We start from the raw sequence: 72,089 nt of genomic DNA, 5'->3' as shown, positions 1-72,089 counted from the left end.
AATCAGTTAAGTCTCGCGGTCCCTAGTGGCCCTAAGAATGAGTAATAATAATAATAATAATAATAATAATAATAATAATAATAATAATAATAATAATAATGGTTTAACGTCCAAATACCTACTTATACGGCTTTCAAAAACACGAAGGTAGCAGAATTTTGTCCCGAAAGAGTTCTTCTGCGTGCCAGTAAATCTTCCGACACGACGCTGGTGTATTTAAGCACCTTCAAATACCACCGGTCTGAGCTGGAATTGAAATCACCAACTCGGACGCGGAAGGTCAGCGCCCTAAGCCCTCTCAAGCCGGCAAGAAGACACTGACGATGTTACTCAGCTATCATGTTTCCTCTACCAAGCAGTTTTCTTGAAATATACTATGGGGTTGCACTGACGTGTTTCTCCCAATGAAAACTCTCTTCCTTTGATCAAGATTTGAATTACAGCGTGGTAAAAAATAAGCGATGATTTCAGGGCTCTCTCAAGACCCAGTCTTGCCTGTTGAGGGTTAATGGTAATATCCTAGTCTTCAACGACCTAATGTTTTTTAAACTCTAACACCGTTTAAGAGGTTAGTAAACAACATTTAGTATTCTCAGGTGGCATTTACCTTGCTGTGACGTATGCGCTATGTATGATGTTAAAGAAGATTATTTTGTTTGTTGTCTGTTAGCGATATGGAAGCCAGAACATAGCCAATGGTCCCGTTAAAATGACTCACGTCGTGTTTCGGTCATTAACAGGGCTAGTGTCTATGACGTCTGCTTCACAAGAAACGGCGATGCTGCACTCACTAATTTATATGGACTATATTCTCCTGTTAATTAAATAATTTATTTACGAGGAATAATACGCTTGCTCGCTGTTCGACTGACGTAAGTATAGCACTTATCTGTAAGTCAGTAAATTCCTTTTAGATACAGGGCTTAGGTTCATGTTGTCTCAGAACTCACAAGTATCAAAATTCACGATTTCGAAGAAGAGGTTTAATAAGAGTAGGTTTCCTTACATGGGCCAGTCTCAAAACTCACGATCCTGGTCAGTCCTTCTTTGAACAAGACACATAACGACTATAGATATTTGAAAATGTAATCGGAATTGTGTGAAATGGTCCATTCTTAGCGCCAGCCGGAACTGCGTGCCCTCTTGTAATTAGCACTTTCAAGAGTACTGAACAAGAGGTAGGCCTGTCGTGTAGATTTACACAAAGTATACTCGACAGGAGATTGAGAAAGCCACGGACATCAGGTACACATTGATGGGCTTTTTCACTTAAAACACTATTGTCACTTGCAATATAACTTGACCAGCAGTCCGGCTCCATGGCTAAATGGTTAGCGTTCTGGCCTTTGATCACAGGGTTCCTGGGTTCGATCCCGGCAGGGTCGGGAATTTTGACCCTAATTGGTTAATTCCGCTGGCCCGAGGGCTGGGTGTATGTGTCGTCTTCATCATCATTTCATCCTCATCACGACGCGCAGGTCGCCTTCGGGTGTCAAATAAAAAACCTGCACCTGGCGAGCCGAGTCCTCGGACACTTCCCAGCACTAAAAGCCATACGCCAATTCATTTTTTACTTGACCGGCACATGCGAATGGCAGTCTCGTATGGTAAAACCATACTGTTTCGCCCGACTTCTTTTCTTTCTGCTTATAAGACCAATAACCGTTCTACACTAAATTTAGTTAACCCTTTTGCGAAGTATTGAATTCCATGTTGTGCACTGTTCGATGACACCAAGCAGAATAACTGATTAAAGATCAGTGTTATACCTGCAGAATTTTCTCTGTCGTAGAGTGATAATTCCTATTAACAATACATGTGATATCCCATTCTAAAAGTGGGTGGACAAAAATGGGTTGAAGCGCAACGTAAGTTACCGCGCACTCATCCCTCCTGCGGTCATCGCAAGCACCTGCTGTCCGGAATCGTGAATTTTGAGACTCATCAGAATGTTAATTCAGCTACTAGTTTGTAGCCGTGAGATTTGATACTATTTTCTACTAATTTTAGCCCGTGAGTTTTGAGATGTAACCCTTAGGCTTCGCGATCACCAACCCCCGTTTACTTAAGAATGTACAATTCTGTCTGATCACTAGAACAGGGATTTCTATGTAAGTATACAGTTTGTTCTTTGCTATTTACATGCTGGGAAAAGTACGGTATTTACGAATGGCGAAGTTTAGATGGCAATGTACGCCAAAAAAGTTTCTAAATATTTTTCCTTCCTTCCTTCCTTCCTTCCTTCCTTCCTTCCTTCCTTCCTTCCTTCCTTCCTTCCGTTCTTAATCGGTTTACCCTCAAGGGTTGGTTTCTTCGCTCTGTCTGAGTGAGGGATCCTACCTCTGCCGCCTCAAGGGGCAATGCTTGAAGCGTGAGACTTTGGGTCGGGAATACAACTGGGAAGGAGGACCAGTACGTCGCCCAGGTGGCCTCACGTGCTATGCTGAACAAGGACCTTGTGAGTGAATGGGAAGATTGGATGGGATGGACAAGGAAGAGGGAAGGTACCGGCCGTGGCCTTAAGTTAGGTACCACCCCGACATTTGCCACAGTAACTACTATGATGGAGAAGTTGGAAACAAAGAAGTTGCCACTGCTGACATCAGTTCAGTAGCGTAGAAGGCCTGACAGGAGAATTGTTTCACGTTCCAGGAGCACCTGAAAAACAGGTTATACAAAATTGTCTTTACTACGGTAAAATAATCCAACATAACAGTATTATCCTTTAAATTAGTAAGGTGCTTGAAGGTAAAAGCAGTGAAATGCCAGCAAATATTAAACTATCAAATATAGCGCGATACAAGTATGCTCCCATTACATCATGTGATGTGGAGCGATCTTTTTTATTGTTCAAAGTAATATTTACCGACAGAAGATGCAATTCTCATTAAAGACCTAATAGCTGAATACACTAGGAAGGTAGAATATTGCATTTACAGTAATTATTAATTAACTACTAACTAGTGATATATTTTGCTTGTTGTTTAAAGGGGCCTAACATCTAGATCATCGGCCCAGTGTTTTATTTTGTTCTCTCGTTGTAAATGGAATACTTATCCTTTCATGTGTTTATTTAAATCGAATAAAAATGTAAATTTATTATTATTCAATTTATTATTATTATTATTATTATTATTATTATTATTATTATTATTATTATTATTATTGTTGTTGTTGTTAAGGACATCGTTGTGCCCAACTAAGGAGGACGATTGAACTTTTTTAGCAGATTAATTTGCTTTCTCCTCTTCCGTCGATGCAGCTGTAGTTCTCATGTTGGGTTTTTCAGCAAAATGATGTTTGTTCAACGTTCTAAAGCTCGGCCTGTCCCATATAATTTTACTTGTTATACTGATTTCTTGAAGGTTTTTTTTTCAGTTTAGATTATCCAGTTATTCTTGACTTTTAGTGAGGAACCAAACCAAACCAAACCCCGTGGCACTACAGCCCTTGAAGGACCTTGGCCTACCAAGCGACTGCTGCTCAGCCCGAAGGCCTGCAGGTTGCGAGGTGTCGTGTGGTCAGCACGGCGAATCCTCTCGACCGTTATTCTTGGCTTTCTAGACCGGGGCCGCTATCTCACCGTCAGATAGCTCCTCAGTTCTAATCACGTAGGCTGAGTGGACCTCGAACCAGCCGTCAGGTCCAGGTAAAAATCCCTGACCTGGCCGGGAATCGAACCCGGGGCCTCCGGGTAAGAGGCAGACACACTACCCCTACACCACGGGGCCGGCACTTTTAGTGAGGAGGCATAATTAAATATATTTTTAGGAAGTCCTTCATTGTCCATTCTTTGAATATGGCCATAAAATTTCAGTCGTCCTTTTATAATAGTACCTAATATTTTCTCAGAATCCTGGTATAATTGAGGAGCTCCAATGATCAAGGTTTCTGATGCGTATGATGCTTCAAGCTTAATTACAGTAATATAGTGTTCTAATTTAGCGTTCCGAGTTATTGATTTTTAAAATATATTTTCATAGTTTCATATTTTAAAACATTTTCTTCATATTTTTGGTGTTTTCGTTTTCTCATATAAATTGCTGTGTTAAAGTTTCGTACTTAATGTGGGGCTTTTGTCAGTTGCCTCAACAGGTAATTGTGAGTGACAAGTAGACTATTTGAAAGGATGACAAGTGAGGTTTTTCCAAAGGTTCCAGTTAGCTGCAGGAAACAGTTCTTTAACGTGACAGAAGTTAACGACGTGAACTTGTATTTAAATACTCTGATCTGCATCAATACCAGTAGGAATAATAATAATAATAATAATAATAATAATAATAATAATAATAATAATAATAATAATAATAATAATAATAATAATGCCGAGCGAGTTGGCCGTGCGATGTGAGCTTGCATTCGAGAGATGGCGGATTCGAATCCAACTGTCGGCAGCCCTGAAGATGGTTTTCCGTGGTTTCCCATTCTCACACAAGGCTAATGCCAAAAGGCTGTGCCTTATTTAAGCCCACGGCCACTACCTTCCCAGTCCTAGCACTTTCCCATCCTTGATTCGCCGAAAACCTTCAATGTCTAGGTGTGACATTAAAACACTAGCATAATAATAATAATAATAATAATAATAATAATAATAATAATAATAATAATAATACCGGGCGAGTTGGCCGTGCGCGTAGAGGCGCGCGGCTGTGAACTTGCATCCGGGAGATAGTAGGTTTGAATCCCACTATCGGCAGCCCTGAAGATGGTTTTCCGTGGTTTCCCATTTTCACACCAGGTAAATGCTGGGGCTGTACCTTAATTAAGGCCACGGCCGCTTCCTTCCAACTCCTAGGCCTTTCCCATCCCATCGTCGCCATAAGACCTATCTGTGTCGGTGCGACGTAAAGCCCCTAGCAAAATAATAATAATAATAATAATAATGTACGTTTAAGGTCACTTGTTACCAGGTTTAGAGGATGTTTTAATGCGGGAAAATACATGTTTAGAAGTCTCCTTCTAGATCATTTTGATAGAACATTGAATGCCGTCGTAAGTCAAGTTTACGAGTATCGCGGAGAACTGTCAGCATCCATTGGATAATGCCAGATATTTATGTAGGGCGTAAAATGAGAGTTATATGTAACATCCTGGTACGGAGATACCAGTCAAGTGAGTCACGGTAGGGTCCGTGACGTAATATGCAGAACTGAAATTACTGGCTCAACCAGTCTGTAGCGTGAATATTGATAAGTACAGAATTCTCTAGGGGCTCAGAAGTGCAAGTTGTCAGTCATTGTTGTGTACTTTCGTAGGCTCGGTGTATTTTCTCATACTTACAAGTAGCGCTGTAGTCCCAAAGTTCTCATAGGATATACTATAAGTAGGGCCCGGATATTTTTAAAAATGCATATGTGCATATGCAAATGCATATTTTGAACGTTAGTGCATATTTTGAGCGTTAGTGCATATAGAGACATATTTTTCTCTTATGTGTGATCAATTATCTAAGATTTCTGAACAAAATGAAAAATCTAATGAACTCTGTATGTTATACATCCCTTGGCAACGTAAGAAGCATTCCCTGATCAAGGAAAAAGTTTCGCAATACAAGTTGGTAGACGGATAATGACGCTTTTCACAATAGCTATTTCCTTCTCCTTACAGTAGCCTCCGGAAGTTTGCTTAAACAAGTGCATTCATCTGTTAACTTGCTCTTTATCTACTGCAATGATTCACCAGATTAAATTGAATAATGCCTTAACATTTTGCCAGAAAAATGTTCCGAGCAGTCAGTGCCAATGTTCAAGTATTACCCACTTACATCAGTCGACGTAGAACGATCATTTTCAGGGTATAAATTAATTCTGTCCGACAACAGAAAGTTATTGACTCGTGAAAACATTGAAAAAACTGTTGAAACCTACTGACGTGCATCAATTTGCAAGGAATTAAAGATGTTTGTAAATTTAACACTGAGTTAAAATTAAATGATGCGTCTGGTAAGCGTATTTTGTTTTATTTTTAGTGCATATTTTCGTGCATATTTACAACATTTTTAGTGCATATGAGCATGCATATTTTCTGAGTTTTTAGTGCATATGAATCCGGGCCCTAACTATAAGACAGGGCATGACAAATCCCAGATACAAGACCACCCTCGCGTTTAAAATAATTAGTGGGTTACAACTAGTTACAACAAACATTCCTCAATTTGGCATAAATCATACATTTAATGACGGCAAAGAAGAACTCCATATTTGAATGCATTAGTTTCTTGCTAGTGACTTTATGTCGCACCGATACAGACAGGTCTTATGGTGACGATGGGATAGGAAATGGTTATGAGTGGGAAGGAAACGGTCGTGGCCTTAATTAAGGTACAGCCCCAGAATTTGCCTGGCGTGAAAATGGGAAGCCGCGGAAAACCATCTTCAGGGCTGCCGACAGTGGGATTCGATCCCACTGTCTCCCGGATGCAAGTTCACCCCTATCCGCACGCCCAACTCGCCCGGTGAATGCATTACTTTGAAAATCCTAGTTTGCTTACGCAGTAGTTTTCTTTTGGACCTACTTCCAGCTGTTTATTATTAAAGAAACAATCCAAGGTGCCTCGTTTCATTTGCGATCATGCTTTTCACTAGAACAAATCTTTGAACTGGTGCATGTTGCAGTGCGGTAGTATTGCAGCCACGTCTTCATACGTATATTTCTCAGGCTTAAATCGGTCAACTGGCGAGTCATTTGATTGTATGAGCATAAGGCTTGAGACGTAAGCAATGAACAGTGATGAGCTTAAATAAGTGATGGCTGATAATTAAAGCCCGGATTTTTATTCAGTAACAGGTTAGATTTTTGGTTAGTAGGAAGTGTCGTCCACCCGCTCTTCCATAATGTAGCAAAGTAATATGAATTATAGGGGTTCTGATGGGCCGTACCCCTAATGTTTATGCAGACCCCATAGCAAAATCGTTGTGAAAGTAGACTATGCATGCTACTCACTTCAGTAAGTTTGCATTCTAACCTATTCATGAATCAAAATCCGAGCTCTACTGATAATGTTATTTATCAAGCTGAAACTTCGATGTTCACAATCACGAGCGTGGCTGGAGAGTTAAAACTCACCGACAGGATGGCGGAATTAAAAAAGAAAAGAACCGAATTAGAAGGTATACGCAAAAAATCAGAAGGCATACTTATTTTTTTTAATTTCGTGTGGCTATTTCTAGCCGAGTGCAGCCCTTGTAAGGCAGACCCTCCGATGAGGGTGGGCGGCATCTCCCATGTGTAGGTAACTGCGTGTTATTGTGGTGGAGGATAGTGTTATGTGTGGTGTATGAGTTGCAGAGATGTTGGGGACAGAACAAACGCCCAGCCCCCAGGCCATTGGAATTAACCAATGAAGGTTAAAATCCCCGACCCGGCCGGCAATCGAACTCGGGACCTCTGAACCGAAGGCCAGTACGCTGACCATTCAGCCAGCGAGTCGGACAGAAGGCATACTCTAATGGGTACAGTTAAACAGAGGGCATACCTTCGTATACCCTCGATTGCAGCCCTGCTTACAGGTGGATTGGACCGAACCGATAACCATGAAACTTTGGAGGATGATCAATTACGACATAAACTTAACGGTAATACTTAGCAATTCTGCTCTAAAGCAATACAGTCGAAACCGTTTATTGCGACGTCGCCTTTAACGACGTATTGTTTATAACGGCGAAAGCTGAGTCCCGTCTAAATCGTATATAAACACTGTATTTTAAAAATCGCTTAGTGCGACGTCGCTTAATACAACATACCGTATAAAACGATATAATTTTATAACATTTACGAATAAATGTATTGGTTATAATTGATATTTTTTGTTTGTTTGTTGCGTATTTGGGGATGCCGCCTCTGTGGTGTAGTGGTTAGCGTGATTAGCTGCCACCCCCGGAGGTCCGGGTTCGATTCCCGGCTCTGCCACGAAATTTGAAAAGTGGTATGAGGGCTGGAACGGGGTCCACTCAGCCTCGGGAGGTCAACTGAGTAGAGGTGGGTTCGATTCCCACCTTAGCCATCCTAGAAGTGGTTTTCCGTGGTTTCTCACTTCTCCTCCAGGCGAATGCCGGGATGGTACCTAACTTAAGGCCACGGCCGCTTCCTTCCCTCTTCCTTGCCTATCTCTTCCAATCTTCCCATCCCTCCACAAGGCCCCCGTTCAGCATAGGTGAGGCCGCCTGGGCGAAGTACTGGTCATACTCCCCAGTTGTATCCCCGACCAAGAGTCTGAAGCTCCAGGACACTGCCCTTGAGGCGGTAGAGGTGGGATCCCTCGCTAAGTCCGAGGGAAAAACCGAACCTGGAGGGTAAACAGATGATGATGATGATGATGATGATGATGATGATGATGATGATGATGATGATGACGTATGTGGGGTTTACTGATAACAATGTAACGCTTATTATTGTAGATGTACAATCCGTCTGTCTGTTAAATAGTCAAGGCAAGCATCGCTATCAAGATGTCGCATAAGAAAAGGAAAGTGTTTAATACTGAGGAGAAGTGACGCATATTATGGCGATTACAAAATGGGAAAACAAACATCAGCATCGCGAAGAAATTTTGGTGTAATATACTGAACGATTTCTACGATTTGTAAGGACAGAGAGAAAATAGTCTCTTTTCGAAGAAAATTCTTTAAAACTGAAGCGGACCAGATCATCTGAACACAAAGATATTGCAGAATTTTTACTTAGATGGTTTAAGCAGCAAACAACAAAGAATTTTCCGGTCAATGGACCTACTTTTCAAGCGAAATTCAATGAAATGTCTTACTGCCCTGCTCCACAAATACAGTACTTAATTCACTTTTTAAATAAGTTTCAACTTAATTCTGTTAATTAACCATGTAATTGTGCAGCCTAAAACTTACAGATGCCGGGCTGAGTGGCTCAGACGGTTAAGGCGCTGGCCTTCTAACCCCAACTTGGCAGGTTCGATCCTAGCTCAGTCCGGTGGTATTTGAAGGTGCTGAAATACGACAGCCTCGTGTCGGTAGATTTACTGGCACGTAAAAGAACTCCTGCGGGACTAAATTCCGGCACCTCGGCGTCTCCGAAGACCGTAGAAGTAGTTAGTGGGACGTAAAGCAAATAACATTAATTAATTAACTATTAAAACTTAAGATATTGCATTTTAGCAACAACAACAACAAACCGGTTTGTGCGACTATCGGCTATAATGACCATAGATTGGCGGTCCGTTCGGGGTAGTTATAACTGATTTCGACTGTATTTGTATACTTAAGAGCAGTAGTGTAGGGGTAGGGTGCCTGCCTCTTACATGTAAGTCCCGGGTTCAATTAGAGGCCAGTTATGACACTTTTACCGGATCTGAGGGCTGGTTCGAGGTCCACTCAGCCTACATGATTAGAACTGAGGAGCTATCCAACAGCGAGATAGCGGGCCCGGTCTGGAAAGACAAGAATAACAGCCGACCACACGACACCTCTTAATCTGTAGGCCTTCAGGATGAACAGCGGTCGCTTGGTAGGCCAAGGCTCTTCGCAGGTTTGTTTTTAAGACCAGTAATTAGGTGGTCCGCCTCTGTGGTGTAGTGGTTAGTGTGATTAGCTGCCACCCCGGAGGCCCGGGGTTCGATTCCCGGCTCTGCCACGAAATTTGAAAAATGGTGCGAGGGCTGCAACGGGGTCCACTCAGCCTCGGGAGGTCAGCTGAGTAGAGAGGGGTTCGATTCCCACCTCAGCCATCCTCGAAGTGATTTGGCGTGGTTTCCCACTTCTCAGGCAAATGCCGGGATGTTACCCAACTTAAGGCCACGGCCGCTTCCGTAACTCTTCCTTGCCTATCCCTTCCAATCTTCCATCCTCCACTAGGCCTCTATTCAGCATAGCAGGTGACGCCGCCTAGGCGAGGTACTGGTCATCCTCTCCAGTTGTATCCCCGAACAAATGTCTCTCTAGGACACTGCCCTTGAGGCCGTAGAGGTGGCATCCATCACTGAGTCCGAGGGAAAAACCAATCCTGGATGGTAAACGAATTAAATAATAATCATAATAATAATAATAATAATAATAATAATAATAATAATTTGGTTGCTGCAGTTTTAGGTAGAAGGTGGTGTATTGAAGGCATGGATTGAAGTGAAACCTGGTAGGATCATCACTCAAAACATCAGAACATTGCTGCACGCCTTTAATTGTTTTTCATACACTGTTCGTGACATTAAAAATGAGCGATTCTGAACAGGAATCCGGCAGTTCGCTCGTTTATGGTAATAAAATATATTAATAGCATGCAGGTTTATACCTGGTGAACCTTCATCCCCTTTGGATTCATACAACCGGCAATTTAAAGACTAATCAGACGGATAAGCATGTTTCCTGTGTCCCATAATACTGCTGTGGCTTGCATCTAAAAGTGTGTGTCAAAAACAGAGTTTTCAACCAATGAGCATTTAAAGCTTTGCTTATCATTTTGTAACTTTAAAAAAAATTGAAGTTTGCACTTTCTTTTTAAGAATAAACTGAATAAATAATAAGCTAGCCCCGTGGTGTAGAGGTAGCGTGCCCGTGTCTTACCCGGAGACCCCGGGTTCGATTCCCGGCCAGGTCAGGGATTTTTACCTGGACCTGAGGGCTAGTTCGAGGTCCACTCAGCCTACGTGATTAGAACTGAGGAGCTATCTGACGGTGAGATAGCGGCCCCGGTCTAGAAAGCCAAGAATTACGGCCGAGAGGATTTGTCCTGCTGACCACACGACACCTCGTAATCTGCAGGCCTTCGGGCTGAGCAGCGGTCACTTGGTAGGCCAAGGCCCTTCAAGGGCTGTAGTTTGGTTTGGAATAAATACTAACATTTTATATCGTAAAAGCTATCAAATCTCTAATCTTTGTCGGCACATTAACATTATTGAGAAGGGATTATTTAGTTAAACGTTAACTTTTCGTTTAAATTGATCAGAGATGTTGGCCCTGTAGGTGGGGGCTGTTGAATGACATTCACGGTATCCCCTGCCTGTCGTAAGAGGCAACTCAAAGAGGCCCAGGGGCTCCTAACTTAGGAGCATATCCTGGTGACCACGAGGCCCTTAACCGAATCCTGGCATTATTTCCACTTCTCACTTTCATCTTTCCTATCCGACCTCCCTTGGGCATCACTTGTTCTTTTTTGGCCCCGACCGGGGCCTAGGGAGTATTTCATTTGCACGCCGTTCGTGGCCCATCCCTTTCTTTTGCCGAAATTCTTCGTCCGGCCCCATGGCTAAATGGCTAGCGTGCTGACTTTTGGTCACAGGGGTCCCGGGTTCGATTCCCGGCAGGTTCGGGAATTTTAACCACAATTGGTTAATTCACCTGGCACGGGGACTGGGTATATGTGCCGTCTTCACCATAATTTCATCCTCATCACGACGCGCAGGTCGCCTACGGGAGTCAAATCAAAAGACCTGCACTAGGTCCCTCTGGAGACCAAACGACATTATTATGTATTCACTCTTCGAAGTATCGGACCTCTTACATTTTCCTTCTGGTTATTTTTAAAAGAGGATGGTTGCCCAGTTGTTCTCCCTCTTATCACAATAATCACCACCACAACCACCACCAGCATTGGCCTTTTTATATCCTGTAGGACAGGATAAAACCTTTTTTGTGTCTGTTACTAATCTCAGCTTCGATTTTAAAAATAGGGCATGGGCCCTTTTAGAACCAAGCCATTGTATGTTCTTGTGTAGGTACATGACTTGAAATACATCCCTTCGTCATTCACAAAACCGCAATAATAATAATAATTTCGTGTGGCTATTTCTAGCCGAGTGCAGCCCTTGTAAGGCAGACCCTCCGATGAGGGTGGGCGGTATCTGGTGGTGATGGTGGTGATTATTGTTTTAAGAGGAAGTACAACTAGGCAACTATCCTCTACATAACACTAATCAGAGGAAAAAGTGGAAGGAATCCGACCCTTCGAAAAATGAAGATATCGGTCAAAGAAAGGCAAGGGCCACGAAGGGCGTGAAAATGAAAGACTCCTTAGCCCTCGCAAACTTAATAGCGTCGGGGTCGGAAAAGAACAAGAGTTGACCAAGGGAGGTCGGGTAGGATAGATGAAAGTGACGAGCCTGGCACAAGTAAGTGGAAGGAATGCCAGGACTCAGCTAAGGGCCCCGTGGTCGCCAACCCACGCTCCAAAGTTCAGAGCCCCTAGGGTCCTTTTGGTCGCCTTTTACGACAGGAAGGGGATACCGTGGGTGTTATTCTACCACCCCCACCCACAGGGGGATGGGCGGTATCTGCCATGTGCAGGTAACTGCGTGTTATTGTGGTGGAGGATAGTGTTATGTGTGGTGTGTGAGTTGCAGGGATGTTGGGAACAGCACAAACACCCAGCCCCCGGGCGATTGGAATTAACCAACGGAGGTTAAAATCCCCGACCCGGCCAGAAATCGAACCCGGGACCCTCTGAACCGAAGGCCAGTACGCTGACCATTCAGCCAACGAGTCGGACAATAAGGAGGTTATAATGGATAAACCCATACAACCATAAAAGGAACGTTTCACGTTGATCAGAAACCGCTTTGAACGCTGAAATGTAAAGGTATAAGAACAGCTGCAAACGACTTTCTGTGTCCGCGGTCGTTAATGACCGAGGTTATGTCGTATGTTGGGAGGTTCGAACGTGGTGCTGGCAGAACATTTTTATGAATTTATTTCAGTTCTTCTTGAACCGAAGTAATTAAGACCAGTAGCGATTATGATCACATATCACATTCGACGTACACAATTCATCGCAATGCAGTACAGACGCCTGGTTGATGTTCAGATCACGTGCTATGGTTCATGAGTGAGCTGGTATGCGCGTTGTTCTTAGCTGTATTATGCGCGGGTTCTTCGTTATCACCAGTTGTCACTGGCGCATCCCGAACAGGTCCCGTTCAAAAGGACATGTAGCCGTCTTTCAATTCTTCGACACATATGCGAAGCCGGTAGCATTGAGCAGAAACTCGTCATCGTCCTTCTTATGCATTACGACTTGCTTCTCCGTAGTGTAATATCATATCCACGTACTCATCACCCTACACACAGAGGTTGCCTGTACTAAAACTGTTACTCGAATTCGACTTGCAAGAGTGACGATAAACCACAAGCAAAAATGAAATATATAGACCGATTTGCCTTGCTGTAACAAGCACAGTGCGTTGAATCATGTCACTCGTAGGCCGCGATAGTTATAATCATTCCCGATGAATGGAGTATGTGCCAATTACTTGATTGAATGGGTTCAGTATAATGCTGAAAATGGTGTACGCAATGGGTTTGTCCATACTCAGTATTTCTTCTTCTCCTTTCGTCAGTCCATTAACCATGTTTCTTCGAAGGAACTGTTCGGGCCTTGCAGTCCTCCCAGTACTTGTTCATGTGTTCCGTCCGATCTTCGTGCCCATTCTGGTGTAGAAAATATTCGTCTTGTGCGTTTCTTTTGTTGTGAGTGTGAAGCGGATTTTTGTGTCCTGAATTTTTGTGTTCAATTTATCTGTGGTGTCTGCTGGTGTAAGGCCAATTTTCTGCAGATCCTCTCCAATTTTTGTGATTCATTTGCATCGTGTTGTATTTTTTGAGTCTAGGCTACACTGTACGAGTTGTTCAGAAGTCTCGAATCCTGCATTCTCGTTATCTGACCAAAGTATCTCAGTCTCCTCTCACACAAAGTATCAGTAGTGGGTTCTGACTTTTTGTACACACCTTTGTTGGGTACTGTCTGCCACTATCAGTCTTCCTGGTATTTGCTTTGTTGATGCAGGTTCTTCCAATTCTTCTTTCGATCTTCTGTAGTCTGTCGGTCTTCGATTGGTCATTCGGATATATAGTATGTCTACGTTATGTATTATAACTTCATTGTAAGAATTTCTGATTCTTCACGAATGTCAAATCTTCACCAAGGATGTCTACCCGAGCATAAAATAAAAAATTAAAAAGTCATATGTGAAGGAGGATTTGAGACTTCTCTGTTCCGAGATGCCAGATAATTCGACTAACTTATCTGAATCGTGTAGGATTACGCATTATAACTCTATATTCTGTAGGAGACCGAAGTTCCCACTTCCAAAAATTGTTTCTGTGTTACAGCCTTGTGGTCCGCTTTTTTAAGTCTTCATTGACATTCCTAACGGTAGTAATAACATGGCGTAAGCTACCACATCTGCTGTATTCCATTTTCGTGCCTAAGTTTACACCATAATTTGAAGAAGAAGAAGAAGAAGAAGAAGAAGAGTAATTTCTATCAATCTCGATGTGGCGATACTGTAAGAAGTGGTTGGGAACTGACATGACTGGAATCGGTTTTAACCTATCACGTTTTCTATGATATTCGAACACCCTTTTCTCTCAAAAGAAAACTGATTCTGGACCAATGAGATGCGTAGTTCTCCAGCGACATCTATAGAGGTGTACAGTACAGTCATAGTGTATAAAAATTGTTAAATAAGTGGACTCTGCTCTAAATAAGAGGTTACAGTGTTTTTAAGATGGACCTCACTTACTGCCTCTCGTACGGTTTTTGTATTGTATGGTGTAATCTATATCAAGTACTTTAAATCATAAAAATTGCTGTAACCGAGCAAGTTGGCCGTATAGTTCGGGTCACGTAGTCGTGAGCTTGCATACGGGAGATGGTGGGTTTGAACCACACTGTCGATAGCCCTAAGGATGGTTTCCCATTTTCACACCAGGCTGTATCTTAATTAAGGCCACGTCCGCTTCCTTCTCAATCCTAGCTAAGACATTTCTCTAGCAGGTTGCATATGTTGGAGAAAAATAGGCGCAGTTGATTCACCCGGATACTCTAGATGTTCAATATCATGCTAATACTATTCTAGCTTTCATTATAATCGGTTCAGGAGTATTGAACACCATAATATTTTGATGAATTCATGGGACGTATGTGTTAGTAAAATATTTTTTGTAGAGCCTGAAATTCTGCTCGCGTTTTCAAAATTTCATTTTCTTTATAAAGTGGTTCATGTAACTTTAAAATGGAACTAACGGCATGTTTATACTGTGCATACGCAAGGTCATCAGCTAACTGCTCCGAGTCACCGGGATATTTCTCAGCAATTAATTATGATACCACCAGCGTTGATTTAGTGGCAAAATTATTATTACCATTAAAATTTGTTAGCCCATGGGATGATGACGTTGAACAGTGTTGAAATAAAGAACGCTAAAGAAACTAATTACCTCTTAGAAAAGAATCTATACTTAAAATTCAAAATTATAGAGATACAGGGAATCGGAAATCAAATTAGAAATCTTAATTTATTAGTGCTTCATGTCTCAGATCTTGATGTAAGTCCTTATAATAATTAACACGAACATATTTCTATGTATGGTCTGCTATAATTACGCCATTCTCTTCTGCGAATTGTGTGCTGATGTGCGATGAGGCACATCTCTATTCGCGAGCAGTTTTGGGTGTATTATTTTATTTACAGTAATACTGTTTGGAAACTTTTACTCGCAGTGCTCCTACAACGGAGTAAGCCCTCTCAGTCATGCATAACGATTTTACATGAATGATGAGGAACATAGACCGGCACACTCAGCTCCAAATTGCGAGGAAGCTAGTTGTTCGCAACTGTATATAAGCCCCACAGAAAACATTAATTTGCTTGTTATTCAAGAGTAGGTTTAAAAGTTGGCGTGATAAAAATGCTTAAAGTAAACGAATAAAATAAAAATGTGTAACATTTACAAAGATTGTATAGATTTCATAAGTAATTATTTAGTTTATGAGTAAATATTACACCGAGCTCGATAGCTGCAGTCGCTTAAGTGCGGCCAGTATCCAGTATTCGGGAGATAGTAGGTTCGAACCCCACTGTCAGCAGCCCTGAAAATGGTTTTCCGTAGTTTCCCATTTTCACACCAGGCAAATGCTGGGGCTGCACCTTAATTAAGGCCACGGCCGCTTCCTTCCCACTCCTAGCCCTTTCCTGCCCCATCGTCGCCATAAGACCTATCTGTGTCGGTGCGACGTAAAGCAACTAGCAAAAAAAAAAAAAAACTAAATATTACTGTGAGCTCGCACCCGGGAGATAGTGGGTTCGAACCCCACTGTCGGCAGCCCTGAAGATGGTTTTCCGTAGTTTCCCATTTTCACACGAGACAAATGCTGAAGTTATACCTTAATTACGGCCACGGCCGCTTCCTTACAATTCCTAGGCCTTTCCTGTCTCAACTAGCAAAAAAAAAAAGTAAATATTAAATGACTTGTGTAGTCGTCCTGTAAAACTCCAGTCTGTTGACTTTTTTTTTTCTAGTTGCTTTACGTCGCACCGACACAGATAGGTCTTATGGCGACGATGGGACAGGGAATGGTTAGGAGTGGGAAGGAAGCGGTCGTGGCCTTAATTAAGGTACAGCCCCTGAAAATGTGAAACCACGGAAAACCAATTTCAGGGCTGCCGACAGTGGGGTTCGTACCTACTATCTCCCGAATACTGTATACTGACCGCACTTAAGCGAATACAGCTATCGAGCTCGGTTTGACCGATTTTGATATCACTTGTATCTTGGAACCTGTCCCTGTAAGAGCAGACTCTAAATACGAACTTTGGTCAAGATGTATTCAGCCTTTTCCCCGTAATGGTAGAACAAATAGACACGAGAGCTAAATAAACCCATAGGCCTATATGCTCTTGAGTTGTTCCGAAACGGATTAATATCAGCAAAAAATTACGAAACAAATGAATGACAGCAGGCCACCCACCCTTCACAAGTTTAATTATTTAGAACACACGTTCTCCTATCAGACCTTCTCGTATATGTTATTCTAACCTGATGTGGCAAGGCACCATTAGATAAAGATAGGGCACGAAATGCTTTCAACGTCGAGCAAGTGGAATCTCAATACTACACAAGGAATTCTGAATACAGAGCCTCCATCTTACTGTTATAGTGCAGTTATACTTCCACAGTTCCTTCATAAAACAGATTGTAGGTTCAGAAAGACTATCCTCAAATCTTAATGCACTATATCACAAAATTTAACAAATGTCTCCGTTCCCGTTATTTGCTTGCTATTGGCTTTACGTCGCACCGACACAGATATGTCTTATGGCGACGATGGGACAGGAAAGGGCTAGGACTGGGAAGGAAGCGGCCGTGGCCTTAATTAAGGTACAGCCCCAGCATTTGCCTGGTGTGAAAATGGGAGACCACGGAAAACCATCTTCAGGGCTGCCGACAGTGGGGTTCGAACCTACTATCTCCCGAATACTGGATACTGGCCGCACTTAAGCGACTGCAGCTATCGAGCTCGGTCCCGTTATTTGAATGCATTTAACCTCCATTAATTCACAAATACTAGACTACACTCTTCCATTTATTTATTTATTTATTTATTTATTTATTTATTTATTTATTTATTTATTTATTTATGTATTTATTTATTTATTTATTTATTTATTTATTTATTTATTTATTTATTTATTTATTTAATTATTAACAGGATACTATTACACTAACTTTGCGAGAGAGAGAGAGAGAGAGAGAGAGAGAGAGAGAGAGAGAGACTGAGTGAATGAGTGAGTTGAATTAATTCACTCAGAGCCGGGCTGAACACCTCAGATGGTAGAACGCTGGCCTACTGAGCACAACTTTTCAAAGTCGATCCTGGCTCAGCCCGGTGGTATTTGAAGGTGCTCAAATACGACAGCCTCGTGTCGGTAGATTGACTGCCACATATAAGAAACTCCTGCGGGACAAAATTCCGGCACTTGGCTTCACCAAAACCCGTAAAACGTAGTTAGTGGGACGTAAAGCAAATAACATTATTTAATAATAATAATAATAATAATGATAATAATAATAATAATAATAATAATAATAATAATAATAATAATAATAATAATAATAATAATAATAACTAGAGGACCCGTGCTGTTCATTGTAAATAGGTCAGATAACTCGTCTTGATGTGCCTGTCGTAGTCATATTGTTTTACCTGCCCTTTTCAATGGTTTTACGAACATTTAATTAGAAGCGCGTTATGGTATGCCGCAGTTCTTAATCAGAATTCATCCATTCTGATGTAATCATGTCGTCTGTTTGATAAAACTCTATCCATTTATTCGCTTTTTGTATCCTGCAGTTCATGATGTAAAGCTTGGTATTGTGATGTAGAAGTCAGTGGTATTTTTAATCGCAGTTCTTCTATACAGAACAGTTATCTTGTGAGTCCATATGTTAGTTTTTGCCAGGCAGAGAACTTTTCTAAGATACATGGGCTTCACTCTTTCTAGTGTAGTTACTTTATCCTTCGATAGGTGTTCCCAGATAATGTCTAAGGCGTATGTCATGACGGGGTCTGTTTGTACATAGACTTTTTTCTCTTAACAGCATGTAAGTTATTAGGAACGCTCTGCCATCTGTTGAACATATTTGGAAGCTGGAAAAGGTTAGAGAATCAAAGAGTATCTAGCAAGGAATAGCATTCCTCCGTGATCAGAGGAAGTGTATACTCTCTCGCTTGACAGGTAGTTATAAAAAGATGGCTGGATGCAATGACATTACTGATGAAAATTGCACATATCAGAATATTTTAATTAATTTAATTTCGTGTGGCTATTTCTAGCCGAGTGCAGCCCTTGTGAGGCAGACCCTCCGATGAGGGTGGGCGGCATCTGCCAGTTGTAGATCTGCGTGTTATTGTGGTGGAGGATAGTGTTATGTGTGTGAGTTTCAGGGATGTTGGGAACAGCACAAATACCCAGCCCCCGAGCCATTGGAATTAACCAATGAAGGTTAAAATCCCCGACCCGGCCAGTAATCGAACCCAGGACCCTATGAACCGAAGGCCAGGACGCTGACCATTCAGCCAACGAGTCGGTCATCAGAATATTAATGAAAGTGTTAGTCGCTTAGCAACCTGATAAGTACAGAATGTATTGCGGGTTAGAGTAACCCTTCCCCTGCAATTATTGGAGTGATCATTTAATGACTTGATTTTATGATTACTCAAGTTGGGCTTAACTTTGAGACCCATCAATGTCTCATGATTCACCGGCAGGTAATTCCAGAGAGAATAAAACAGAAATGAAGCAAATCGGTCCAGTAGAACGGACGGACGGATTTGCCAAAGCTATTTTAGTAAACTCTTTTAATATAGGCTATAGATAATGTTATTAAATAATAATAATAATAATAATAATAATAATAATGTTATTTACTTTACACCCACCAACTACTTTTTACGGTTTTCGGTGACGCCGAGGTACCGGAATTTAGTCCTCAGTTCTTTTACGTTCCAGTAAATCTACCGACACAAGGCTGATGTATTTAGCACCTTTAAATACCACCGGACTGAGCCAGGATCGAACCTGCCAAGTTGTAGACAGAAGGCCAGCACCTCAACCGTCTGAGCCACTCAATCCGGCAAATAACTTATTATTATTATTATTATTATTATTATTATTATTATTATTATTATTATTATTATTATTATTATTATTATTATTATTATTATTATTATTATTCGTTCACTCGGGCACTTGAAATCGAGCTTAATTATCGGCATCAAAATTACGATCAACCTCAAGCAATAAATAATACCTATAAGTACTATAAACATATACCCATATCTAATGGCTAGAATTCACAGCAATCATTCATTGAAATATTAATACAAGCCTTAGTCACAGTGTGCGCCTACCAGTTGCATCATAGCTCTCTCTCTCTCTCTCAATACAATCCCCTGATGGAATTTGTACAGGCAACCTGCGCTGCAACTATGTTTGTCTGGTAGCGGATGCAACAGGCGCCAATCAAAGGTACTGTATTACAACGAAGTTTTCATATCTGCCCACAGATGTCGTGACAGTGGGGAAGTGTGCGACATGCCTGCTGGAGACCTTGGGATTAGGCGCTTACCTTTGAACGAAGACTGAAATCAGCTGCCATTATGCACCCAGAATACGACAAGGTAAGTGTGAAATGTTCTTCATAATTCATTACCAGTGTATAATTATTCTAGGCAAATGTACCATTCAGATTATGGATGTAAAACACACCAGGTCATCAGGCATAGCCATGACAAGATTACGTATGACACAATTGCCATTTTTCTCTAAATATCATGAACGATTTTCGACTTTACTGACGTTATGCATAAAATAACACAGGACTTTTCACTTTAAAATTGGAAATCGAAAATACATTAACTCAAAAACCTTACATTATAGAAAAATAGGTTTGAAATATTTTCTGTTCTTTATTGCCAATATCTATTCTCAGAATAAGAATATTTCTCTTGAAAATTACGAAATGGGTTTGTTATAGAGTATCTAGTTTAGCACTGTGTAGCTGAAAGTATTTACCAAACAATTTTCTGAAAAATTGTCACTGACTTTCATGGCTTAATGTGTTTTAACTACCATAAGTAATTCAAGAAAAATGACATAACTGCACTTAATGTCGACTTAGTGCATTTTACCTTTTCATTTTTCACTGTATACAGACCTTAGATTAAAATTAAGTATAGCTCAACGCGCTTAGTTACTTAATGCATTTTATGTTGTGAATGAAATATCTCTCTTGAGACTTAACAGGCAAATTCAGTAACCAAATGACCTCGTACAACCTAGTGGATATCACCAGTGTAAAGACAGGGAAAAATACGTAGGGTACTTTGAAAATGTAAAAAACTCAAACTGAACATGTTTTGCTTGTAAACCCGTGATACATTTTTGGTACGACTAGATAACAGTGGTGCGGAAAACATCATAAACGACAGTATAGAAATTGGGTGTATGATGTTAATCACATTCATTTTTCCTTTAATTTTGTAAGTGAAAGAGATAATAAAATTGTTGACCCTAATCACTCTGAATCAAATACCATGAATTGCAACGCTCGTGTGTTTGTTTCCCCCTCCCCTCCTCAGCCCGAAGGCTGGTTGAAACCTCCAACAGTTTTGCCAATAGATGTCACTGAATAATAAACAACATTTAATTTAATTTAATTTTTATATAAAATCCAAAGGCAGACATTTTTACAAGTGGTACTGCATACTTCCCGTGGTGCATATCAATGCATTGTCCTACATACGTGGTTTGCAGTGATGTCTCAACGGCGCACTAGCCGCCAGCGTCTTGGCAAAGTGATGAGCCCGCTGCCACACTGGGGCGAAACGCTGGTAATTTCACGATTGATAAGTCCTAAAGAGCTTGAATATTTTTAACATTTAATTTACTAGAGCAATTTAGAAACTTAGCCTGTTGGCAACCTGCAGCGATCTAGACTCGAAATGGATAGTATATCTTATCTTTTGTTATTGAGGTGAGTATGAATGCAGGTTAGTAAGGAAGAGCAATTAATGAATGGAAAAGTACTTACGACATTACTGGTAGTACTTACCAGAGGCGATCTTTGAGCCTGAACGTATCTCAAAACCCTACCCTGCTACGACTCTGAGAACGGGACTTGCCTAAACAGATCGACTCATATGAGCTGTTAGTAGCCTACATGGGCTTGAGTCTCTTTGAGGCGTATCTGAGCCTGCTGAGCAGTGGCTGGCAGTTGTGAGCCAAACTCCAATCCACAGTGTTGTCACATCAACTCATGGCTAAATAATTATCGTGCTGGCCCCTGGTCACAGAGATCCCGGGTTCGATTCCAGGCAGGGTCTGGAATTTTAACCATAATTGGTTAATTCCGCAGGCACGGGGGTTGGGTGTATGTGTCGTCTTCATCATCATTTCATCCTCATCATGACCCGCAGGTCACCTGCGGGAGTTAATTCAAAAGACCTGCATTTGGCGAGCTGAACTTGTCCTCGGACACTCCCGGCAGCAAAAGCCATTCAATTTCATGTCATTTCATTTCATTCACTTCGTGCACTATGGTAGGTTTTCAGTGAGCGACGGAAATAGTCGCGAAACCAAAATTTGGTGTCATCTTCTGGTTAACTTCTTAAACAATTTCGGTTTTTCTGGCCAAATCTCAATCGTTATTGGTCCAAAGCCATGTCTCCACGACATTTTGTGTCCATTCATGCACAGCGTTTTGCAAATGTTTCTGATTAAATTGCTAACGTAATCATTTCGTTCCCATGTGCAAAATGAAGTTCTTACTTTACAGCGCCCCGTATTATAAATGACTACGAGGTTTTCTGGGCAAATGGTGCTTGTTTAGGCTAATTGGACTCTGAGCCTTTTTGCTACTTAGTCGCCACTAGAGCCCGCGCTGAGTTCATGAGATTGTTTGAGCCACTTTGGGCTCCAGGCTCAGTGAATCCCTCCAGTATTTGCACGTACCGAGCGTGTTCGCCATGCGTTTAGGGGCGTGCTGCTGTAAGCTTGCACTCGGGAGAGAGTGGGTTCGAGCCACACTGTCGGCAACCCTGAAGATGGTTTTCTGTGATTGCCCATTTTCACACCTAAGGCTATGGTCGCTTCCTTCCCACTCCTAGCTCTTTCCTATCGCATCGACGCCATAAGAACTATCTGTATCGATGGGACGTAAAGCAATATGTAAAAAAAAAAAAAAAAAAAAAAGAAATTACACTCCTTGAAGAAATGTGTTGGCAGATAAACAGTTATTTTCAAATCCTTTTACAGTAACGACATAATAATAATAATAATAATAATAATAATAATAATAATAATAATAATAATAATAATAATACACTGAAGAAAATGGAAATTGCAACACCCAGAAGGAGTGGTGCTACATTGCTGCAATTGAACATGCAGGACGAGTGTTCGGTTGTGATTCGATTATTACATTTTTAGGTCCCTCTGACCGCAAGTTTGGACAACAATCAATACAGGATGTGCCCACCACGAGCTGCAATACATTGATGAATTCGTCGAGGCATGGAGTCAATAAGGCCCTGGATCGCTTCCTGAGGAATTGTGGTCCATGCTTGCTGCACTGCACGGGTCAGTTGTTCCAGAGTTGTGGGTGGTTGAGGACGGTTGGCCGGTTGTCGACCCATCATGTCCCACACATGCTCAATAGGACTGAGGTCCGGGGATCTGGCGGGCCATTCTAAGGTGGTGATGTCGTGAAGAGCTTCTCTGGAGATGCGTGCAGTGTGAACCTGGGCATTGTCCTGCTGAAACATCCCATTAGCAATGTTCGCCATCATAGGGACAACCACTGGATTGAGTACCCTATCAACGTACTGTCGAGCAGTCATAGTGCCCTCAACAAGCACTAACTGTGATTTCACATTAAAGCCAATAGCTCCCCAGACCATAATGCTTGGTGTTGGCCCTGTGTGCCTCTCGTTAATAAGATCTGGGCGGCCCCTCTCCCTCGTACGTCGGCGCACACGATTCCGGCGATCACTGCGGGCAAGACAGAAGCGCGATTCATCACTAAAGACGACCCTATGCCATTCGTTGACCCACGTCGATCTTTCTCGACACCAGGCCAGCCTTACACGTCACTGTTGTGGGGTCGATGGAACACCTACTGCTGGGACACGGGCTCGTAAGCCAGCTGCACGCAGGCGATTACCAACTGTTTGTTGTGTAACGTGGGGTGCCACAGCTGCTCGAATTTGCGCTGCTGTTGAATGGGGTTCCATCCGGGACATCCGAATGATGCGGCGATCCTCCCTCACAGTTGTCTGTCGCGCTGGGCCTGTGCCAGGTCTACGAGTGTGGGTATCTTCATTTGACCACTGCTGCCATACACTTTGTACCGTAGATGCCTGTCGGCCAACACGTGCAGCCACAGACCTTAGCGATAATCCAGCCTCACACAGCCCAATTATCCGAGCCCTCTCAAACGGCGACAGTTGTTGATAGCGTGTTCTTCTCTGTTGTCGAGGCATGTTTGACGGGGAACACTTCACTGCACAGACTGCAAGTCAACTACACTACACCAGAGTCCGTATACTGGAGTTGATTCCTCCGCGACCAATCACGTGGGGAGACCTGTAGCAACAATCCAATGGGTCTGAAACTTTGATTGTTCACATACCTACGTGGCATCGTTCCATACCTTGAAAATCAATACAAACGACCAATGCCTTCATGGTGTTGCAATTTCCATTTTCTTAAGTGTAATAATAATAATAATAATAATAATAATAATAATAATAATAATAATAATAATAATCCGTTTCTGTGGCTGAATGTTCAGCGCATTGGCCTTCGGTTATGAGAAAAAGTATATTCTGAATCCACGACATTTAGGCAGAATATCAATGCATCGACAAAATAATGATTTGGTACAACTGGCTTTACGTCGCACCGACACAGACAGGTCTTATGGTGACAATGGGATAGAGAAGTGGTAAAAGTGGTAAGGAAGCGGCCTTATCCTTAAATAAGGTACAGCCTCAGCATTTTCCTGGTGTGAAAGTGGAAAACCACGGAAAATCATCTTCAAGGCTGCCGACAGTGGGATTCGAACCCACTATCTCCCGGATGGAAGCTCATAGGTCGCGCGACCTTAACCGCACCGCCAACTCGCTTGGTCCTGATGTGTATGTACCAACTGACTCTATAAGCCATATTACCACACTATTCGTAGGAACTGTTTCACAAAATACCATCCCTCACACCTCGGTCACATTCATATTGTCGAAGTCATAGTTCAACTGCGACACGTTGTTAAACTAATACCACATCTCACCAGAGATATATCTGGTTTAACTTGGCAACGTGTAAAAACGTTAAACAGCCTTGCCCGTCAGTAGGTTTCTCGATCATTCCATGTAATTGAATGGTTCCGCAACAGCTAGTAGTGGATCGTTCATTACTGTAAATGACAAGGAGTTTTCACACTTTCTTGAGCGTTGAAGCATGTTATATCGTGACCAGCTGGCTTGTGCTGTTAGATGATGCCTAAGGTTCTGGAAGTGAATGCTATCACAGTCACTTGGTTTTTAAGAGTACTTCGATTTCGAAATATTGGTTTACTGGCACGTATAGAATAAAATTTTATCAACTTGCAAACTTTGGATAGCCCTTTCCTATACCATCGTCACCATAAGACCTATCTGTGTCGGTGTGACGTAAAACAAATTGTGAAAAAAATGTAAAATCAAATCATAAGGATTAAAAAAGTGAAAGTCGATTATGTTATTGCTGAATGTCTGGAACGAAAATAGTTGACGCTTGAATACTCCTCCTCTTCTTCTCTCTGTCTTTTTTCTTAATTTATTGAGTTAGGTAACTGACGAGGATTTGGCCCAGTTTTACGACCGGATGCCCTTTCTAATGTCACCCTATATGGAGGGATGTTTTCACTATTGCTTGTTTCTATGGTGGTTGGAAGTGTTGTGCGCAGGCTGAGTGAAGATAAGTGTATTAAGACGAACATAAATACCCAGTCCACGAGCCAGAAGAGTATTCATACGCAGTTAAAATTCTCGTCCCGGCCGGGAATCGAACCCGGTGGCCTCTGAACCGAAGGTCGGCGCACTGACCATTCAGCCAAGGAGCCGAACTGAGGTTTGGATACTCTACATCGATAAAACAATTTACCTGTACAAGGTCGGTCGTGAGAAATGTTCAGAAACGGGAAAAGCGGCGTTCCCAAAGCCTGGATTTCAAATCCTCAAATCTGCACCACAGGATAGAAGTCTTGTAACTACTAATGAGATCAATTTACTAATAAATCAATTGACCAAACTTCTATCCATCCCCTTCTAAGTGTTGACAGTACAGAGGCGAAACCTGTTTTTGTTCCGCAGGCTCCAGGTAGGTTTGGGGAGGCGAGGATAGTGCGAATGTGAGAAAGGATAGCATTAGTGAGAAGGGTAGTGTTGTGACAGAGATGGAAAATATAAGAGCCACATCTTTCTCCGGCGATTTCGGCCAATACTTTAAAACACGTTTCCCTTTACCTCTCAACACTTGGAACCTGCTGAAAGCCAATTTAGAAGCTTTTATGGGTTCTCACGGCAAAATGAACCACCCGAATGGAAGAGAAGAAATCCGAATAACCAGCAATATCCTTCCTGATTTCATCCTTAGGAAAATAATAATTAGAAAAATGTGGCTTGTTAGTTTCAGTGAACCGTTGAAGCTCATGACAAGCCGCATCAGTAATTTATCATATTGAATGCTCATTGGCCCTTTAATTTGATACATACTATGGACCTGGTTCACTTGAATTATCGTGTTACACATTCCATACGTACGATGCTTTTATCGCCGACCTTTTTTCATAAAATTCATTGCATAGCGAAGCACGTGGGTACCGCTAATTATATACAAAGATTTCCGATTAACTTGATAGATATGGGCGAAAGAAACACGTGTTTCCATTGAATACGTGAAAATTGAGTCACTCATTCTGTGTTACGTGTTAGTATTAGAAGTGCTCTCAATCCAGCTCACCTGTGGTTACGGTATGCGGTACAACAGAACATTGCGTTTGTAGGGTGTGTAAAGAGACGCACGCTCTTGGAATGTTTACTGTGGGATGATGTAGAACAGTGCGGTTCTTGTTACTCCTTCAGCTAGAAGATGGCGCAAGCTTCGCTGTTGAGCCATCATTGCCTTTGGCTGTGTTGTACCGACCTTCAGCTGATGTACTACCTGCGCACTTTTTATCGATAGATTTACACCCTAGAGCTGAAGCAGTCGACCTCGGGAATCTTCGAGATTCGTACTGGCAATCTTTGAAGCACAAACTATGAATCGCTTATGCATCGCTGTGCGACGTCTGACGTACACTTTACGTACTAGTACTGTTGTTATTTACAGAGCAAAGCCAAACTATAGAATTCACTCTCGGAATAAGATTCGCATCGAGAGATGTTATATAATGTTATATAATGTGTGTGACACAGTTGTTGGCTTAAAATAACGAAGGTTTAGAAAATTCATATCGATCGATCATATTATCGATTCAATTCAGATTTCATTTCCATTCAGTTGGCAGTACTAACGGAACCGGAAGTGCTCCCTCCTTCCTCCTCAAACCCGTACACAAGCCTATCGATAAAAAGTGCGCAGATAGTACGTACGGTACATTATACATTCCATGTTCTCCGCAGTAGAATGTCAGTTCATATCGTGATCAGTAGCAGCGACTAGGAATTAGAAGTGGGGGGGGGGGTGCAGAAAATAAAAAGTACCCGGATTCGTGGGATATTGCGGTGGCGGGGGGAGTATATACGTCAAAACTGAAAAAAAGAAAAATCTACAAACTGGAAAGTATTTTGATGCTCTCTGAGCGAATTTCTACAGAGAGGTAAAGTTTGACAGTTTACAAAATTAATAATATTTTTCTTGAGAAATTGATTCAATGCCATACAATAACACTTTCACCAGAGGAGCAATATTACACACGTATTGCAATTAAATAGAATATACTCTGCGCCCTAATCGCCACTACTGATCGTGATTGTTAGAGATCCACATGCTACAGTACATATCGGTTCCTGGGAGTCCATAGTTCTTGAATGTCACATTCTCCAATATCATTTCATTTCATCTGTCAGTTACAATCATTGCCCCAGAGAAGTGCGACAGGCTTCGGCAGCCGGCACAATTCCTATCCTCGCTGCTAGATGGGAGCTTCATTCATTTCATTCCTAACCCGGTCAAATGACTGGAAAACAGGCTGCAGATTTTCAGTTCTTTAATGTCAAAAAGAAATCTTCTACTTCTTCTTTATCTGTTTACCCTACAGGGTCGCTTTGTCCCTCGGACTCAACAGGGATCCCACCTCCACCGCCTCAAGAGCAGTGTCCTGGAGCGTCAGACTCTGGGGCGGGGGATACAACTGGGGAGGATGACCGGTACCTCGCCCAGGTGGCCTCACCTGCTTTGCTGGGGATGGGAAGTTTGGAAGGGATAGGCAAGAAAGAGGGAAGGAAGCGGCCGTGGCCTTAAGTTAGGTACCATCCCGGAATTTGCCTGGAGGAGAAGTGGGAAACCACGGAAAAACACTTCCAGGATGGCTGAGGTGGGAATCGAACCCACCTCTACTCAGTTGACCTCCTGAGGCTGAGTGGACACCGTTCCAGCCCTCGTACCACTTTTTTCAAATTTCGTGGCAAAGCCGGGAATCGAACCCGGGCCTCCGGGGGTGGCAACTAATCACACTAACCACTACACCACAGAGGCAGACCTCAAAAAGAAATCATGGCAACTAAACCTATGACTTTCTGGCATCTTCTTCTTCTTCCACCACCGCTTTTCCCTCATCTGTGGGATCGCGGGTGCGAACTGTGTCGCACACATGGATTTGGCCCTGTTTTAGGCCGGATGCGTGTTTTTGTGGTTGTTGGTAGTATACTGTAGTATGTTGCCTGAATATGAAGAGGAAAATTTTGGGACAAAGACAAACACCCAGTCCCCGGGCCAGAAGAATTAATCAGACGCGATTAAAATCCTCGACCCTGCCGGGAATCGAACCCGCGACCCTTTGAACCGAATGAGACGGACACAACTTTCTGGGGTCGCTGGAGCCACCTAGGCTCATTTTGGTTTTGGCCGGGGGTGTAAGACCGGATGCCCTTCCTGACGTCACGTGATTCTTGAGATGAAAATCTCAACCCAGAATCGACCGAGATTGGAACCTCAGACTTCCGGGTGGAAGCCAGCAGCTAAGCCACTGAGCTATTCACGCATACAGAGGGAGAAACAATGGGCGTAGTTCTCATTTGCTTAGACCGGGCGAGATGGGCGTGCGGTTAGGAGCGCGCGGCTGTGTGCTTGCATCCGGGAGATAGTAGGTTCGAATCCCACTGTCGGCAGCCCTGAATATGGTTTTCCTTGGTTTCCCATTTTCACAACAGGCAAATTCAGGGGTTGTACCTTAATGAAGGCCACGGCCGCTTCCTTCCAACTCCTACGCCTTTCCTATCCCATCGTCGCCATAAGACATACCTGTATCGGTGCGACGTAAAACGCCACTTGCAATCATTTACTTAGGCTCCAAGATCACTGGGTGAACGCAGCCATGAAATTAAAAGATGCTGGCTCCTTGGGAGAAAGGCGGGAGCCAATTTCCACAGTGTCTTCAAGAGTGGAGACATAACTTTAAGAACAAAGATCCGTTTAGTAAAGGCTATGGTCTCTCCAGTAGCAATGTACGGAAGCGAAACCTGGACAGTAAGGAAGGCTGAACGGCGAGGAATAGACACATTCGAACTATGGTGTTGCAGAAAACTCCTTATAGTTCTATGGACTGGAAATAAATTTTAAAGTCCATATTGCAGGTAATCAGAACAGACTGCTCATCGGAAGGACAAATACTGGAACAAAAATTGAAGTAATTTAATCATATTGTGAGAAAACATGGTTCACTTGAAAATACGTATTATTCTTCTGATGTTACATAGTTTACCTATTTTCTCTACATACATATTTCACTCTTTGACTATTTATTTAATCGTTTTACCGTCCAGGTTTGGTTTCTCCCTCGGACTCAGCGAAGGATCCCACCTCTACCGCAGTATCCTGGAGCGTGAGACTTTTGGTCAGGGATAAAACTGGGCTGGAGGACCAGTACCTCGCCCGGGCAACCTCACCTGCTATGCCGAACAGGGGTCTTGTGGTGGATGGAAAGATTGGAAGGGATAGGCAAGGAAAAGGGAAGGAAGCGACCGTGGCCTTAAGTTAGGTACCATTCCTTCATTTGCCTGGAGAAGACGTGGGAAACCACGGAAAACCACTTCGGGAATGGTTGAGGTGGGAATAGAATCCCCTCTACTCATTTGACCTCCAGAGGCTGAGTGGACCCCGTTCCTCGTAGCACTTTTCAAATTTCGTGGCAGAGCCGGGAATCGAACCCGGGCGTTCGGGGCTAGCAGCTAATCACACTAACCACTACACCACAGAGGCGGACTCACTCGTTGATATTATATAACAATCCTAGCCCTAGCGATGACATTCAGTGGACGGCTATAGCATCTGGGTTATGAATGGTTCCAATACTACTCTTCGAACCAATGAGGAAAGCAATGGCCTCATTACGCTGCTGTCATCGGGTTTTTGCCTCTAACCGCATAACCGTTGGCTGTGCTATTTGAGGATCCAAGCTGCCTTCGGGCTGCAAAACGTAATAGACAGACAGACAGACAGACAGTCCTTATGGTATTTTCCCGAGGCTATCGAACATTTCACATGGGCCTAACGAGTGAGTTGACTGCGCGGTTCGGGTCATTTAGTTGTTAACTTGCATTCGGAAAATGGTGGGTTCGAAGCAGCACTGAAAATGAAATGGAAATGGCGTATGGCTTTTAGTGTCGGGAGTATCCGAGGACAAGTTCGGCTCACCGGTTGCAGGTCTTTTCATTTGACGCCAGTAGGCGACCTGCGAGCGCTGAAGATGTTTTTCCGTGGGTCCCATTTACATACCAGGCAAATGGTAGGGCTGTACCTTAATTTAGGCCACGGCCGATTTCTTCCTAGTCTTGGCTTTTTCTATACAATCGCTCCCCCCCCAAAAAATGGGACGTTGAACCACTGCCCTCCCCACCCGAGAAGAGAAAATTACTGACAGATTTCCTCCCCATTCTTATATCTTTATCAAACTGGAAGCCATCGTTTCACATTGTATTTAGTTTTGTGTTTTTTGGTTTATACTATTTTTTTATTTAAGACAGCCATTTTAGGCCTGCAGAAGAATAGTTTTAAAACTTGTTGTTGACCAATATAAAGTTATTCAAATAGCCAATATAAATTTATTCAATCTGTACCGGGCGGTACACCTCCACGCCGCTAATTTAAAATGTGCGCCACTTGAAACTCCTCTGCTGGAGGAAGTCTGAACTTTATTGACGGTATTAATTTTCAAGTTTCTCAGAAGATGTCACTACCTGGAAATTTTAGAGTTTTTGAACTGTGTCATTTTCGACGTATTTTTGTTTTGCTTGTAGTAAGAAGTGTGAACTTTCTCTTCTAGAGGACACTACTGAAGATCAACAATAGTGCACCCTAGTGCGGAGTGAAATAACTATTTTTTGGAGAAATTTTTATTTCAAAAGTTTGTTTCTTGTTAAATTTCTTTCTGTTATTGTTTAAGTTGGCTGTATACCCCTCTCTTTCCCCTTGTTTTGTATTTAGCCAATCCCGAATTTCTTTTATTAATTTCTGACCAATCGGATGTATCTTCCCCCAACTTGAATATGTTGCTGTATCCTACCCAATAAAGAGTTTGTGGGAGGGTGTTCTCATTCCCCTAACGCCTCGAACTTTCCGCGAGAGTATATTAACTGCTGATTTTAGGGTCTCCGGGCCACTTCTGTTCCATCTTTTCGTGTGTAAAGTACATAGCAGGGGGCGGGAAGCGCCTCTTTCTTCGGCGGCAGTCAACAACCAGGTAATGGCCGATTAATTACTTCTTTTCTTGCTTGCTCAGCAGTTTAACTCTCGGGGCGGGTCCGAAGTTTTTCCATTATGTAACCTTCCTTAAAATGTAAAGAAACTTGTATCTATTCTATCTTTTAAACTACATATTGGGATAGAGAGTGCTTAACCCTCTCGAGCTCCCACTCATATTGTTTTGAGGTGAACTTATTTTCTCAACCTATTCTTCCTTAACATTATGTAAATTTGTTTCTTTTCTAAAGTCACCTCCGTAGTATGGGATTAGCCCTTGCATCAGTGGCCTAGAGCCAAATTAGGTTTTGATACGAATACATTAGGAGTGCAGATCGCCTCCTCTCAATTGTTTCTTTAGAGGTCATTGTAATTACCCTTTTTCATTTAATTGACCTCAGTAGGTTGGGTATGTTACCCCTGTGTCTATGTCCTGAGAGGACAACTTGAAGGTGGAGTTTGGTGTGGCCTTTGAGAGGCTTAAAGTTGAGAGCGAGTGGCTCTTTTTCGAAAATTGAGTGTTGTATGCCTCGTGGAGGCTTTTCGGTGTAATTTGGAGCAAGTGCTCCTGAACATGAATGGGGTTTTCTGCCCCTCTGTTAATACTTATTTTGAAGTAAGGTTGGGCTGATTGCCCAAGCATTGTGAAGTCGGGGCGCGAAGCTCAAATCCTGTAAATATTGTAACTACCTTTTTTGACTTGCTACTCTGTACCTGCCATGCTTGTTATTTCCTTATTTTGAAAAGAAAATATAACCTTGTTAAATTTTAAATTAATTTTACTTTCGTAGCTTGAGACCTGTTCACCACCCCGCACCTTCTTTCACGCATAACTACCACAAAAATACGGTAACACAATCATACATAGAATGCTGGTAAAGAAACATTCAAATCGGCCAAAAGGGCAAGGTCAACGACACAGCTGCAGCGACGGATTTGGAATGGCCTGTCCTGAGCCATCCTTTCATGACATTAAAAGTAAGCAGATAGCCGGGAATGGCCTTCTAACCTCACAGTCATCTGATCCACATTGTTACTTGCAATCTCATTGTTGTAATATGACGTCATATAACAATGCCCTTGTCTCACTTCCAGACCTCAGTGGAAGTATTCGTGGGAATTCCAACTCCGCCCTTTCCTAACAATAGATCAAAACACTGCACAGCCTATCAAAATGGGAGAGTATTGTGTGACTCGCATCATTCATTACCCGTACAGATGTGATTCGTTATAAAATGAGAAGTGATATCCCAAATAGCAGCCTTGACAAGACAAGCTTGTAGTTGTTACGTGACAGTTGATATCGTGATCATGGCCACGGGATCTCCATTTTAACATGGAATTGAAAGGCTTTTGCATCTAAGAATCCTTCGTGCATTGTCAGGGATTCGAACTACGCCACTTGGCTCTATCGCTAATAAGACAATACGACAATAGTCAGCGTAGTTGTCTTCTATTCAGAGGGCCTCGGGTTAGCTTCCCGGCCGAGCCGGAGATTTTAACCTTAAATGGTTATTTCCCCTGGCTCGGGGACTGGGTGTTTGTACCGTCCCCAACTTATGTCAACTCACACATCACAGACACAGAACGCTATCCTCCACTACAAAAATACACAGTTCCCACACAAAGCAGACGCTGCTCATCCTCGTTGGAGGTTCTGCCTCAATATTGCAATAGCTAGAAATAGCCACACGACATTATTATTATTATTATTATTATTATTATTATTATTATTATTATTATTATTATTATTATTATTATTATTATTATTATTATTATTATTATTATTATTATTATTATTACACCATGATAGTGTTAGCCCTGGCCATCAAAATCTTCGAGGTCTGTGAGGAAATCCGCTGCGTTGCAACCAACGAAAGTACTCGTGGAGTTTTGACATCCAGCAGTAGCAATCGACGATCAGGCTTTGTCATCGGTCCTACAGTTCAGTTTGAAACCAGTGAACATCAGCCATTGATAGCCGACCAAGAAAAATATCGAACCAGGCTGTGTTGGGTTGTTGTCACGGCAGAAAGCTTTGACGTAAAAGTACGTACCGTGTCGAAATAAAATATCTGAAGTTACACATCTTCATGACAAAGTCGATGTACAATGGGTCTTTGATATGAGAAGAAACATAAAAATTGAAAAAGAGATATCGACATCATAATTACCGAGCGAGTTGGCATAGCTGTGAGCAAGCTGTGGCCCTGAAGATGGTTTTCCGTAGTTTCCTATTTTCACACCGGGAAAATGCTGGGGCTGTACCTTTAAGGTCATGGCCACTTCCTTCCTAATCCTAGCCCTTTCCTACCCTTGTGTCACCAAAAACCTTCATTGTGTTAGTGCGATGTTAAACGACATCAAAATGACAAGCAAAAGTTAAATGGTCCGCCTCTGTGGTTTAGTGGTTAATGTGATTAAGCTGCCATCCCCGGAAGTTCGGGTTCGATTCCCGGCTCTGCCACGAAATGTGAAAAGTGGTACGAGGGCTTGAACGGGGTCCACTCAGCCTCGGAAGGTCAACTGAGTAAAGATGGGTTCGATTCCCACTTCAGCCATCCTGGAAGTGATTTTCCGTGGTTTCCCACTTCTCCTTCAGGCACCTGAATTAAGGCCACGGCCGATTCCTTCCCTCTTCATTGTCTATCCCTTCCAATATTCCCAACCCCCCGCAAGGCCCCTGTTCAGTATAGCAGGTGAGACCGCCTGGGCGAGGTACTGATCATCCTCCCCAGTTGTATCCCCGACCCAGAGTCTGAAGCTCCAGGACACTGCCCTTTAGGCGGTAGAGGTGGGATCCCTCGCTGAGTCCGAGGGAAAAACCGACCCTGGACGGTAAGCAGATTAAGAAAGAAAGAAGAAAAGTTAAATGTCTTATTTGTACCAAGGAAAGTCGTGGGAACTTCGAGAGGCGCACCGGAGCCTCTTCATCATCATCATCATGATCACCACCAGGTGATCAGTACCTACATTCATGAGTTCCCAATCATTTTCCACCACTCCGACAGTGGTTGTGCTGGGCTCGGACTCCAGACACGTGGAATTAGCTTCACGACGCTCGCCCACCTCAAAATTTAAGACGCACCCGTTAAGTCTTTTGACGTTCAGCATTCGTAATTTAGGGGTTTCTGGAATTCGAACAAACCGTTATATCCTCTGGAATGTGTTTCCTGTAATATTCTGAAACCATAATATTCAGAAAGCTATCAACACAATTGTTAGACACGCAGATGGCGATTTTAGTACCTCAAAATGGTGGCGTTATTGTATTAACTGGTGACGTCACACTGTGGTCAGATTCTTGTTACTAGGTGCTTGGCTATACTTTTGTTTCAATGAGATATTGAACACTGTCGTCGCACGTGTTGTTTAAACATTACTTCGATTTTTAAGACTCATATTTATGTACCACCCACGGACCCAAGTTCGGTTCCGAAACTATAGGCTACACATTATTTACATTTTTAAAAATCATTTATGAGCCCACGGTGACTTATTTCCTATACATGTACAACTTTACTGATATGGTGTTTCTGGTGGGCTGCAGGGGAACAATTCCCAACTCCTTATGCGGCTTTTATAGACTACCTGCTTCAGTGTATAAGTGTATAAGTAAACACTTGGTTCAAGAGGAGGTCTATTGGCGCTGAGAAGCTGTATCACATGCGATAATTTACAGTATTGAAAGTATCTTTGAATGGTTTCCCTTAGTATATGAAGAATATCTACCCCTTAGTGTAAGCCTCCGTGGCTCAGGCTGCAGCGCGCCGGCCTCTCACCGCTGGGTTCCGTGGTTCAAATCCCGGTTACTCTATGTGAGATTTGTGCTTGGACAAAACGAAGGCGGGACAGGTTTTTCTCCGGGTACTCTCCAATATCGATTCCCGGCCGGGTCAGGGATTTTTCTCTCGACCCGAGGGCTGGTTCAAGGTCCACTCAGCCTACGTGATTAGAATTGAGGAGCTATCTGACGGTGAGATGCCGGCCCCGGTCTCAAAAGCCCAGAATAACGGCCAAGAGGTCGTGCTGACCACACGACCCCTCGTAATCTGCAGGCCTTCGGGCTGAGCAGCGGTAGCTGGACAGGCCAAGGCCCTTTCAAGGGCATTTAGTGCCGGGGGGTTTGGTTTTTGTTTTTGTTTTTTCTCACTCTCCAATCATTTCATTTTATCTGTCATCCATTAATCATTGCCCCAGAGGAGTGCGACAGGTTTCGGCAGCCGGCACAATTCCTCTCCTCGCCGCTAGATGAGGCTTCATTCATTCAATTCTGACGCAGTCAATAAGTGGAAACAAGCTGTGGATTTTCATCTACCCCTTAGTCCCGTTTCCTGATACGGGGTCGGAGATGAAGTGAAATGAAATTATATGGCGTATTTATACGGCCGGATGCCCTTCCTGGTGCACTCTCAGTTGAGGAGCTAATGAAGATGAAATGAATAAATGGTGAGTGAAATGTGTAGGGATGTGGAAGGAATCGGCTGTGGCCTACGAATAGGAACTGTTCCGACGCTGGGGTTCGAACCCGCTCGTCTCCCGAATGCAGATCTTGGTTCCATAGCCGTAGTGCGTTAACATGCGCGTCCACTCCACTTGGTTGTGTAAATTATGAAGCAATTAAATTAAATTAAATTAAATTAAATACCATTTTTAGATTGTATGGACCACTATGTTCTACTCGCATTTTTTCTTTTTATTCTCCGGAATCTATTTTATTCTTCCTCGCTCTTTCTCGCTCCATATATCAGTCCAAACAGCACCCGTCTTCTGCCTCGGCTTCTTCTAGAAATCTTCATAGTTTTGTAACTAATTCCTGAGCAGTCAGTGTTCCTTGGTGTCTTCTTCAGAAATTTGGAGTTCTTCTATATCTTTTCCAGTTTCCTCAATTCATATTTCGATCAATTTAAATTAGTTTCCAGGTAGTTGGAAAGCTTTCATTGAACGGTTAATATAAAAGAATTACTGGGTGATATGCATTATGTATCCCTCGTAGGTAGGCTGCTGAACCAAATGCTGTTGTTAAGACACGAGTTATTAGTGCAACTACAGTATATTAGGGAGGAAAGGAACGGAAAATATAACACCCGCACGGCGTTAACATTACGGAAAATCCTACATAATCCTACCTTTACTTGACACATCCTCTGTATCTTTTAAATGGACTCCATCATTTAATCATTCATTTTAACATTTCCTTCTTAATTCATTTATCGTGCAAGATTGGCTTTTCCCTCGGCCTTAGGGAGGGATCCCACCTCTACCCCCTCAAGGGCAGTGTCCTGGAGCGTGATACTTTTGGGTCAGGGATACAACTGGAGAGGATGACCAGTTACCTCACCCAGGCGCCCTCACCTGATGTGATGAACGGGGGCCTTGTGGGGGATGGGAAGATTGGAAGGGATAGACAAGGGAAAAGGAAGGGAGTTAGGTACCATCCCGGTGTTTGCCTGGAGGAGAAGTGGGAAACCACAGAAGAAACTTTAGAGGATGGCTGAGGTGGGAATCGAATACCCCTCTACTCAGTTGACCTTCCGAGACTGAGTGGAGCCCGTTCCATTCCTCGTACTATTTTTCAAATTTCGTGGTGGAGTCGGGAATCGAACCCGGGCCTCCATGGTTGGCATCTAATCACACTAACTACTACACAACAGAGGCGGACCATTTTCACATTTATTCGGTTTTAATAATAACGGCGTGTGACCTCCGGAGAGGTCTGGTGCAGGTCTTTCAATTTGACACCTACAGGCGACCTGCACGTCTGTGTGGATGGGGCCTAAGCTGTGATGAAAATGACGCGCACACACCGTCCCCGGGCCATCGGAATTAACCAATTAAGGTTACAGTCTCCGACATGTCCGGGAATCGAACCCAGGACCCCTGTGACCAAAAGCCATCACCCTAACTATTTAGCCATGGAGCTGGAATATTGACTGACTTTTCGTAAACTTTTGGCGTCTCAACGAACTATATTTAAATAGTTATATTTGTATTCTTCATTTTGTCGAATGCTGGCAGCTTGTAAATTATTGACGGTTCTCACAGTGAATCATCTTTCTTTCCCAGACGTTATTCGGTAAACTGAAAGCCATCAAAGTATATCGCCGATAAAGAGGTCGGCAGATACAACGCCCAAGCCACGTCATGGTTGCAAAATGTTTTCCTTTCACTAGCAAATAGCTTTTGCACGAGGCTGCAGTTCAATCGCGATTATTAATTGGCATGACTCGCAGTATTTAAAATGCTTTTGACGACATCATCTCCAAACAACATCGCGCCATACAGGCAACACATTTCCTAATAGAAAAAGTGATTGACCGCAATTTAAGTCCCCGAGTACAAACACGGCCGAAAAGAAGGAATATTTTCATAAAGATTACTTAGCTAGTTAATACACTTTTTCACTGAAAGGATGTACTTCTACGCTTTTAGAACGAGTTAAAAATGGTAATATTCACTGCAAATTACAGTATCCTAATCGCTACTTGTCACTGTCTTAACATAAAAGAACTAGGTGCTCAAGTTTACAACAAGGTGCGTATTGGACAATATTTCATTACAAAGTGACCACAGCACGGGCCAAGTTATACAAAGTATGATGCTGATTCTTTCGTACAAGAGTAGTTGGGCCTACGCTTAGTTTTTACGTCAAGAAGTGCACCGTCTCTCAAAATGAAGAGTGAGGGCATGGTATTATATTAGTTTCAGGCAGATACTCGTTTCTCAGAAACACTAGGGCATATAGGTATGTTTGTTGTGGGTATCCACAGGGTTTGTATCTACATAGCAGGTGAATTGTTGTATATTTTGATTTCTTTCTTCCTTCCTTAATCTGCTTACCCTCCAAGGTTGGTTCATCCTTCGAACTCGGCGAGGGATCCCACCTCTACCGCCTCAAGGGGCAGTGTCCTGGACCGCGTGACCGCGTGACGGGTCGGAGGATACAACCGGGGAGGGGGACCAGTACCTCACCTAGGCGGCCTCACCTGCTATGCTGAACAGGGGGCCTTGTGGGGGGGTGGGGGTGGAAAGATCAAGCGGCCGTGACTTTAAGTTAGGTACCATTCCGGCATTTGTTCGGAGGAAATGTAGGAAACCACGGAAAACCACCTCGAAGATTGCTGAGACAGGAATCGAAGCCCCCACCCACTCTACTCAGTTGACCTCCCGATGTTCAGTGGACCCCCTTCTAGCCCTCGTATCACTTTTCAAATTTCGTGGCAGAGCCGGGAATCGAACCCGGTCCTCCGAGTTTGGCAGCTAATCACACTAACCACTACACCAAGTAGGCGGACGTATATTTTGAGAATAATAAAAAAAATCGATAAAATATCAAATTTAAGAAATATACAGTAGCATGTGCTCATTCTTTTATTTTACTTTTTTTTTTTTTTTTTTTTTTTTTCGATTATACATTCGGCAGAAATGTTTCGTCCTTGAGGTTAGAATTGAATGAAGAAAATTTATATCTATCCGTACTGACAGTTGATGGCAACATGGCCCTCGCAATTGTTGTTCAGTTGAATTGAATTAATCAATTCAGTTCTTAAATAGCTTAATGTACAGAATGCTCCTACAACTACTGAACTTCATTTGACATTCATAAAAAAACTTCAGAAGAGTCATTACCATTTTCTTCCCTACGAACTCCACCAAAGAAGAAGAATAAAAAGAAGATTGTATTGTCAAATGCTTAGTTATAGTTACTCTAAAGATGATAATGATGATGGTGGTGATGATGATGATGATGATGATGACGTAACCAAATTAAAGAGAGAATTGCCGAGGGAGTTGGCTACATGGTTTGGGTCACGAAGTCGTGAGCTTTCATTCGGGAGATGTGAGTTCGAACCCCAGCGTTGACAGCCCTGACGCCTATGGTTAAGACCCCGGTCGCTTCCTCCCCAGTCCTAGTCCCGTCCTATCCCATCGTCATCATACGACCTGTCCGATTAGGTGTGCCGTTAAACGAATAGCAAAGAGAAGCAGCGGCAGAAGAAGAAGATACAAACTAGATTTTAGAAGACACGACCTTTGAGTAGATTGCCTAGCTTCCGCAGACGAGTCTTTTAAGATTCAGAGTAAACAGCCACTGATCAGGTAGAATTACTAGAGGAACAAGCCGAAAACACAATCTTTTTTCCAGAATATTGCTCACGATAAACATCAAAACAGCCTCGAAGAAAATGAATAAAAATACGGTCGAACTTACAGAGTTGGAAAATTCAAAATGCCTCAGAAAAAAGAAAGTATTAAATGAGGAGCTAAGAAGATGAAACCACCGTAGCTTATCATTCAACAAGAAATCTGTAATATGAAATCAATATCCATTACTTCTAAATATAGGCATTATTCGACAGTAATTCGCCGAAATGCGCTTTATTGAGCGTAATACCTTATTCTCAATAAGAAAATTAACGGACGTGTCACATTTTTAAAATTATTATTATTATGTGTGACTATTTCTAGTCTGGTGCAGTCCTTATAAGACAGACCCTCCAACGAAGGTGGGCGGCCTCTGCCGCGTGTTGGAAACTACGTGTTATTGTAGAGGAGGATAGTGTTTTGCGTGGTGTGTGTGAGTTGCAGAGATGTTGGGGACAGTACAAATACACAGTCCCCGAGCCAAGGGAAGTAACCATTTATGGATAAAATCTCCGACCCGGCCGCAAACCGAACCCGGGACCCTCTGAACCGAAGGGCACCACGCTAACCATTCAGCTAAGGAGCCGGCAAGAAAATGAAAGGATACCAAGAAAAATATTAGGATCAATTGAAGATGGAAAGCAACGCTGGTGGCATCATAAAAATGAACTTAATGAGCGCCTCTGTGGTGCAGTGGTTCGATTTCCGGCACTGTCACGAAATTTGAAAAGTGGTATGAAAACTGGAACGAGGTCCGCTCAGCCTCATGAGGTCAGTGAGTAGAGGAGGGTTCTATTCCCGCCTCAGCCATCCTCGAAGTGGTTTACCGTGTGGTTTCCCACTTCTTCTCCAGGCAAATGTCGGGATGGTACCTAACTTAAGGCCACGGTCGCTTCATTCCCTCTTCCTTGTCTATCTCTTCCAATCTTCCCATCCCCCACTAAGGCTCCTGTACAGCATAGCAGGTGAGGCCGCCTGGGCGAGGTACTGGTCATCCTCCCCAGTTGTATTCCCGACCAAATGTGTCACGCCCCAGGACACTACCCTTGAGGCGGTAGAGGTGGGATCCCTCACTTCGTCCGAAGGAAAAACCAATCCTAGACGGTAAACATTAAATAATAATAATAATAATAATAATAATAATAATAATAATAATAATAATAATAATAATAATAATAATAATAATAATAATAATCTAACCCTGAAAATCCGCAACAATTGGTTAGCAGAAATTCATGAAGATCTACAAGAAATGGGTATTGAGGACGAAACCATTCAAGATAGAATGAAATTTAGAAGCTTAGTAAACAAACATAAATTTGCAGAGAAACCAACAAGAAAAAATACAGGCTGGACAGAAACACGCAGAAAGGAACACAGTGAAAAAATGAAGAAATATTGGGAAGAAAAGAAGAAGAAACATTGTGCAAAATAAGTTCAAACGCGCTCCACAGCTGGGCACAACGAATCAAAATAATAATAATAATAATAATAATAATAATAATAATAATAATAATAATAATAATAATAATAATAATAATAATAATAATTTCGTGTGTCTATCTCTAGCCGGGTGCAGCCCTTATAAGGCAGACCCTCCGTTAAGGGTGGGAATAATAATAATAATAATAATAATAATAATAATAATAATAATAGATAGATAGATAGATAGATAAATAGATAGATAGAAGCAGTCGTGGTTCGAGTCCCGGTCAACGCATGTGAATATTTTGAAATGAAAGCCACGTTCCTGTTGTTCGGATTCCATTTAAATATCCGAGATCCCGTGAATATAACCTCGATATCAACTGTCAGGTAAAACAGCACACTTGCTCCTAGTAATAATAATGTTATTGGCTTTACATTCCACTAAATACTTTTATGGTTTTCGGAGAAGCCGATGTGCAGGAATTTAGTCCGGTAAGAGTTCTTTTACGTGGCAGTAAGTCTACCAACACGAGGCTGACGTATTTGAGCACCTTCAAATACAACCGGATCGAGCCATGATCGAACCTGCCAGCGTCTCAACTGTCTGAGACACTCAGCCCAGCACGCTTGTTCCTTTCCTTTTGGAAACGAAATTCTTTTGAAGAATTCCTTCACAAATGGATCCCAACAGACGTACAAAAACACTTTTTCAGTTGCTTAGGGAAACTATTAACACTGGTGTTTAAATAAATTGAAATTCGTGTAGATTTGGACCTAACCAGACATCAAGCACCATTCACAACACGGTAATAATTTACAAATTTCTAGAGGTTTCCAGGGAAAGCTGCAGGAAGAAAGCGTTACCGTTTAAGTGTATTCTGTGCCCTCATCCAGGCAAGGGGGAGACAGTTTTAAGGAGGAAATCAATGGAAATACCAGTCTCCAGACCATCTCAATCTATGTTTCTCCATTTCATAACTTTTTTTTTTCTTTTTTGCTTTACGTCGCACCGACACAGATAGGTCTTATGGCGACGATAGGAAAGGAAAGGCCTGGGAATGGGAAGTCATAACCTTTTATCCTCCATTAATTCATCATTGTATCTCCCTTTGCTTCTATAACATACTTCCCAAATATGTCAGTTCTTCTACTTCGTTTCCACTCGCTGAATAAGACTCGCCTGCATACATCAGTAAGTTTATGAAACTATTTGAAATGTAAATTATAACGGTATTCAATCTTTCCATTCATTATGAACGCAGCACTCAGCGATGACAGCTGCCAGTACTCCTACATAGAAAATGACTCTACATTTGGACATGTCGGCTTTTATTCCTTTTTCAAGTTAGAAATGTTATCTTTCAATGATGCTTGTGACAGAGCAGGCTGTACAGTACATCTGATTAATAGTGTTACTTGTTTTGTAACCTTGGCTCCTTGCTCAGAAGTTCAGAACACATCACAGATAAAGTAAATTCGTGTCCGTCCGCCTCTATGGTGTAGTGGTTAGTGTGATTAACTGCCAACCCCGGACGCCCGGGTTTGATTCTTGGCTCTACCACGAAAATGTTAAAAGTGGTACGAGGACTGTAACGGGGTCTACTCAGCCTCGGGAAGTCCACTGAATAGAGGTGGGTTCGATTCCCACTTCAGCCATCCTCGAAGTGGTTTTTGGTAGTTTCCCACTTCTCTTCCAGGAAAGTGCTGAGATGGTACTTAACTTAAGGCCATGGCCGCTTCCTTCCCTCTTCCTTGTCTATCCCTTCCGATCCTCCCATCCCCCACATGGCCCATGTTCAGCATAGCAGGAGAGGATACCTGGGAGAGGCACTGATCCTCCTCCCCAGTTGTATACTCCGACCTGAAATCACACGCTCCAGGACACTGCCTTGAGGCGGTAGAGGTGGGAACCCTCGCTGAGTCCGAGGGAAAAACCAGCCCTGGTTGGTAAAAGGATTAAGACAGAAGGAAAGAACGAGAAATTCGTGTCCTCGCCCCGAGGTGGTGCAGCTCTTTTCAGGCACAACCCCAATAGAGGTGAGCTGTATGTACCATTTTAACCACATACCAGTCCTCCTGCCAATCTTAAATTTCTGGAAGTACCGGGAATCGAATCCAGGCCTCCGAGGAACTAATAGCGCTAACCGTAACGCTACGAAGGTGGACAATTCGAGTCCTCGTCCTGAGGTGTTGAAGTTCGTTTCAGGCGCACCACAAATAGAGGTGAGCTGCATGTACATGTTTTATCACAAACAAGACAAACAATACCGGGAATCGAATCCGGTCCTCCGAAGACGGCAGCTAATAGTGCTGAAATGAAATGAAATGTCGTATGGCTTTTAGTGCCGGGATATCCCAGGACGGGTTCGGCTCGCCAGGTGCAGGTCTTTCTATTTGACACCCGTAGGCGACCTGCGCGTCGTGATGAGGATGAAATGATGATGAAGACAACACATACACCCAGCCCCCGTGCCATTGGAATTAACCAATTAAGGTTAAAATCCCCGACCCGGCCGGGAATCGAACCCGGGACCCTCTGAACCGAAGGTCAGTACGCTGACCGTTCAGCCAACGAGTCGGACGCTAATAGTGCTAACCGCTACTCTATAGAAGCGGATAACACAAATCATGTCCTCGCTTCCAGGTGGTGCAGTGCTTTTTAGGCCCACTCCCAGTGGAGGCGCGCGCTGCATTTACAATTTAAACCACATACTAGCCCTCCCGCCATTCTTAAATTTACAGCTATACCGGGAATCGAAACCAGGTCCCCGGGGGTGGCAGTTAATCGCCCTAACCACTACACCACAGAGACTGACATACATACATTTAGTGTATTTATTTATTTATTTATTTATTTATTTATTTATTTATTTATTTATTTATTTATTTATTTATTTATTTATTTATTTATTTTATGCTTTATAGTACTGAAAATGTCCAAGCACATTTTCGGCTCGCCTCGTTCGGGCCTTTCTAGTTGACTTCCACGTTTCTGGATGTCTTCCTCTCCTACTGTTACAATATACCGCGTAATAGCAAATGATCTTCCGTTAGTAACTCTATCGGGAGGAAAATGTCACATTTCACCGAGCAGAGTGGGCTTTGGCTCAACAGCGGCTAGTTTTACTAGCCTTGCAGCTCTGCATTCGGGAGGTGGAGGGGCTAGTCGGCTGTCTTGATAATGGATTTCCGTGGATTTTCATTTGAAAAGTGGTACGAGGACTGGAACGGGGTCCACTCAGCCGCTGGAGGTCAACTGAGTAGAGGGGTGTTCGATTCTCACCTCAGCCATCTTCGAAGTTGTTTTCCGTGGTTTCCCACTTCTCCTCCAGGCAAATGCCGGGATGGTACCTAATATAAGGCCAAGGCCATTTCATTCTTCCTTGTCTTTCTCTTTCATTTTTTTTTTTTTTTTTTTTGCAAGTTGTTTTACGTCGCACCGACAAGATAGGTCTTATGGCTACGATGGGACAGGAAAGGGCTAGGAGCGCGAAGGAGGCGGTCGTGGCCTTAATTAAGGTACAGCCCCAGCATTTGCCTGGTGTGAAAATGGGAAACCATGGAACGCCATCTTCAGGGCTGCCGACAGTGGGGTTCGAACCCACTATCTCCCGAGTACTGGATACTGGCCGCACTTAAGCGACTACAGCTATCGAGCTCGGTCATCCAATCTTCCCATCCCTCACAAGGCCCCTGTTCAGCATAGCAGGTGAGGCCGCCTGGGCGAGGTACTGGTCCTACTTCTCAGTTTTATCCCCGACCCTAAGTCTCACGCTTCAGGACACTGCCCTTGAGGCGATAGGGGTGGGATCCTTTACTGCGCCCGATGGAAAAACCAATCCTGGAGGGTAAAGGGATTAAGAAAGAAAGTAGTAGTAGTAGTAGTAGTAGTAGTAGTAGTAGTAGTGTCCGGCCCCGCGGTGTATGGGGCAACGCGTCCGCCTGTCACCCGGCGGCCCCGGTACGATTCCCGGCCGGGTCAGGGATTTTTAAATGTACGTGATTAATATCCCTTTCTTCACATTCAACACTTTCACCCGCAATTTCCAAATACACGCAGGTTCAAAGCATATGGTGCAAAGTAGGGGCAAGGTCGACACCCCGAATAAATTGCATTTAAAAAGTAGTAGTAGTAGTAGTAGTAGTAGTAGTAGTAGTAGTAGTAGTAGTAGTAGTAGTAGTAGTAGTAGTAGTAGTAGACATCCAAACATGCAGGTCTCCCATGGGTGTCAAATAGGAAGACCTGGACGAGGTGAACCGAACATGTCCGCGGACATTCCCAGCAATAAGAACTACACGATAGATAAATAAATAAATAAATAAATAAATAAATAAATAAATAAATAAATAGTTTAGTAGTAGATGCTCCTGACTTGTGCTGCCATCGGTCGTACAAGTAGCACGTCCCAGTGCAGATTGAGACAAGGCTCGCTTTCACCGGATACGCCTTTTCTAGGCGGAACTAATGCGGTCAAGAGACAGACTCAGGTGTCAGAGTCCTCAGGCTTATTACTTTAGTTTTGTTATCACAAACAACAATATTTACTTCCCGTACACATCGAGAATATGTGGAAGTTCATAAGGATCCTGCCAAAGTGTAGGGATTGTCCACAATTTCTACAGTTCTTCAATATTAATTACAGCCAAGAGCGATTACTATGATTTTCTTTTCATGTATCCGATAAAATTATTGTATATGGATTGAACTACATTAAATGAGAATATATTAGCGTCTTCATCTTTTACTTTGTTAACCATCATCATCATAGGTTGATTTGCCATCCGGCAGGTCCAGTCATGGCTGTGACCTCCATATCTCTCGATCTTGTGCCCTTTTTTTCACTTCTACATAATCTTCCTTTCTTTTTCTAATGCTGTCTAATAACTGGTATCGTCTCCTTCCCCTTCCTCGTTTTCCTGTTATCATCCCTTCAATTGCTACTCGTAGTAAAGTGTTGCGTCTTAGATTATGCCCTATCCAATTTTTCTTCCTTTGCTCCTCACTTCTCCCACTCTCTTCAGAACTTCCTCATTTGATATTTTATTTTCCCACTGTACTCCTTCAAGTCTTCGCCAAATCCACATCTCAAATGCCTCTATTCTTCTCTGTTCTCCCTTCCATGTTTCAGCGCCATATAGAGCTATACTCCATACGTAACACCTTGCAAGGAATAATTATTCCTATTTTGCGCTTCCCGTATCAGGGGTGCCGTATTGTGAATATCGAACCGTGACTTCGGGTTTCGTGTCCAGGATAATTTTCATTGTTTAGCTTCTGTCTTGTCTTCTGTGCTGAGTTGCATAAGACAGAAATTCGGTGAAATGTTGAAATGTCGTATGGCTTTTAGTGCCGGGATATCCCAGGACGGGTTCGGCTCGCCAGGTGCAGGTCTTTCTATTTGACACCCGTAGGTGACCTGCGCGTCGTGATGAGGATGAAATGATGATGAAGACAACACATGCACCCAGCCCCCGTGCCATTGGAGTTAACCAATTAAGGTTAAAATTCCCGACCCGGCCGGGAATCGAACCCGAAACCCTCTGAACCGAAGGCCAGTACGCTGACCGTTCAGCCAACGAGTCGGACGGTAAAACTTTGTTATAAAGACATGCAAGGGACCTGGTAAATCGTGTCTTTATACAAGGTGGAAATGAAGACAGTTTTCTGTGGTTTCCCATTTTCAACCAGACTATGCCTTAATGAAGGGAAAGGGAAAACCATGGCCGCTTTCTTCCATTACCTATCTCGTCCTTGCGTCGCCGAAAACTGTGTTAGTGCGACGTTCTTTTTTATTTATTTATTTATTTTTTTTTTTTTTTTGCTATTTGCTTTACGTCGCACCGACACAGATACTGTAGATCTTATGGCGGCGATGGGATAGGAAAGGGAAACCACAGAAAGCCATCTTCAGGGTTGCCGAGAGTGGGGTTCGAACCCACTATCTTCCGGATGCAAGCTTACAGCTGCGCGCCACTAACCGCACGGCCAACTCGCCTGTTAGTGCGACGTTAAACCACTGGGGAAGAAAAAAAGCAAACTTTCCATATCACCGTCCACTTGTGCCTCTCCTGTAACTGTGTCATCGTATATTGCTGCATACGGTAGGCTGAGAGCATTCATTCAATTCATTTCATTCATTAATTCATTAATGAATGCTGTCTCCCCAGTTGGTGGCTATCAGGTGCTGGGTGAGAAGAGTGTTTATTTATTTATTTATTTATTTATTTATTTATTTATTTATCATTCGTCCATTCATTCTACACGAACACAATTCAGTCATGAAATCATTCATTTGCCATTTCATACAGTCATTCATTCGTCATTCGTTCGTTCATTCATGAAAATCTCTCCCAAGTTGGTGGTTATCCGTGCCTGGGAGTGAGGAATTTCTATTTATTTATTTATTTTTTACTGGAATTCAGTCCATTCATTCGTCGACTCATTCATTCATTCATTCATTCATTCATTCATTCATCCATCCATCCATCCATCCAAATGGATTGTTCTTTCTCCTTAACTGCCTCGTTTCGCAGAGGTAGTCTGAGGCCATTCATTCAATTAATTCATTCATGCATTCAATCAATTCCAGCATTAACGAATGTCCGGTTCCATGGCTAAATGGTTAGCGTACTGACCTTTGGTCACAGGAATCCCGGGTTCGATTTCCGGCAGGGTCGGGAATTTTAACCATCATTGGTTAATTTCTCTGACGCAGGGGCTGGGTGTATGTGCCGTCTTCATCATCATTTCATCCTCGAACCCGGGCCCCCGGGGGTGACACCTAATCACACTAACCACTACACCACAGAGGCGGACTGACCTATTGTTACTTTTCAAATTTTTACCATTACACTTTGTTAAGCAAATAACAATTAATCAGGTACAAGGTCTAGCTAGTGAGCTTGAGTAACAATATTCGAAAAATCAACAACAATTTAACAACATGAGCTTGAAGCTCCCTATAGTTACCAATTTAACAAGAGCACCAGTGCTTCCTTCAATACATACTCAAGGAGACTGAGCTACAAATTTTACACCAGTAGGACGAGCGTCTTTGCTATACACAATTACTTCCTAGGAGACTATCCTCCAAAATTACAAGTTCCAGGCCTATTAAGGCCCCTACCTATATTTAACAATACCAAACACTAGATACTGTCTTAATCGCTCAACAGTCTGATTTATCAAGACTCAAAATGAAAAAAAAATAGAAGTTGACTTTAACAGGAGTAACAAGTACCCATTCTACGTGGCCTTATTTAAGGGAAGTTAGGACTGAATTTATAAAAAATAGTAATTATTGATAGAACTGAATGAGTTTTGGTTTATGGTCTCCTAATGGTGAAAGAAGGCCATATACCAATTTTCAGAAAAATAGCAACAGAAATTTCTGAGAAATTAACACTTACACTTTAACATTTTTAAAAATCGATAAGCATAAAAAATGCTCCAGCTAAACAGTTACTTAAAATATCACATTGAAAACTGGTGTACAGGCACTTCAAGGTATGGAAAGAAGTTTAACAGAGAGAAAGGCTGCATATGTAGCCCATGAATGTGAGGAAAAAATGTGTTTTATGTGTTTATGTTTTTCTCAAATTATGCTAGAAAATACCCCTTTGAAGGCTACTATCTTTTAAAGTATCAACATTATAAAAAAAATCCTTCTGTTAATATCAAGACAATACAGGTGTTAACAACCCATGAAATTCTCATGGAATTTTAAACCAAATTGGTTCAGCTGGAACATTTTAAATACCTGAAAATGTATATATGAAAAAAAAAAAAAAAAAAACACATTTCCGTAAGTAAAAGCTAGTGGATGGGGACTCAACCGGACATTTAAATGTCACGTTAGTTACAGGGCCTCTCAAACGCCCAAACTCTCACGCGTGCAGAGCGAGGTGCATAGGCTCTGTGCACTGTGCATCGGTACGCTTCGCCTCAACTCGGCTTGACTCGGATGGTGTAGTGTGCTGAGAGCGGCGTTTGGTGGTAGACGACGTGTTTATCAGTGAAATAGATAAGCGCACGACAACAACATAATAATGGAGCAACCTGTTTCGAAGAAAGCAAAGACTTCCGAAAGTCCATTTCAATCGAACTGGGAACTTTCGTATTTTTTTTTTGTTTGTCGTGACGATAAAGCCAAATGCTTAATCTGTGGGACGATAATTACGTGCGTAAGAAAATCGTCTATTGAAAGACACTACAACAGACTACATTCGGAAAATTATTGTGAAATCATAGGAGACGTCAGAGAGAAAGAATTAAGGAAGTTGAAACAGCTTGAAGAAGAGCATTCTATATCCACAAATGAGGTTTGTTCCAGTACTGTAGCATTTTCATTTTGGTTACGGGTTCTGCATTTTTTTTAAATTATGTTTTACAGTCCTCTCAAACATGTATGTGTATTTCTAATTCACTTTTTAAATTTTTTTAATAACACTGGTAACCTTGTCCCATACAACTGAGCGTCTCCGCTCACCACACGTAAACATTTCGCAGTGGGGGAGAAACAGCAGTGAAGGTGAGGAACGCGGAGACAGGCCGAACGGGGAGACAGGTGTAGGGAGAGAGGAGTGGGGGGTCTGCACTCTGGTCAACCAAGCGAAGTCGTCTCTTGCACCGTGCACAGTGCATGCACCACGTGCATGCACCCTGAGAGGCCCTGCGTTAGTACTTTAGAAACGGCGGAACCCGAAAAATACCACCACCAAATGATCCACAGGAGTCCGGCGTACAATAATATGCATAAATTGAAAAATCAATAATTTTTACTTTTTCCACCAAAAACTCAGTCCCAGCCTCCCTTAAAAACAAAAGGTTAAAACTACTGGCCTAAAATCAAAATGTTAGGAGGCGGACACTTGCACTCCTTTGGAATTCACCCGAACATCATTAAAATCCTATATGGCCTTATGGCCCGACATTACAGAGGCTGCCTATACTATGGAGGTGACTAGATGGAGAGAAAGTTTTGATTTACAAAATTAAGAGGTAGATTTTAAAGGTTACAAATCAGAGTCACCTCAATATCAAGTTGAAAGGGAATACAAGAGGGTACCGCTATTTATTCCCTAAGTTCGATGAAGTTCTTTAGACTAGTTTGAGAATTTACATTGAGGAAAAATATGTTACATTACGAAGGAATTTGAAACCTTCTCCTTGAACTATCTTTCAAAGACTATTACATGGTTAAACGGAGTCTGCCATTACCTTGAGCTGGTGGACCTCCCGGCAGTGGACGAGGCAGCCTTTTCCCCTGCCTCCGCTACGAACACACTCTAAATCTCTCTACTGGAGCGATCACAAGGACAATGTCCGACTCGTTGGCTGAATGGTCAGCGTACTGGCCTTCGGCTCAGAGGGTCCCGGGTTCGATTCCCGATCGGGTCGGGGATTTTAACTTTAATTGGTTAATTCTAATGGCTCGGGGGCTGGGTGTGTGTGGCATATTCAACATTAGAAATCATCCTAGGTAGGGCCCTCATCTTCATCTTCACAGACATGCAGGTCGCCTAATAGGCCGTCTACTAGAAAAAGACCTGCACCAGGCCTCTCCGGAGGCCATACGCCATTATTATTATACAAGGACAAGGATTTCTCTGGGCGGAAAGCCTGTCACACCTCCAATTTTCATTGGACAATCAAATACATATCTAAACTCTCATTGGTTACTTAAATAAATGTACAAAAAAAATTATTGGCTGAAATAATAAATTGGCAGGAAGAGAAAGAAATGTGATAACTTTAGAACACCAAAAACAAACTATAAACAATTAATTCAGTTTAGGAAATCTTAACACATAAAATTACTTTGAAAATTAATAGTTCATCCTCACCCTCAGAGGGCGCACATAAGTTGATAGTAGCGACATCTGTCGATAAATGTTCAAACACCGGGCGAGTTGGCCGTGCGGTTAGGAGCGCGCAGCTGTGAGCTCGCATCCGGGGGATAGTGGGTTCGAACCTCACTGACGGCAGCCCTGAAGATGGTTTTCCGTGGTTTCCCATTCTCACACCAGGCAAATGCTGGAGCTGTACCTTAATTAAGGCCACGGCCACTTCCTTCCCATACCTATCCCTTTCCTGTTCCATCGTCGCCGTAACATCTATCTGTGTCGGTGCGACTAAAGCAAATGGCAAAAAAAAAAAAAAAAAAAAATGTTGAAACTATTTCCTAAATGAGTTTTTGAGTTTCTGTTATAGATGGCCTTCTAAAAGGCGCTTGTTTTAAATGCAGGGGCGGGTGTACCTCTGGTATTATTATTATTATTATTATTATTATTATTATTATTATTATTATTATTATTATTATTATTGACTGACGATATCTTGACCTGGAAGTGCGATGGATTCCTCGTTTGAAAACCGTAGAATTGTTCAGGTAATCCAATGATAGCTTAAATATGGAGCTAACCTAGTAGATCTCTGCACAACAACGTATTCATATAAAAGCTTTCTGGTTTTAAATGTTTCATAGTTCATTCACACACGACAACAGATATGCATCTCAGTGAATTGTTACTCATTCGTATCATAAAATTATCTCAACATTCATGTTTTATGACTGTGAGACATTTCCCATGGGAGTAACGCGCCATTAATGTTTGCATGCGTGACATGTTTTGTTGGACGTGGGTTCGATATACAGTCATTGTCTCTTCACTCTTAGTGCACGCCACCGCACCAACCATACCGTGCAGTGCGCTTTTATATCACTGAAGAATAAATAGACTCGTGAGATGAAGTTGTCATGTTATAGATTCCTCTGTCTTGGCGTTGCCGTATTTTGGTGTTTTTAGGATATACTATAGCACTGCCTTCGTGATGTACAGGCCGTACTGTACCTCCGATGACGTCACACAAAGAGGCGAACTGTTTCCTCCGTCCGACCCGTGTAATGGAAGGACATGATGCGTCTGTACAATACCTTTTGTAATTATTAAATATTCACAAATGTTGTATTAATATAACAAGTAATATCACTAACACCTGTAATCGCATCATAACTCCTAAGTCAGGTCTATGTAATTTTAGGAGAAGTAGGTTTGAAGTGCGATCTGCGCGGTCAAAGCTTCAGTGTTTTACTCGTCAATGTACCCGACAAATAATCATTATGCATTAACAAAAATATGGAGACAAGAAACGTGCAATAATAAATTTTAGTTCTATACCTCTGGTTGGCCATAAATACAAGAGCTTTCTTGTTTTGTTGTTGTTGTTGTTGTTGTTGTTGACACTTCTAGCACTATCCTTCGAAGACTTTCTTGAGACCTTTTCTTCTATACAAACATTTGTATCATTTTTTGTTTAGGAATAGCCCAGGCTATCCCAAATATTAATGCATTGAACATCCAGATCTATTAGTTACTTCCCACATTCACAGAAACTGCCGAGGAATGGTTTTTACTCGCATTAATTTTGGGGGGAAGAGGCAGCGCGTACTTAACATTTCTAACCCAAGAAATAACCATACGTACGTTCCATTGGTTACTGTCCACTTTTAAACTTGTTCTGTATCAACAATAAAACGCTCTACTGTAAATATGTGTAACAAGAAAGTCAAGAGCAGTACTCATTACCACCTCTAGAAAATGAGTGAAACATATACCTTTATTTGTCGTAATAGGTATTTTTCGATTGGGATTTTCGCTTTTAATAAAGGTAACCTGTCCCCATACGAAGAAAATGAAAATATTAATGTCTATTTACTTGTATAGATGTATTTTCGCCGTGCTACGCACAAGTTGTCAGCATTGTGACAAATGCGAACTTTCACACACTGTATTTAAATTTGTAGCACATTATATTTCCACCAAAACGAATTATACAATAACAATTAAATGAATAAATTGCACGAGAAGTATTACGTCCCTTGAATTTACATTACTCACCACGTGAAGATACAATGCCTAACCTAAACTATGAGGACTCATTATCTTAATAACAGCTGTTTACGTAAATCCTGATGTGATAAATTTAAAGAAAAAACATGCAATATACTTAAATATAACTTTCTGTCTCTCAACGGTCACAATTATCCTAAGAATGCCCCCAATCCTTATGGATTACATTTACAAGTACAATTTGTAACATTCGCTTACTCGCCTCAATCGATCAGCTGATTGGCTTGGCGCGCTTTCTACAGTACGGCCTGTATATTACGAAGGCAGTGACTATAGTAACATGGTCCATATAATACGGTCCTTATGGTTGAATGGTCAGCATTCTGGCCTTCCCTTCAGAGATCCGCGGGTTGGATTCCCGTGAACATTTATAAGGCTCTACGGTGCCGCTCGGATCTCTCGTATTTAAGTACTTTTGAAATGCCACCTGACTGCACCGTTACTCGATTCCGCAACCTAGAGCATACACGGTGAGCACTGAGCGCCCATGCTTCACAGCAGATCCAGAGACGAACAAAACGTGGAATTTCATCTGCTTCAAAGTTAGCAGGCACCATGCCTAGCTATACTTTCTGTGAGTTGAAAGTGTGAAAGTGGTGGTGGTGGTCGTGATTATTGTTTTAAGAGGAAGTACACCTGGGAAACCATCCTCTATATAACCATACCTAATACCGTCGGGGTCGGAAAAGAACAAGAGTTGACCAAGAGATGGTGGTGGTGGTGATTATTGTTTTAAGAGGAAGTACAACTGGGCAAACATCCTCTATATAACACTAATCAGAGAGAGAGAATGGAAGGGGTCCGACACTTCGAAAACCGAAGGTATCGGCCAAAGGAAGGGCCACGGAGGGCGTGAAAATGAAAAGACTCCCTAGACATCCATACGTAATACCGTTGGGGTCAGAAAAGAACAAGAATTTACCAAGAGAGGTCAAATAGGATAGACGAAAGTAAGGAGTCTGGCATAAGTAAGTGGAAGCAATGCCAGGACTCAACTAAGGGCCCCGTGGTCGCCAACCCACGCTCCAAAGTTCAGAGCCCCTGGGGCGTGACCAAGAGAGGTCGGATAGGATAGTTGAAAGTGAGGAGCCTGGCACAAGTAATTGGAAGCAATGCCAGGACTCAGCTAAGGGCCCCGTGGTCGCCATCCCACGCTCCCAAGTCCAGAGCCCTTGGGGCCCCTTTTAGTCGCATCTTACGACAGGCAGGAGATACTGTGGTTGTTATTCTACCGCCCCCACCTACAGGGGAATGAAAGTGTGAAATTCTCCTCGGTTGACCATTGTAGAAAAAAGAATAATAGGCCAAATAACACTCCATGCCAACCCCGCTACAGCGAGAAAAGGCAAAAAGAAGAGACAGAAAAAATGTTTCTCTCCCAGTATAATTTGGACACTACAGGCTCATACATGATTTTGAATCTTTTAAAGATTCTTTGCAAGACAAAGTTAAGAGACAGACTTGTGAGAGAAACAGTGAAATGAGAACTCGCTTCTCACTGTTCCTCATACGGCGGTCGTTCGAAGTCACACCCACAGTGTTAAATTACATACCGGGCTGAGTGGCTCAGACTGTTGAGGCGCTGGCCTTCTGACCACAACTTGGCAGGTTCGATCATGACTCAGTTCGGTGGTATTTGAAGGTGCTAACATACGTCAGCCTCGTATCGGTAGATTTACTGGCACGTAAAAGAACTCCTGGGGGACAAAATTCAGGCACCTCGGCGCCTCCGGAAACCGTTAAAAGTAGTTAATGAGACGTGAAAACTATAACACTATTATTTATTTATTTATTTATTTATTTATTTATTTATTTATTTATTTATTTATTTATTTATTTATTTATTTCTTTATTTTAATTTTTGTTTCAGTCGTCTATGGACCACGTTTGACAATCTTTGCAGTATCTTTAACCTTCTCTGCCAATATGTTTTCATCCTTTCTCAACTTCCTTCCTCTGCTCTTCCGTATGGGACCCCCCCTTTCCTCACTAGCGTCTCGTCAGTCTCCTGGAAACCACGGAACTATTTGACGAATTGTCTTCATTGATTTCTGTGCGACCGAGCTCGATAGCTGCAGTCGCTTAAGTGCGGCCAGTATCCAGTATTTGGGAGATAGTGGGTTCGAACCCCACTGTCGGCAGCCCTGAAGATGATTTTGCGTGGTTTCCCATTTTCAAACCAGGCAAATGGTGGGGCTATGCCTTAATAAAGGCCACGGCCGCTTTCTTCTTATTCCTAGGCCTTTCCTATCCCATCGTCGCCATAAGACCTATCTCAGTGCGACGTAAAACAAATAGCAAAAAGAAAAAAAGAAAAGATTTCTGTGCGTTTTATAACCTTTCAGAAACGCCATCTTCGTCAAATCCGAACTTTCTTCTCTAAATCATTTCAGCTGTGTTTTCCTCTGCTTGAAGAATTCAAAGATTCTCTTCGTTAGCCTATTACTGTCCATCCTCAACAAGTCAAATAGCGAATATTTAAGATTAACTTAAATATTATATTTAAGTGGTCCACCTATTCAATACATATATAATTGATTACGTTTAGTACATGTTTCGTCCCCTACGGGGCATCATCAGATATAATAAACTACAGTAACATATTAGAATACCAAAATTACATTGTTAAATTGGAAAGACACATTGTTAGGAATTCCCTTTTTTCCAATCCCTAAAGACTTTTTCCATAACGCAGTTGAACATGATTGATGAGAATCCGTCTCCTTGTCTTACGCCAGTTCTGATTTCGAAGGCCCCTGCCCGCTGGACTTTACTTTGGAGTAAGTGTTGCTGATTGCCTAATTGAATGTCTTGTCCTTTTGTCGACTCCAAACTCTTCTACAACTCCCATAAAGGTTTTCCTGTCAATGGAATCATATGCCTTTGTGAAATCCACAAAAACTGCCACATATTTGTTCTCATCCCCGACCCCGTATCAAGAAACGGGACTAAGGGATATAGGCTACATGTCCGGCTCCGCGGTGTAGGGGGGCAACGCGTCCGCCTGTCACCCAGCGGTCCCGGGTTCGATTCCCGGCTGGGCCAGGGGTTTTTAATTGTACATGATTAATATCCCTGGCCTGGGGACTGGGTGTTTGTGTCGTCCTTAACGTTCCTTTCCTCACATTCAACACTCTACACTTCCTCCATGCCAATTATACGCAGGTTCGTATCACATGGTGCAAGTAGGGGCAAAAGATCTCCATAGGTCGACGCCCCGAACAAATAGCATTTAACTGAAAAAAAGTAACGTAAAAAGGTTAAAAAGGTTGTACGTACAAAACACACTGCTGTAGATATAATATTGTGCTGTATTTCAGTAAATAATTTAAAACAGTACTAATTATCGCCTCCGGATGTTGCCCGTAAACTAAAAGGTGACCCCAAGGGGCTCTCAACTTGGGAGTGCTGGTTCCCTAAGCGAGTCTTGGTATTGTTTACACTTACTTGCGACAAACTTCTCGACTTTTCTACCTGACCTTTCTTTTCCGGCCCCTACCGTATAAGGTTTGCGAGACCTGCTGTGTCTTTCACACCGCTCGTGGTCCTTCCCTTACTTCGAAGTTTAATAATAATAATAATAATAATAATAATAATAATAATAATAATAATAATAATAATAATACAGTAGAATTCCATTAATCCGGCATCCAACAGTCCGGAACGCCCGATGGTCCGGCATCATTCCAGGATTATTTTATGTTATCATTTTCTTACGTTTGTGACAGTTAAAGCGCACGGCGCGGTTCGAAACCACCCGGAAGTGTCCAGTACGCATCTGCTATTGTCAGACACAATCGACATTGTTGGCTGTCACATAACACAGGTTCAGTTCATTGTTTTGATTGCGAGCACTTTCCGCTACAGTATTTTTTTTCTTGCGATTTAGGATCCGTATTACAGTAGTGCAGTAGTGTAGTGAACATACATACAGTATCGAAGTGCCCTGTGGAAGTTTTCTTAGTATTTAAGCAGTGGTAATGTTCGCGAAACCGAAACCTTCAAGTTCCAAATCAGGAGAGAAACGTAAACACGTAACTCTGACCATCAACCAGAAACTGGAAATCATTGAACGCCTGGAGAAAGGTGAGAATAGAAATATTTTGTTGAATGAATTTAATATTGGCTCGTCAACCATTTACGACGTAAAAAAAAAAAATTGAACTAATGAAATTTGCTTCTCAATCGATAACAACTGAAAATTTGGCTCCCAGACAAACATTAAATTTTGAGATAAAGATATTAAACTAATGAGTCTGCTGATCAACATTTTACTGCAAAACTCAGTGTTACAGCTGTTTTCGCTGTACACCATAACCTATATCGTGATAAGAGGTACCACTCGATAGTCCGGCATTTTCGGTAATCCGGCACCGGGCAGGTCCCGAACGTGCCGGACTATCGAACTTCTACTGTAATAATAATAATAATAATAATAATAATGAAATGTTGTATGGCTTTTAGTGCCGCTATATCCCAGGACGGGTTCGGCTCGCCAGGTGCAGGTCTTTCTACTTGACATCCGTAGGCGACCTGCGAGTCGTGATGAGGATGAAATGATGATGAAGACAACACATACACCCAGCCCCCGTGCCATTGGAATTAACCAATTAAGGTTAAAATCCCCGACCCGGTCGGGAATCGAACCCGGGACCTTCTGAACCAAAGGCCAGTACGCTGACCGTTCAGCCAGCGAGTCGGACATAATAATAATAACAATAATAATAATAATAATAATAATAATAATAATAATAATAATAATAATAATAATAATAATAATAATAAAGTGAAGTGAATGAAATTGGGTGGAAGGAATCGGCTGAGGCCTATGAATCGGAACTGTCACGGCATTTGCTCGGAAGTGAAAATGGGAAACCACAGAAAACCATTTTAAGGACAGCCAACGGTGGGTTTCGAACCCACGCGTCTCCCAAATTTAGAGCCTGTCTCCATAGCCGTAGTGAATTAACACGCGTGACCACTCCGCTTGGTTCTATGAATGTACTGTTGGCCTATAAGCGAACAGTTTTAATGCTTTTATATTCCGAGGTGTTTTGCAAATGTTACGTTAATTTGCGGTAGTACACGATAATCTTGGTCACGCGATGCCATAATTTGAGGCCGTGGACCCGAGAACCCTGATCTGTACCTAATTAAAGAATCTCGTATGTTACTGCTTCAAGTGGCAATACAGTAATAAAAAGAATGTAAGATTAGCTGCACTGCCGTCCCTGACGGTATATTGACATTTCCATATCTAAGATCCTTAATATCTCCATTAATGTAGCTCATAATGCGACACAAACTATTAGTAATTTTCTACAACTTTTGTTGTATACAGAGATAGAACTGATATTTGCTGAGCTAATTCGATTTTTGTCAAAAGAATATAATTATGGCGATCATTATTATTATTCCTCTTATCATCCGACTCATTGGCTGAATGGTCAGCGTTAAGGCCTTCGGTTCAGAGGATCCAGGGTTCGATTCCCGGCCAGGTCGGGGATTTTAATCGCCTCTGATTAATTCTTCTGGCCCGGGGACTGGGTATTTGTGTTTGTCCCAACACTTTCCTCTTCATATTCGCACAACACGCTACATTACCAAACACCACAGAAACACGCAATAGTGATTACATCCTTCCATGTAGGGTTGACGTCAGGAAGGGCATCGGGCCATAAAATAGGGCCAAATTTCTATGTGCGACACAGTTCGCACCAGCGACCCCACAGGTGTGGGAAAAGCGGTAAAAGAAGAAGATTATTATTATTATTATTATTATTATTATTATTATTATTATTATTATTATTATTCTCTTATCGTAAAACCGCAAGAAACATAAAAAATCGGAAATAATATTTTATAAAACTTGTATTACAGACAAAATCCATGGTTACGTGTGTAACAGTCGCAACAATAAAATTTGTGATAATTTTTATTACTAGGGCTCGGAAGTTGAAGATCTATAAATTCCCTAAAAAGACCTGTTTAAAAAACTTTAAAACATACAAAACGAAAGGACAAAAAACTGACAAAAGGATGTAAAAATGCGATCAAAAGTCATTCATTAGTTTACATATTTAACTCTTTACTGCATACTAGTATAACTTTTCACCTGTATAAATGGATACAGATTGTGACCAGAAGGCAGTAATGGGCGGTCTTTGAATGTTAAAAGCTCAGTGAAAAATCGTGAAAAATCGTGTATATACCCAATTATGACAATCCACGTCCGCCTCTGTGGTGTAGGGGTTAGTGTGATTAGTTGCCACTCCCGGAGGCCCGGGTTCGATTCCCGGTTCTGCCACGAAATTTGAAAAGTGGTACGAGGGCTGGAACGGGGTCCACTCAGCCTCGGGAGGTCAACTTAACAGAGGTGGGTTCGATTCCCACCTCAGTCATCCTGGAAGTGGTTTTCGGTGGTTTCTCATTTCTCCTCCAGGCAAATGCCGGGATGGTACCTAACTTAAGGTCACGGCCGCTTCCTTCCCTCTTCCTTGTCTATCTCTTCAAATCTTCCCATGCCCGAAAAAGCCCCTGTTCAGCATAGCAGGTGAGGTACTGGTCATCCTCCCCAGTTGTATCCCCCGACCCAGAGTCTGAAGCTCCAGGACACTGCCCTTGAGGCGGTAGAGGTGGGATCCCTCGCCGAGTCCGAGGGAAAAACCGACCCTGGTGTCTAAACAGATACAGAAGAAGAAGAGGAGAAGAACTTCGGCCGTTAAGGTTCAATTTTGTCAAGGAATTCTCACGCTTCATAATATACTATATTATTACATAACGGTTTTCGCAGGCGCAGCGACGACATGGCATAATTCTGAACCCGGCTATCCATGATCTTAAATAATCAGTCTCGAGAAGTTCTGTTTAGCCATTTTGCCCTGGTGTGACAAACTAACAACAGATTAGGTTGCCAGATTTTTTGACATTTAGAATATTTGTGGCATTGTTTTTCGCTTCCCAACTAATGACAAATATTTCCCGAATTTTCGCACTTTATGACGACAAACTTCATAAACATTAAACGTTAGCAGTTTTAATTTGGTACAATATACAATAATTATGGCTGTTTCCTTGGAATAGGCCTACTGATTCTACGTCATAACTTCCAAGCCATGTTCGAATATTCGATCACACGTACGCTAATCGATAGCAGAATGCCGACGCGATCAGAAAGCGGGAATCCTAAAATTAATTTGTTGGAAGAGTTGATTGCTTTTTAGTTTCAGTTTTGCATCTGTCTCCTGGTGTTGTTTAATCATGTTCATGTCTTCAGATATTCAGGAAAACGAAATTCTGAATGTAACATGATAGGTATTGACAGTCTAATATTAAAAATACACACCGAGCGGGTTCTCCGTCCGGTTAGGGTCGCATAGCTGTGAGCTTGCATTCGGGAGATAGTGGGTTCGAACCCCATTGTCGGCAGCCCTGAAGATGGTTTTCCTAGTTTCTCATTTTCACACCAGGCAAACGCTGGCGCTGTACCTTAATTAAGGCCACGGTTGCTTCGTTCCCACGCCATAAGACCTATCTGTGTCGGTGCGGTGTAAACGAAAATTTTAAAACAGTACAACATACAAAAATACAAGTAAAATATACTCACTTAATTTTCATAACATTTTAGTATATTCATAATACACCCAGACATCTTTTTGTTCGAGTGTGTTATTGATGGGGAATTTCATATATGAAAAAGTATCGGTTCCCGAAATTTTGGCCTTTTTGTGTTTCTTATAAAAATATCTAGCAACCCTCAGACAGACAGACAGACAGACAGACAGACCGAAAAAATTGAACTAAACCTACTTTCGACTTCTGTGCACGAAGTATTTGACACAAATTTGAAGGGTAGAAGGTATAATTATAGTTTTATTGATATACATACATTCCTAGGTTTACTACACAAGACTGGAATTAGGAATGTACTGATCCAGAGGAGGGTTGAGATTGCAGGCCGCCAGAGGATAGACCACTATACGATATGGGTGGTCACGCAGCGGCGTGCTGAATGTGCGGAAAGCCGTCACGGGCGGGCGTGTGTTTTGGTCCAGGAAATAGCCCCCTTCCCCTGTACAGTGTTCCCGTCACGCTTGCAGGAGTACCTCTGCCCTGCTTCATGCACACACTCGCAGTAGTTGAGTTGCCAAAGCAGGCCCGGCAGTACAGTGCCAACAACACGACCACCTCACCTACATGTGGCACTTGCCAAGTGGAACTATTGTCTCGTCAAATGGCCTGGTTCATATCGGAAGATGCCACCAAGTGTTTGTCGTCAACTCAGTTCAAGCACAGGAAGGAAGAAGAGAGTGGTGTGCGTGCGTTCCTTGGCACTGTGTCGTTAAGCAGCGAGCCGTAATAAATCTTGTAACGAGTTCGATACGTGTAAATTAACACAAAGTTATTTAAATTTATTTATTTATTTATTTATTTATTACTACGCTATGGTAAGCATTCAAAAGGTTTATCAGTGGACACCATCATCAAATATTAATGATAACGGTGAAACTTGTAATAGTTTTGTAGAAGTAAGCAGTGGATTCTTTGGGTTCAAATTTCGACGTCGTTGGAGTGAACTAGAACATTTAATTTCAAGCTCTAGAAGACCAGATGCCCCTCATTGGAAGAGAGTTTCCGGTTCTTCGTTCAGTCGTCGTTGTTATCAAGTGACATCTCCCACACCATCGTCAACATCTTCTGTCGCTCCTCAGTCAAGAGGACTGTGTAATATTTCTTGTGCCCGTGGTATACGAAGGCGGGTATCCGCCTCACAAGATTCGAAATTTAAGCCGTCAAAATCGTTACCACTACCGAAGAAGAGATTCAGCTTTAAAAGAAGCGTATCCGTTACCCCATCAGAAGTACCAGGCACTGGAAGACTCCCTCTACAGCAGAAGCAGACGGAACCAATTGAGCTAGCACCCCCTGTGGACATCACTGATGAAGTGAGTCATCTGGTCGCTGAAAGTGTACCGACTCAGCACCTAACAGGCAGTAGTGACAGAAAGCTTCAGGGCAGTCGACAAAGTTCTCGTAAGACATCAACAATTAAACGATCGTCATCTATTGAGTCGTTACTTTCGTCAGACGTGGTAAAGCTTGCTGAAGATGAAGCTAAGTTCGAGGTGATAGACTTAGCTGCAGATGATATTTCTTTAGACAATCACTGTCGCTTTCTGCGGAATGTGTCCCCATCGTTACCAACTCTATGTTATACAGAGGAACTGAGACAAACTCCGGTGGACCGATACGTTGGCCAACATTACCCGGAGTGCCTGTGTCGTAACTATCAAGATCAGACCTGCTCACTGCCCACCCTGTGTTACGCTGCAGAACCCAGTCATCAGTGCAGATTACCTGTAAGGTACGAGTGTTCTATATTCCCTTGTTCGCTTCCTGTACTCGGATATCCTCAAAATTATCTGAATAGCGCTCCACAGAACTGTTCTACCATGCAGACTTCTGAAGACACTTATCAATCTCTACCGGTGTGCGTCTCAAATACTTCCGCAGATCCCGAAGTCGTAAATCGACAATACGAAGTAACAGAATTATCAGAAAAACAAAAATTGTTCCGTTCACCATCCATGCCGCTGCTTGGATATGTTGATGACGTGGAACATGACTTGGCAAACCAACACCAGAGGATTAACTCGTCAGAACTATCCTCTAGGTTTGAAAATGCAGTGAATTTATCGAAGTCTCCATCTGAAAACTGTTCCAGAGATCGAAGGAAATTTTCTCAAGGAGATATTTCTCAACAACAGGAAGGATTGTTCTCCAGAAACAAATATCAGAATCGTTCGTTGTCATCTTTATTACCGGCATACAATTCAGATGGAAATCAGGGGCAAGGAACAGAGTCCGCTTGTGCTACACTGTCTGCCAGATATGAGAAGCAACCTTCCGTTTGTAAAGACTTACATGCACGAGTAGAAAAGCGTCAACAAAGTAAGACTGTAGCTACGCTTACACTATTAGCAAAATATGAAGACCAAGATAAAACAGTTGCAGAAAAACGTGAAGAGAGTAGTAACACTGTTCAGAGTTCAGCGTTCAAGTATGATACCAGGAAAAAGTCTCTTGAAGACTTGGCTAATGCACGGATTGAAAGACGACAGCAATGCAGAACATTCTCTACTCCAGTTCTAACGACCGAATATGAAGATAAAAACGATGAAGGTCTTGCTGAACAATATCAGATTGTTACACCGAAAAGTAAAACTTCCTCAGATGATGAGCCAGCGTACAATCGTTTGAAAAAACGGCAGCGTTGTCTAAGTCTATCAAATATATACGAGAAACGAAATAGTTCGTCTGGAGATGCAGACGCTCATTATAGCCAGGGCATAGATATGCCTAGCCAGCCGTCAGGATACGGCAGTAAAAACTGTATTTTTGAGGACTCCGAAACGGAGACTCGTCAGGCCTACGAGCCTAACCTCACTCCTGGACTTTCAGCGAGGTACGAGCGGAGAAACAAGATTATGGAAGACTCAGAGAAAGGACGTGCAGAAAAACGTCAGCAATACCGATCATCAGCTTCACCGGCTTTGTCCACCAAGTTTCGTAAATATTCTGTGTCTGGTAATACTACGAACCCTGCAAACACAGCGATCGTCAGCTATCGGAGACGTTCACATTCGTGTAGTCACCTGCTTGCTGAAGTGTCTTCAGGAACGTCAGAAACTGTCCTAGAGCACAGCTTCATCCAGCAAGAAATATGGAAAAAGGTAGGATGCATTTTTAGTTGTGTGTTGAACGTGACTAGCTGGAAGCGGTCAATGTAATGTGTACGAAATGATTTAACAGAGCATGTGTTTGCATGAAAAGATTTTTTCTTCGTAGACTATTGAGGATGAAGATGGGATGGTTTGCTCAGAAGTCATAATTTTCCGCGTTTCCTAGTTAAGTTTATACAAAAATTTGGGCTTTCAATTCATTCATCACGAGATACATTTTCAGTTTTATAGTTCGTGCTTTTCATTCGTTCAACGCTTGATAGATTTTTCAAATTAGTACTTAATTTGGGTTTGCAAGTGGTTCAACACGTGATAACATTTCACATGTAAAATACGATTTGGACTTTAAAATTGTTCAGCACGCGATAAAATTTCGAATGTATTATCATTTTGACCTTTAAGTCGTCAACAAGTAATAAAAGTTGAAATGCGAAACAGGTCGGACGTGTTGTTCAGCACGTAATGAAATTTCAAATTTATAATACTTCCGATTTTGAAGCCGTTCAATACGAGTTAATCTCTCAAATCTAATATAAGTTTGGCATTTCAGTCGTTGAACACGCGATGAATTTTCAGATGAATAGTAATGTGTTTTTAAGTCATTCAATACGTGATAATTTTTCAAATTTATAATACTTTGGGCTTTTAAATCATTCAGCACGTGAGAAATGTTCAAGTTTAGAATACTTTAGGATTTTAAGCCGTTCAACAGGTGATGTATTTTCATTTTTATAATAGTGCATATTTTTACGTCGTTCAGCACGTGATGAATTTTCGAATTTATAATCGTTTTGATTTCAAATTTAATATAATTCGGGTATTTCAGCCGTTCAACACGTGTTGAATTTGAAAAATTATAATAATTTGATTTTAAGTCATTCAGCACGTGATACATTTTCGTATTATCAGGTTGGTGGAAATTTAAATAGTGTAAATGAATCTGGTACTCATTTTTGGTGTAGGCTGAGTGAACTCAGGGCCATGTGCCTTTCCAGGAGGGAAAATGTTACTAATTTTTCCGACTTCTTGATGGAGAATCGAACCCATGCCTTTCCGGGTAAATCGAGCATGTCCTTACCCCCCTGGCTATAAATCCCATTTCCGTAATAAGCACTGTGTAAGAAATTAATTCATTGTCAAATCATCAAGAGTTTGGCGCCCTTATACTCTCAACAGCACAGATTTAGTTGTTTTGTTCCCTTAAACTTTATAGTTTTTACTTGTATATTATTATATACATAGTTCCATAAACAAAATTATTTGTGCTTCCTATTATAAATAGTCTTTAAAAGAAACATTCTGTTACTGATAGAAAATGATTCATATATTCTGTATTAAGTAAAATGCTTAATGCTCCTATTTGAGGTCGACCGAACTAAGTTTATTATATTATTTTACATACCATTTATAATGCTTTAACTAAAATTAAATATAATATAGTTAAATAATTTGTGCTTTAATTGATTAAATTGTGTAAAAACGCCCATAACTAAACCAAACCCCATGTCTCAACAGCCCCGAAGGGCCATGGCCTACCAAGCGACCACTGCTCAACCCGAAGGTCTGCAGATTACGAGGTGTCCTGTGGTCAGCACGACTAATCCTCTCGGCCGTTTTTCTTGGCTTTCTAGATCGGAACCGCCATCTCACCGTCAGATAGCTCCTCAATTGTAATCACATAGGCTGAGTGGACCTCGAGCCAGCCCTCAGGTACAGGTAAAAATCCCTGGCCTGGCCGGGAATTGAACCCGGGGCCTCCGGGTAAGAAGCAGGCACGCTACCCCTACACCGCGGGGCCGGAAAAAATGCCCATAGAATTGGAAAAAGTATAATTCATCACGTCGAAATCGTTATCTACTACATCATATTTTATCTGATATTTCTTAGGTAACGTAGCCTGCCCGCTGGCCAGGATCGTTACGGCGTCGAGTGTATATGGGTAGCCGGTTCGATTACCGCTGCGGAAGGGATAGACAAGGAAGACGGAAGGAAGTGGCCGTGGGCTTAAGTTAGGTACCATCCCGGTATTTGCCTGGAGAAGGAGTGGGAAACCACCGAAAACCTCTTCCAGGATGGCTGAGGTGGGAATCGAACCCTCCTCTACTCAGTTGACCTCCCAAGGCTGAGTGGACCCTGTTCTAGCCCTCGTACCACTTATCAAATTTCGTGGCAGGGCCGGGGATCGAACCCGGGCCTCTGGGATTGGCAGCTTATCACACTAACGACTACACCACAGAGGCGGAACCTTAAGGTTAATGTGTAAAAAGAAACAAATACATACATACATGCATACATACATACATACATACATACATACATACATACATACATACATACATACATACATACATACTGCGGAATTGTGTAATTCGGCACATAGTTGTTTTGATTTCCCAAGTAAATAAATAAATAAATAAATAGATGCCTACGTACACGCGGTACGGTACACAGGCTTACTTTGAATTAATAAGGCACTATTGTACAACTCTGCTTCACTTATCATCAGTGACTCTTAGTTTTACGTCGCACCTACTCTTGTAGGTCCTATGCTGGCGATTGGACAGGAAAGGGAAAAGTCTGGGAAGGAAGCGACCGTGACCTTAATTAAGATGTGGCCGCAGCATTTCCCTGGTGTGAAAATGGGAAACCATGGAAAATTATTTCCAGGGCTGCTGACAGTAGGGTTCGAACCCACAATCTTCAAGACGCAAGCTGCATAGCCATACCTTCCGGTACAGAGTCTATTCATTTCCCGAGAAACTTAACTCTTTAGTTTTATACAGCCACGTTATCAAAGCCGCTTTATAAATAAAAGCTTCTTCACGATAATTAATTTCCAACTTCGCTTTAATCTAATTACTGATTCCCTCTTATGTATTCTGACTCGGAGACTGGGTGTTTGTGTTCGTCTCACATGTGTATGTTCATCTCAGTACGTTAATTCACAATTAATTTAGAAAATTTCACATAGGCCCTTCCTGTCCCAGCGTCGCCGAAAACCTTTGATGTGTTAGTGCGATGTTAATCCACTAGCAGAAAAAAAGAAAGAATGGCGCCAAAATGACTTAACGGTTACACATTTCTGTAATCTGGGGGCTGCAATGAAGATTTATTTATTTATTTATTTATTTATTTATATTTATTTATTTATTTATTTATTTATTTATTTATTTATTTATTTATTTATTTATTTGTTTATTTATTTATTTATTTATTTATCATTAGTTTACCCTCCAGGGTTGGATTTTCCCTCAGAGTGAGGAATCCCACCACTACCCTCTCAAGGGCGGTGTCCTGAAGCGTGAGACTTTGGGTCGGGGATTCCCCGTCTACTTAGTTGACCTCCCGAATCTGAGGGGAGTACTACTCCGGGGTTGGCAACTAATCACACTAACCACTACACCACAGAGTCAGACATCAAGATTTATATACCGGTAAATATAAATAATTTCGTGTGGCTATTTCTAGCCGAGTGCAGCCCTTGTAAGGCAGACCCTCCGATGAGAGTGGGCGGCATCTGCCATTTGTAGGACACTGCGTGTTATTGTGGTGGAGGATAGTGTTATGTGTGGTGTGTGAGTTGCAGGGATGTTGGGGACAGCACAAACACCCAGCCCCCGGGTCATTGGAATTAACCAATGAAGGTTAAAATCCCCGACCCGGCCGGGAATCGAACCCGGGACCCTCTGAACCGAAGGCCAGTACGCTGAACGAGTCGGACTATACCGGTAAAAATTATAAATGTCTTAAAGGGAACGAGTTAAAAGATAACATATCTTGTCACGAATTATAGACTCGATAATGTGTTGGAAAAGAAACAGGTTAAATATTGTGTACTGTGAGTTGTCGAGATACGTAGCTTCTTCTGCAATATCTTTTGCATGTCCTTTCGTCGTGCTCCATCATCTGAGGATGTCCTCTTGATTAGACGAAACATCTTGTTCTGTGTTTTTTTTTTTTCAACCCTTAATTCTTAAATTCATTGATATTATAAATCGTGATCCACCGGAAAATTCTCTCACATTCACACTCTGTTTCTTATTATTTCTGTAGTCAGATCTGAAATGGAAGGCCGCAAACAAAATACAACCAAAAGGACTTACAGAGTATTCTTTATTTTCTGTTTATTCTTTATTTTCTGTTTATCTCAGATACAGGTGTAATAGGTAATTAATACTACTAAATTCATGTTATGTGCATGTACTTTTTTGCTTTTGCGCTATGCGGCTTCAGCAGTAGCCCTACCTTGTATTCAGTGCAGATCGCTCCTCTGGATACACAGAACCGGTGTTTCCAGTTCGAAAATAATTACTGGAGAAATATATGACCCCTACTCCGTTATAAATAATTACTGCTTGTGCTTAAACGATATGTTTGTAAACTGTATCAGCTTGCTGCCTGCACAGCGCTTTTAGCCAAGTGGACTAATGTTGTTGCCACTCAAACAAAGCTCTGGTGCACGAAATATGTCAAAAGTGATCTTATAGTTTTGCGAAGGAAATCACGATTTCAGTCGTGAATGTTGAGTAACTTCATTACAATATAACTCCAATATAAATGAAATTATACATTTTCCAGCTAACTCACTTTTGGTTGCGAGTGTTTCGCCCCAGTGTGCCAAATTGGGCTCGTCAGTTGATAACTAGCACACCCACCAAGACGCGAACCACCGCGTAGACTTCTTGGAGCCATAGGCAGTGCCAATGCACTATGAGAGACTTAGTCTATATTACAAAATTGATGCCTGCTAGGCCATTATTGTCATTATTATTATTATTATTATTATTATTATTATTATTATTATTATTATTATTATTATTATTATTATTATTATTATTATTACCGGGCGAGTTGGCCGTTTGGTTAGGGTCGCGCAGCTGTGAGGCGTCCGGGAGATAGTGGGTTCGAACCCCACTGTCGGCAGCCCTGAAGATGGTTTTCCATGATTTCCCATTTTCAAACCAGGCCTCTCCTGTCCCATCGTCCCTATAAGACCTATCTGTGTCGGTGCGACGTAAAGCAAATAGCTAAATAAAATGATTATTATTTCTTCGATTTTGGCCTACTTTGGACCACGGTAAACTATAAACTTGCTGGTTAGTCCTTTTTTCTTCTCCCAGAAATTCATCATTTCGCTGTGGTTCCTCTTTCTTTCCTCTGACCACATGTTCTTGGACTTTTCATTTTGTCTTACCCCTAACCCCTTGTATTTATCAATTTTAGCTCGAAGCATATCTCTATTAAAGATTTCTTTTGGATTGATGCCAACTTCCTTCATGCCTTTTTTGTTTCTTCTACCCATTTCGTAGTTGCTTTTAATTTGATGATGTAATTTCTTTCTTATTCGACTTTCGTTCATTCTTGTGAGGTACACATAAAACTTCAGTCTCTACTTCCTCCATGTGACCATCCTTTATTTTTTTTTTTTTTTGGTGGAGGGTGTCCTAAGATCTTTCTCAAGATTCTTCTTTCTTTCTTCTCTAGCTCATCCATTTTCCCTTTCTTATTCAGTATCAGACATTCTGAACTGTAAAGTCCCTCTGGCTTGATAACCGTGGTATGATGTCTGATCATATTATTATTTTTATTTTTTCTTGGTACACTCGAGGACATTACTAGAGTCCGGATTATATGTAATTATTCCCATGTATGTAGCTAAAAGAAAAGCTAAAATGTCGGCGAATCGTACTAAAAAGACCATTAATCCAGGAGTTTAAAGTTACATATTTTTACCTATTTCGACGCATAATAAATATTTTCATAAATATTACATATTACATTTTCAAGGATATAGTGCATTTGAAAAGAAAACACAATTCTGTCTTCACTAATTTTACATCGATTTAAGTTTTTAATTAAATACTTGAAAAGAGTTTTAAAAGCCTGTACGTCTCTAGCATCTAAAAATAATTTAATAATTTATAGTGAGGTATTCTGTCAAATAATCGCATCCCTTAGTTATGTTGACGATGGAAGTCTTGAGTGTCTGGAGCTGTGTCTACCAATCCTCCTTTCCACAAACTTTGTCACATTGTTCTCCTCTCAGATTTAGTGCCTCTTCTTTTGCGATCTCTTCACCAGTTCTCGGTTTAATGTCATATATAAAAAACGCCTCTTTTCTTTCTTTCTTTCTTTCTTTCTTTCTTCGGTTATTGCCTATGATTCACTTCCATAAAGGGCTACACTCCATACAAAAGTCTTCAGAAACATTTTTCTAATAAGCATGTTTGTGTTTGATGACATCAAATTCCTTCTCTCTTAATAAGGACCCTCCTTGCTCGAGCAAGTCTACAATTAAATATTTCTTTGTCGGGCAATTTGAAAAACGCTCCAGTGACTTCGTGTGAAATTGAAAGGTCTTTTTCTATATATAAGAACATCCTAACAGAGAGAAGGCATTCGATAACCGCGGAAAATTTGAAAAACGATTTAGTTATTAATTGTGCTTCCAAATGAAAATTAGAGGTTGAATAACATCTGCACTTTTAACTTTATTCGGTTTTGTTTCCTTTTCTGTGTACAAGAAAACTATCAAATGATGCTTAGATATTAAGTTACATATATTTTATTTATTACATATTTAACTACATATTTTGTCAATTTTAGCTACATATTTATGTAGATATTTCTCATTTTTATATTACATAAAATCCGGGCTCTAAACATTACATTTAATTTCTGAGGAAATATATGACCCTACTCCGTTATAAATAATTACTACTTGTGCTTAAATTGCATGGAGTAAATTTGACTATGGCAGACGCATTCTACTCAGATGGGCTCTTCTTTTGAAATTTAGGCACTCGCCTCGCTGCATATAGACAATAGAACGGTGACGGTGGGATTACGGAACTACTGCTTATATATTTGATTATTGTTTTAAAAGGAAGTAGGTACAACTGGCGTATGTGAGCACCTTCAAACCCACCGAACTGAGCCAGGATCGAAGAGGTCAACTCGAGCTCAAAAGACTAGCGTTCTGCCGTCTGAGCTATGTAGTCCAGTAATAATAATAATAATAAGAAGAAGAAGAAGAAGAAGAAACTTCATGCAAAGACTCCAAATCTCACATGAGAAAACCCCGATATATGGAAGGATCTCCGCGATACTCACACAAACAACCTCTGGTAACTCAGTTTGGCAAAATCTCTCAGATAAATAATTTCAAATACTTAGGGGAAATCATCCAACCATCCGGATTAAATCGTGAATCACACACAGAGAGAATTTATAAATTACAAAAAGCCTGTGGAATCACATGAAACAGGTACAACAAAAAATAAATATCTCGGAACGCTAAATTAAAACATTGTAAAACGGTAATTAAGCTTGAAGCAAATAGGCACCAGAAACCTTGATCATTCGAGGCAGATCACTAACTAAAACTTGAGAAGAACAAGAAAGGAAAATGCTCGGAAAAATCTTTGGCCCAGTATGCATAGAAGGAGTGTGGATGAAAAGGAGCTATACCAGCATTCGGAGGAAATGTCAGACACTATTAGACAATGGAGGACACTTACTAAAGAGATGTTTAATTATGCATCCTCACTAAAAGTCAAGAATAACTGGATAATCGAAATTGAAAAAGACCAGTCCGCCTCTGTAATGTAGTGGTTAGTGTGTTTAGCTGCCACCCCTGGAGTCCCGGGTTCGATTCCAGGCTCTGCCACGAAATTTGAAAAGTGGTACGAGGGCTGGAACGGGATCCACTTAGCCTCGGGAGGTCAACTGGGTAGAGGTGGGTTCGATTTTCACTTCAGCCATTCTGGAAGTGGTTTTCCACTTCTCCTCCAGGCAAATGCCCGGGTGGTACCTAACTTAAGGCCACGGCCGCTTCCTTCCCTCTTTCTTGTCTATCCCTTCCAATATCCCCATCCCCCCGCAAGGACCCTGTTGAGCATAGCAGGTGAGGCCGCCTGGGCGAGGTATTGGTCATCCTCTTCAGTTGTACCCCCGACCCAGAGTCTGAAGTCCAGGACACTACTCTTGAGGCGATAGAGGTGGGATCCCTCGCTGAGTCCGAGGGTAAACAGATGATGAGGAAGAAGAAAAAGACCTTCGAGAAATCAACATAACAAATGAAATCATATGGGACAGGCCTAGCTTTAGAACATGGTCAACAAACATCATTTTTCTGAAAAACCAAGTTGTGAACCACAACTGAATGGACGGAAGAACAGGAGACAAACACAGCAAGAGGATGACAAGATTCTGAAAGAGAAAAAAGCAAATTAATCTGCTAAATAAGTTCAGACGCACTTCTTAGTTGGGCACAACGTTGTGATGATGATGATGATGATGATGATGATAATTTTATTACAAGTTGCTTTACGTCATACCGACACAGGTAGGTCTTATGGCGACGATGGGGCAGGAAGTGACTAGGAGTGGGAAGGAAGCAGCCGTGGCCTTAATTAAGGTACAGCCCCAGCATTTGCCTGGTGTGAAAATGGGGAATCACGGAAAACCATCTTCAGGGTTATCGACAGTGGGGTTCGAACCCACTACTCCCGAATACTGGATACTGGCCGCACTTAAGCGACTGCAGCTTTCGAGCTCTGTAATAATAATAATAATAATAATAATAATAATAATAATAATAATACACTCGTAACATTAGAATT

Source organism: Anabrus simplex, chromosome 7 (genome assembly GCF_040414725.1).
Source record: "Anabrus simplex isolate iqAnaSimp1 chromosome 7, ASM4041472v1, whole genome shotgun sequence".
Lineage (NCBI taxonomy): Eukaryota > Metazoa > Arthropoda > Insecta > Orthoptera > Tettigoniidae > Anabrus > Anabrus simplex.
This window is presented reverse-complemented; position numbering follows the sequence as displayed.